Source organism: Rhineura floridana, chromosome 8 (genome assembly GCF_030035675.1).
Source record: "Rhineura floridana isolate rRhiFlo1 chromosome 8, rRhiFlo1.hap2, whole genome shotgun sequence".
Taxonomy (NCBI): Eukaryota; Metazoa; Chordata; class Lepidosauria; order Squamata; family Rhineuridae; genus Rhineura; species Rhineura floridana.
In genome coordinates this window covers 40,204,567-40,276,655 of record NC_084487.1, presented here as the reverse complement: position 1 = coordinate 40,276,655, position 72,089 = coordinate 40,204,567, and the positions used below count along the sequence as shown (strand labels likewise).

The 72,089-nt window shown below is 44.5% G+C and overlaps 1 long non-coding RNA gene across 1 annotated transcript; it reads left to right on the top strand.

Annotated features, from left to right (window-relative positions):
* The first annotated feature begins 31,293 nt into the window (after positions 1-31,293).
* On the top strand, positions 31,294-45,768 carry LOC133363388 (uncharacterized). The gene is made up of 4 exons (XR_009757665.1): positions 31,294-31,521; positions 31,919-32,052; positions 41,313-41,367; positions 45,291-45,768. It is a non-coding gene; the product is annotated as an uncharacterized LOC133363388 (long non-coding RNA).
* Positions 45,769-72,089: the final 26,321 nt, after the last annotated feature.

The window sequence follows — 72,089 nt, the reverse complement described above, 5'->3', positions numbered from 1 at the left end:
TGTTTTTCTTTCCTGTAAACATTTACCCATCACTCTGCAGCCTGCCTGGCTGCCCATGCTTTCTGATCTGAAAATGCCCCCATGGAGGAATTACCTCATGAGGTCTTTCTCTGGGCTTTAATTAAGGAGCAGGCACCTTAATTAAAACCTTGCAAACCTTTCCAACTCAAGGAGCATCACAGAAGCCATTCTGGTGCATTGGTATAAAGAGGTCATCTTGCTGGTTTGGTTAGTCTATTGCAGTTCCTTGGTGTGGCAAGAGATTCTTGGTGGTTTGAGGGATGGATAGAAGTATCTATGCCTTGTTCCTCACTCCCACTCCTCACATGGGCAGGTTCCTGGTTGCATATCTGCTGTGCTCACTGGCCTGTGTGTATACCAGATCGGTAAGCAAAAGACCACACTCATCCATGATTTGATTATGGACGAGGGTGCCAATTTGGTATGCATTACCAAGACCTGGCTAGGTGAGCTGGGAGGAGTTGATCTGACCAAGCTTTGCCCACCTAGATACCCGGTGCAATACCAGCATGGGCTGCATGGATGAGGGGAGGGGTAGCTGTAGTCCATAGAATTTCCATCTCTGTCACCAGGAAACCACTCTGTCTTGGAGCTGGCTGTGAGGGTCTGCACCTTGTGTTAGGCCAAGGAGACACTAAACTAGGGTTGCTGCTGGTGTACCATCCACCCTGCTGCCCAGCAGCTACTCTGACTGAGCTGGTGGAGGGCATCTTGACTGTGGCATTGGAAGAGCCCAGAATGTTGCTGAGGCTGCCAGTAGGACTTCATGGCCTCCATGATGACCATGGGGCTGTCTCAAGTTGTCACTGGTCTGAAACATAGGGCAGGGCCCCACTGAGGATATTTTTGCTCCAGATGGGGGAAGGGGTGGTCTGGAGCTAGAGGGGTGGATGTTACCTCATTGTTATGGTCAGACCACTTTCTAGTGGAGGTTAGACTTATGGCTCCAATCCTTCCCTGCAGGGGTGGTAGACAGATTAAGATAGTCTGCCCCTGGAGACTAATGGAATCCACTAGATTCCTGAATGCCTTAGGGGAGTTCCCAGAAGATAGAACAGGTGACTGTTGAAGCCCTTGTCATGCTATGAAACAACGAGACTCATCGGGTTCTTAACACGGTTGCCTTTGAGGGCTCTCTTCGGCATTGTGAAGTCTACTTTGCACCTTGGTACACAGTAAACTAAGGGCAATGAAAGAGGCCAGATGATGGCTAGAGTGCAAATAATGGATGGCGTGCTATGAGGCTGATTGGGCATGAGTAAAACTCCATAACCATACCTACTGTGTGGCAGTGAGGGTGGCGAAGAAGATCCACTTCTCTGCCTCCATCACATCTTCAAGTAGCCTTCCAGTGGAGCTTTTTCATATTGTCAGGGGTCTATTGACATCTGCTCCAAGAAATGGAGTTTTAGACCCTTCAGAGACCCACTGTGAATAGTTTGCAAGGCACTTTGAGGGTAAAATTGCTTGCCTCCATAGCAATCTTGATGCCCCATCCACATCTACTGTAGTCCCCAGTGAGGTGTCCAGTACAACATCTACTGAAACTTCTTGGGATCAGTTTCAGTTGATGCGGCTTGATGATATGGACAAGGTGCTTGTGACAATGTGACCAACAACGTGTCTTCTTGACCCTTGTCATCCCTGGCTTATTAAAGCTTGCTGAGAGGGTATGACTGAGTGGAGTCAGGGTGTGGTCAATGTGTCTTTGCTGGAAGGAGTGGCCCTAGTCACCCTTAAAGATGCAGTGATCTAACTGCTCCTGAAAAAGCTCACCCTGGACCCATTAGTTTGTGACAACTAGCACCCAGTCACAAATACCCCCCTTTTAGGGAAGGTGATTGAGAGGGTTGTAGCACAGCAATTGCAAGTACTCTTGGATGAAACAGATTATCTTGACCCATTCCAATCTGGATTCAGGCCTGGTTATGGGACTGAATCACTCTTGTTCACCTTGATGGATGACTTTTAGGGGGAGAAGGACAGGGGGAGTGTGACCCTGTTATTCTTACTTGATCTCTCGGTGGCTTTTGATACTATTGACCATGGTATCTTTCTGAACTGACTTAGTGAGATAGATATCAGAGACACTTTTTACAGTGGTTCCGATCCTATCTCCAGGGTCGTTTGCAGATAATAGCATTGGGTGATTGTCTTTCGGTCCACTGGCAGTTGTGCTGTGGGGTGCCATTTTGTCCCCCATGCTGTTTAACATCTATATGAAGCCCTTGGGAGTGGTCATCAAGAGAGAGGTGCAGCAGTACACTGATCTATTTCTCTGTAACATCTGAATTGGGGGAGGCCATGCAAGCCCTGAACCAGTACTTGGACTTGGGGGTGGGCTGGATGAGGGCCAATAAACTGACTCTGAATCCTAGCAAGAAGGAGGCACTGTGGGTTGGTGGTTTCTGAGTTTGGATGGGGTCATTGTCTGGAAGAGCAAGTTTGTAGTCTGAAGGTACTTCTGGACCCATCCTTGTTGCTAGAGGCCCAGGTGACCTCAGTGGCTAGGAGTGCCTTTTACCAGCTTCAGCTGATAAGACAGCTGCAGCCATTTCTTGACTGGGATAGCCTGACCACTGTCGTCCATGCACTGGTAACCTCCAGGCTGGATTACTGTAATGCGCTCCATGTGGGGCTGCCCTTGAGGTTGGTCCAAAAGCTGCAGCTAGTGCAAAATGTGGTGGCGTGACTGCTCACTGGGACGGGGTATCTCCAGCTTGTTACCCCACTGCTGAAACAATTGCACTGGCTGCCCATGAGCTACCAGGCCAAATTCAAGGTTCTGGTTTTGGTGTACAAAGCCCTATACAGCTTGGGACCTGAAAGATCATCTTATCCCTTATATACCCAGTCAATCATGGCGCTCTGCAAGTGTGGGCCTCCTACAGATACCATCTTATCACGAGGTCCATTTCTGCACAACATAGGAAGTGGACCTTTAGTGTAGTGGCACCTACCCTTTGGAATTCCCTGCCCTTAAATATAAGACAGGCACCATCTCTGTTATCCATTTGGTGCCTACTGGAAACCTTCCTCTTTCAACAAGCCTTTTAAGTAGAGACCTTATCCCAGTCTGTGTCTGTGCTGGAATTGCTTTTTAATATGATGATAAAGCTTTTTTAAAAATATGTTTTTTAATATGTTTTTAAAGATGTTTGTTTTAATATATTTTAAAGTCTGTTTTTAAGATTTTTAGAGTGTTTTCAATGTTTTGTTTGCCGTCCTGGGCTCCTTCTGGGAGGAAGGGTGGGATATAATTAAATAAATCCTCCTCATCTATTTGCATTCCATGTTAGTTCACATGTGCTCATAGGTCTGTTCCATTTTAAAAATGCATTTAAATTATATGCAGTTTGTGGACCTTTTGTATGCAATCTTCCCCTAAAGTTCACATTTTTGTATGCTTTTCCATGTATTTCCCCAAAGATACACATTTTTGTATGCATTTCACCATAAAATATGCATTTTTGAACCAAAACTTACATTGCCAAATTTGAAGAAGTGTGTAATCTGATTGATCGCTGCATTCCAATCTGCAGATAAGTCTGGGGCTGGCAAATGAGGTTGGTTTACTTCAAAATGCACATTGAATGAACTCCATCACTAGATGGTAAACAGGATGAATCATTGCCTGACATCCCTTGGGATCCAATGCAATCTTAAATCCTGACTCAGGTTCATTTCTTTCCACTGAAAGGTTATTGAAACAGTCTGGATTCTCTTATCCCTTCCAAATGCTACCATAACATTTTCTGCCTCAACAGATAACAGGCACACTACGGTTTGTGCTCCTAAGCACGCTCACCTGACAACCAGTTTCACTGAAATCAGTTATTACTCTTTAACAATTCAATATCACTCATGTTTACTCAGAAGGAAGTCCCACTGTGTTCAGTGAGGTTTACTTCCAGGAAAGTGTGCATAGGAGTGCAGTCTAATGAACTGCAGTACTGCATGATTAAGGAAGGAACTGGTATTGATGAGTTTTATTTAATTGCATTGAGCTTTGTTTTTTGAAAACGTCTCATACTCTGCAGGCACTGACAAGCATCATTTTCCTTCTTTTTTTTTGTCCCTTCTTTATTCTGATATTTAACTTAGCACATCATAAATAGTCTTTCTGTGTACAATTTGTCATGCTGCTGAAGTCTAGTTAAACATGGTTATAAATCTTTGCATTGCTGGAGGCCCTAGAATACCTACAGCAGTATATCAAATTCTTTGCTGTATGCATGCCTTTAGCTTAGGTGATTCCTCCAGAACCAGAGCGGCCCTTAATTGGAAGGTACAATTTCCCAGATGCCTTGAGGAAACAAATGTTAGGGAGCGTTCAGGATGAACTCGAGCAGCACACTGACATTGCTCCTCCTCTGCTCTCATGCTGCTTTCAATCTTGGTAATTTGGGAGTTGTAGTTTAGGAATGGTGGTGCTGGTGAAGGACAGAGTCAAAGCTGAAATCCCTTCCTCCAGTACCATATTACTTTACTCCTGGTACTAACTGTCCATATGTTTGAAGGCTGTTCTGTGTGTTAAATAATGGATTCAGCAAGAACTGAATTCTTGTTTGGATCCTGCAGATCCTCGAACAATTGGGTGGAGGACAGCAAGCCTGAACACTTCTCCACAAGCACAGATCTCAAGTAATATGTGGACACTCTGTCATGGTTTGATTCCTATGTATGCAGAGTCTGGATGTCATCTGTTAGGGATGCTGTTGTGCCATCTCTGCGTGGTAGGTCCTGCACTGAACAGAGCCAAGGTCCTTTCCAACTCTTGTTTATTGATGTTATGTGATCTTCAGCCCTCCTTTTGGAAGGAGAAGGATCATTCCAATTGGGTTAATGCATATATGAGCCTCTGCATGCTTCCATCACACATGGCATGTTATGTGCATGTTTGAAGAGAGGTGCACAGACCCATTCCTTTGTCATGGAAATCGAAACACAAGTCTGGTCAGTATATGAACTAGGAACTGATCAGCCGCTGTTCGCATACAGATTACTGAGCTGGGTACACTACTAGTTTAATATGGTAAAGCAGATGCTTTTATGTCACACACACCCCATACACCCACATGAAATAGACTTGCTATTTGCTGGTTCCGTACATTGTTCTGACTTAGCAAATACCCTCAGGCCAGTCTTCAATTGGCCAAGATTAATCCCTGATGTGACTGGTCCCCATGCCTTATATAACTTCAAGAGTTAACTCTTTCCTTTTGCTCTTGGCATCCAGTAAGCTATAGCTGTATGGATGTGTCTGCTATACTCTACTGCAGGGTTAACTATTATGATGTGCTTCAGATGTTGTTGAACTACAACTCCCATGGTATGGCCAAATGTTACAGATGACAGGAGTTGAAGTCTAACAACAGCTGGAGGGCATCTTGTTGGTTACCTGTCCGCTACTAGTTTGCTCAATATTGTGGTCTAATCAGACTCTGAGTTGCTACAGTGTTTGCATCACATGCTCAAATTCTCTTCTCTTGCCTGCTGTCAATCTCCTCCTACTGTCAATCTTTTCCTACAGCCTGATAGATATATCACTATGGCCACACCACTTTCTTAACTGTGGGTAGAACAAACACTCTGTTGTGTTGATTATCTTTAAAAAATATATTCTAACTTTTGGTTTCCTGATGATGTGTTCATCAGTTGAAGACTGAAATGGGGACGATGACCCACTAACCACTGTTTTTCTAAAAAAAAATCCAAGGAATTTTTAAAAAAGTAATAGCATATTTCAAGTGTGGCTTCTCATTAGGGGTACTTTAGACTTCCCTTTTAAGGAACTTCCCTTTTAAGTTATGGTGTCTAGAACATCATTCTCAAGTTTTATGGAGAGCTGATAGTGGTTTTGAAAGTTAGCAAAATGCTTTTGAGAGCTGTGACGTTTCTTTGGATTGGCAGATTGCTGCTCTTTCTGCCTTATGTATTCCCCCCACCACCACCATGAATTTATCTTGCAATGCCTTTTCTTTATATCAGGCAATACTACTTATGACCCACCAAACTGAACTCAGCCCACCAGAAATATTTTATGACTAAACAGTTTTTGCCATCACAGGAAGGCATGCAGGAGGATTATCAAGCATCTGGCATACCTGGCTAATGGACTGCATCCAGGTGAGTAGGTTGCAACATGCGCAGGTACTACTTTGTCAATATATCCCCAAGAACTCACCTCACAATCAGTCAACTGATGTAAAAAGATGGCAGTATGTATGTTGTGGAAGGTGGGAACAGCACGTCTAAGGTTGTTCAGACCACTGGCATAAAACTCAAGAGAAGACAGATATCAGGCAATTTTTCAGCCTATAGTAAACAATGATCATGAGACCATAACAACTGCAGGACCTTATGCTAAGGACATAGCTGTTATGGACTGTCTCCACACTTACATAAAACAAGCTCCATGAAATCAAACCTCTACTAATCAGTAGCAGATGGCATGGAGGGCCGCCAGCTCTCATTTGATCTCTGGTCAATTGTGCCATTGCTTCCTGCTGGGAGGTAGAGGGGGAGAGACGAGGCAGTGGCAAGCTCAGCCTGGTTAAACAAACTGTTGGGAGTGCAGGATTGGCTCTAACACCACCTTACCCCTCCATCTCTACCTCCTGGTAAGCAGAAGTGACACAATTGACCATAGGTCAGGTGAGCACCACCTTCCCCATGCCCTCTGCTACTGTCACTAATGTGCTTGTTGCTTGTATGATGACAGACAGACAGTAAACAGACAGAACCATTGGAGTCATTACTATGCCAGCAAGGGCATGTGGGCTCAGAAACATATTGCCACTAGATTACCCTGTACCAGGAACATTTAAACTTTTAATGTGTTTAGGGATCAGTCTTAACTCCTCCCACACCTGGCGAGGCTTTATTGAGTGGGTGGTGGTGGCGGCACTACTGCATTCACAGCCCTGCCATACTTGGTGGCCAGGGTGCGCAGAGTAGGCATATTGCTGCACGAGCCTGGAGGTGGCACAGTGATCAGGCCCAGACAGCAGCTGGTGGGAGGCTGATGAAGGCCAGCAGGGCTGGGAAGAGGGACACCTCTGCCCAATCCCAGCGGAAAGGGGGGGTTTGGAATTCTCTTCCAATGGCAGCAGGGGGTTCAACTACAGGCTTAAGCTCATCTTGCTCTCTGATTAAGCTTCATAACCCACTGCACACCTCCAGGCGTATTTGCTGAGGGCTCCAAATGGCTTCTGCAGACGAACAATGTTCTGCCATCCTCCTCCTGGCCTCTTATAAATAAAGGAAAACAGCAGCCTGGGGGCTTAGCAGTGAGCTGTTGCTAAGCAATAGCAATGGGCTTGCTTTGTATCTGCTAATGCGACGAGACCTGAGAATACCGGAAAGGGAGATAAGGAGGTAGATTGCTACAGGAATAGTGTGTGGTTATAATGTGGATGAATAATTCAAATTCCTTTGGACACACATTACATTTCATAAGCCAACAGCGAATTAAATCTGCCATTGTACTGCCCAGTTATCTAACTTTCTTAGGCCCTTCTGGAATTCCTTCCAAACTTCCCTAGCTTGGGCTAAACTAAGTAATTGTGAATTGTCTGCTCATTTCTCCCAAGTAATATGTGTGTGTGTGTGTGTGTGTGAGAGAGAGAGTGCTAGACTAGATGTCATTGTGGACTGCATAATGAAAATTTCCATTCCAACAGGCAAACAGAATCAAACCAAATGTTAGACAAGAGAAGACAAGGCAATACCATAAATGTTAGAGCACCTTTGCATAAATCATTGCCCTTACCAGGAATACAGTTTTTAGGTCTGGGCAACCTGGCTTCCTTTCCTTCTCCCTGCTCAAAGTAAAGAGAACTCAGAAATGGAATGTCAGAAACAGGCAATGAAAATGATTAGGGGCACTGAAGGAGTCCTGGAAGAGGTGAGACTGAAAAGATTAGGGCTGTTTAGATTAGTGAGGAGATGTAAGAGCAGCATAAAAATAATGAATGGCCCTGAAAAGCTAGATCAGGTACGCCCTCTCCTATTGCAGAAGAAAACAAAGGGACATCTAATGAAATAAGCTACACATTTAAAGTTGGAGAAAGAAGGGAAGGTGTTATTTGAGACAGGAAGAATTCATTGGTGTTGAGGATGAGGCATTTAGCAAGGAAGCAGAAGCCCAACCCTAAGCCTGGAATCTGGCATTCTGCTGTCAAAATGCCTTGAATTAGTTTTAAGGGTTAGGCTGTACAAGGACACAACTGATTTTTTTTGGGTGTGTGTGTATTTGGTATAGCTGTGCTGGTGACACTCCTTGACTCATACATTGTGCAGTCATGCTGCATAAGGGCAATAACCCTGCCAAAGGCAGGGGCTATTGTCTCTGCGTGCAGGATTCCATCAGCCTAAACTCACTAAAAATGTTAATGGAAAACTACTGACATAATCTCATGCTTACCCCAAATTAAAGGACCAATAGCAGATTTTACCTGGCAGAGAGGCAACAGACAGATAGTTTAAGACCTGGAAAAAGAAGGTTAATAACATATTGTGTTAGATTTTATTATTTATTTATTATTTGATTTATATCCCGCCCTTCCTCCCAGCAGGAGCCCAGGGCAGCAAACAGAAGCGCTAAAAACACTTTAAAACATCATTAAAAACAGACCTTAAAATACATTAAAACAAAACAACGTTAAAAACATTTTTTTAAAAAGCTTTCAAAACATATTTTAAAAAAGGGTTAAAAACATTATTAAAAGAAATGTTGTACATCTTTCCATTGGATGGACTGCACCACCTGCATTGAATCAGATATTTTACTTTCTGGAATACTGTTTGTCTGTGATTGCTTGTGTATCTGTGTCTGTGTTTAAGCAGAGCTGCCATGTAGCTTGTGGTGTCATGCACCAGGATCTTAACCATTCCTGGTAAAAAGAAAAAGAAAAAGAAGAGCACTGAAATCGGTGAAGCCAGAAATGAGTGTGCCCCAGGAGGCAGTCCACAAAGCAGTGATTCCACTAGAGGCTTCCCTGGGGAATGTGAGGTGGGTATCCCTGGCTCCAGAGAAGGCAGCTCTGCCCTCCTGCATAGATTCAGATGACTCCTTCCCTGAACTACTTGCAGCTTCAGAAATCCTTCCTCCACCCCACCATGACTAGGGAGCACATTTCAGTCCTGCTGGATCACTCATCTGCATGTTATGTTATGTTAATGAATTAGGCCCCAAATATCTGAGAGACCACCTTCTGCCAGCCTCAGAGGTTCAGGGAATGGTGGCCTGCGAGAGGGCATTCTCTATGGCATCCCCTAAGTTATGGAATTCACTCCCCACAGAGGTGCGCCTGGCACCTTCACTGTACAGTTTTTGGCAAATGCTAAAGATGCAACTATTTACCTTGGCCTTTGGCACTTGAGATGTTTGTTTTCAGGACCCACTCTATTCCTGTGATTGTTATTCACTTTAATTGTTTTTAATACTGGATTTTAAACTGCTATATGAACTGCCTTCAAGTCAATTCTGACTTATGGCGACCCTATGAATAGGGTTTTCATGGTAAGCGGTAGAGGGGGTTTACCATTGCCTTCCTCTGAGGCTTAGAGGCAGTGACTGGCCCAAGGTCATCCAGTGAGCTTCATGGCTGTGTGGGGATTCAAACCCTAGTCTCCCAGGTTGTAGTCCAACACTCTTAACCACTACGCCACACTGGCTATAACCAGCCTTGAAACCTGCAGGTGAAGGGTGGACAACAACAACAACTGTTTACTTTGATCCCAACACAGCTCACAAAGGAAGATGGCAAAAGATAATTCAAGCCAAGAAAAAAAATACTACTGACAAAAGTTTAAAACAACAAAATCTCAACATTTCAAAAAAGAATTAAATGCATTCCTGTTTCTGCCCAAAACCAAAGGACAGTCCCCAGAAAGATGTCAGAGAGAGCTGGAGCAGCTCCTTTTTATAATGGCCCCAGCACAGTCTCTCCCCTGCAGCAATGCCTCCAAGTCAGCAGCACCTCCTTATAAGAGTCCAGGCAGAGAGGTGGGGCAAGGCAGGTGGAAACATTTGGCCCTTGATGGTCTGAGCACAGTATCTCTCCTGCATCAATATTAGAAAATAGCCCCTTTGAAACTACAAAAGAGGCTTTTCCCCCCCGTCCAGGGAGGTGCGACTTCACCCACATCTCCCTCTGCAGGGCCATATAAAGCAAGGATGGGGAACTTGTAGTGGCCCTTCAGATGTTGTTAGACTACATCTCCCACCATCTTTGTCCATCAATCTTGCTGGCTTAGGATGATGGGAGTTTGAGTTGATATAAAGCTCCAGTCAGCTCCCAACTAATGGTAGAGCAATACTTCTAATGAGTCATATAGCCAGTCTAATCCTGATTCTTGCAGTGCATAGAGCTCTCCATGGTCCTGACCTCAGCTGTCTTATCTGTTGCATTCTTCTCCTAAATAATGTTCAGTGAACATCCCTATGGTTTCCAGCCAGGAGCAGGAGATATGACAAAAAACCCATATGTGGATTTGGTGAATCCAGGACCACCACCCCGCTAGGCATGACATGGATGACTGAGGTGCTTGCTATATAAATCCTCAGGTGTTTGATGCAAATGATTCTGTTGAAATGCTGTCCTCTTTCATCTATCAAATGTAAAATGTATCTATTCTAGTATGCCCACTCAATCTCCCATGCATTCCTTATATATTTCTACTAATATGTTAAGGGATAAAATACATACACATTTATAAGAGCAGAAATAAAAATTGTTGGGATATCTAAGGTTTTGTGTGTGTGTGTGTGTGTGTGTGTGTGAGAGAGAGAGAGAGAGAGAGAGAGAGAGAGAGGAAGCCCAATTATTATCTAAAACCTATCCATTGCAAACACATTTGACACACAGAAAACAGATTTATGGTTATGTCATTATACTTTTCATAGAATTGGATGTTTAACTGTGCAATCCTAATATTGCATAAAGCTCATTTAGTGGCAATAAATAAGGAGGTATTAAAAGTCCAAGTTAGTGTCTTAACAGTAAACATTGACAGCTGTATTGATGTGTTCACACAGCCATCGCTAGGGCTCCTATTCATATAGTGATATATGATGTGGGACATTTTCACTGTGTTTCTCTGCAAGGATGCTGTAGCAGGGAACAGCTGTTATCACATCATCCGTCTGCTGGTAGTAGCTGAGATCAGGCCTCAGCCATTATTGCATAAAAGAGTGATCTTATGAAGAAGAATCCATCTTCACAGAGAGATGGAACAAGCACAGTGAAGAATGTTCTCTCACTTTTGCTGCTCCATTTGCAGCAAATGTCCATCTTCAGGGATATTCTGTGTAGACATGCAAACATTTTAAATTTTTCAGAGGCAGGGCACCTTACCAGTAAAACAGAGATGACACATGTTTTTAGAAACTTTGCATTCTTTTACAGAGATTTGTCATGCACTTGGCAGCAGCTGTAATTAGTGTCATGATCCATAACTCAATAACCTTTCAACATGTAATGGAGGATTCTGATGAGAATGAGGTCAGGCTACTTCCCTAGAGTCATCAGTACCTCCTTCAGTGCCCTCCAGGCTGGAGGACACAGCCCTGCCACCATCCTCTGACACAGAGGAAGGGTCCCCTGCAGTACCTCTGTCTCCTCAGCCTAGCAAAAGCCAAGACTATTCACTAGTAGGCAAAAAAACCCTTGCACTTTAAGAACGTACCTATAGCCAACAGATATTTCTATCAAACTTTAAAAAGCAGTGAAATTGGGCAGCTATAGTGAATGCACTAGGGGAGCAGGAGACCTGACCTCCTCTCTGAGATATTGTACTGCCCTACAAATTTGTCAAAATGCAAACACAATTGAGGTTGGTCTTTCACAGTCCAATGCACTTCCTGTGTAGCTTGGAAGAATTTGGTAGCATGATTGCTAGGAGTAATTCCCTTGGTAGGGGGGAGGAGGGAGGGGAGGAAGGGGAGGGGAACAGGTGTCAGGATGCAGGATTGGGGCCCTGAGGATTCAGAAGATGAAGAAAGGGAGGGGGTCATTTATCCAGAGTTGTGCGAAGAAGAAGCAGGAGGAGGGGGGGAGGAAATCCCAGAGATAGAACTGTCTAGCAGTAAAGACCTTGGAAGGCTCACAGACTCCCTTGAAGTTCCCACGCCTCCTCCCCCCCTGAGTTCAGAGCAGTTAGAGGGAGAGGGAGGGCCTCCTGAGCCAGGGACAAGCAAAGAGAAACCGCCAGACAGTTTACACATTGCTCCCCCGCTTTCACCCATACCAGAGTCAGAAGGGGAGGGAGACGGGCTTCCTCCTTCACCGCGCACCAGGAGGCAGCTAAAGCGAAGAGAAAGGAGGGGGGAGAGAAGGATGGTGGATGAGAGCACTTTGAGGCGGAGTGAGAGAATTCGCGCCCGTTTCCCCCCTTCTTAAGGGACAGGAGAGATAGTGACCCTTCGTTCTGTCAACTCTCTTGTATGTCGCAGGATATGTTTTGTAGTGTAACTTCATGAGAAGACGTAGTTTGTGTCTGGATATTACTTTAATAAAAACTGAATTGCTTTCATCAACTGGCCTGGTTCCTGAGTCCCATCCTGGATATGACAGCTTGACAGAACCACTTATCCCATCCTCAGCACTTCCACCACTTGAACGTGACAAGATGGAAAAGGGAGCAGCAGGGGGGACAATTCCCACTTCTGAGGCGGAAGAAGTGCGACAGTTGAGGACTAACGTTGCAGACTTGCAGGCAGATGTTCAAACCTTGTTGGCGGCAGTTAGGATGCTGAAAACTGATAATCAAGCCTTGAAAACCATGATAGATCAGATGTGGTCAGCCCCTCCAGCTGGTGTGATGAAGATCCCTATTGGATTACCACCTAAATATGTGGGACAGAGTGACCAGCTCTCCACATTCGTGGCCCAATGTGAAATGTATCTGGACATTAGAAATGCAGAATTTCCTAGTGATGTGGCCAAGGTGGCCTTCGTGATTAGCCTATTGGAAGGGGAAGCGGCCAGGAGGGTCACTCCCTACCTGGTAAGAAAGGATACCCTTTTGGGAAGATACAGAGAATTTATGCGAGCCTTGACTGAAATGTTTCAGGACCCACAAAGAGCGGAGACCATGGCGAGGCAATTGGGCGCTTTGAAGCAAGGGAACGGAACTGTTTCAGAGTACACTAACGCCTTTAAAATTCTGGCTCAAGAAACTGGTTATAATGACTCAGCCTTGACGTTTATGTATCGGAGTGGATTGAATGCTGAGATCCTGGATGATCTGGCCAGAACTACACCCCCAAATAACCTGCCTGGATTGATTCGACTGTGTCTGCAGATCGACCACAGGCTGGAAGTAAGACGTCTGGAGAAGAAACAGGAGGCCCAGAGATATTCGGCTTCGGCCTCATGCAACAAGATCCCTTCAACCCCAAGAGTGTCAGGTAATGCGGGAGAAGGACAGGGAGGGGCTCGTCCGAAACTGTCAGAAGAGGAAAAAGAAAGATGTCATCGGGAACGTCTCTGTTTTTATTGTTCAAAGCCGGGCCATGTGGCTAGGGAATGTGGACTGAAAGGGGAGAAAACAGGGCCGTCGGAAAACTAAAATACCCAGCTCTCATGAAGGCCGGAGGGCTGGGGGCTGCGTTGTATAAAGGCCCTCAAATAGTACAGCCCCCTCCCAAGGGGTATTGGTACTACCCATATGTGTCACAACTTCCACAGGAGTAATGTTTAACTCCACAGCGTTGATTGACAGTGGAGCCTCGACCAACTTCATCGGCGCCAAGTTGGCAAAACGTCACAGGATCTCCCAATGGAAGCTGGACACCCCCTTGTCCGTGGAAACCGTAGATGGTAGGCCTTTAAAGTCCAGAGGAGTGACACGAGCCACGGAAGAGTTGAAACTAGAAATTCCTGGGCATGAAGAGTTCATCTCCTTGTATGTGTCAGATCTCTCGAATTTTGATGTGATTCTGGGAATGCCCTGGCTCGCAAAGCATGACCCAAAAATAGACTGGAAGGATGCGGTGGTATGGTTCACTTCCCAGTATTGTCATGAGAACTGTCAACCAAAGATTACCGCAAAAGCTCTGGCAGGGGCAGTGCAGGAGGGCAAGGAAGTGATCCTCCCCTTGAAATATGGGGACTTTGCGGATGTGTTTGATGAAAAGGAAGCTGAGACTTTGCCCCCCCACCGCCCTTATGACTGTGCAATTGATTTAGTGCCTGGAGCAAGCATCCCAGCTGGAAGAATCTACTCTCTTACAGAGATGGAGAGAGCAGCTTTGAGAGAGTTTTTGGAGAAAAACCTGAAGAGAGGATTCATTCGTCCCTCACAGTCCCCTGCAGGGGCCCCTCTGTTGTTCATGAAGAAAAAAGGGTGGGAACTCAGACCCTGTAATGACTATCGCGCCTTAAATCAAATTACTATCCCTAACAGTTACCCGCTGCCCTTGATTCCGGAGTTGTTAGATCGACTACGTTCTGCAAAAATCTTCACGAAATTGGACTTGAGGAGCATACAATCTGATTAGAATGAGGGAGGGGGACGAATAGAAAACAGGGTTTCTTACTTCGTATGGTCAGTTTGAATATCTGGTGATGACTTTTGGGCTTTGTGGAAGGCCTGGCGTATTTCAAAAGTTCATGAACGAAGAGTTTAGGGATCTCTTGGATCAGTATGTGATTTGCTATCTGGATGATATTCTGGTGTTTTCTAAGAACCAGGACGAACATGACCATCACGTGAAAACTGTGTTGGAAAGACTGAGACAGAATCACTTGTATGCTAAGTTGGAAAAATGTGGGTTTGACCTATCATCTTTGGACTTTCTTGGATACCAAATCTCAGCAGGAGGAGTGGAAATGGATCCGGGAAAAGTGAGTTGTGTATTAGAATGGGGACAGCCAACCACAAAAAAGGACGTACAACGTTTTTTGGAGTTTTCCAATTACTACAGAAAATTCATCCCAGGTTTTTCCAAGCTAACGGCCCCCCTTACTGACTGTTTAAGGGGAAAGGGGAAGTTTCAATGGACAGAGAAAGCAACAAGAGCTTTCGAGGATCTGAAAAGAAAATTTGCGTCTGAGCCCATTCTGCGTTTTGCCGACCCTACCCACCCTTTTGTCGTAGAAGTGGACACTTCAGACCTAGCTATAGGGGGGGGTTCTGTTACAATTAGATATGGAAGGAAAGGAATTGTATACTTGTGCATACTTCTCCAGAAAGCTAAAGGATGCCGAGAGAAATTATACAGTGTAGGAGAAGGAGCTGTTGGCCGTCGAGGACTCCTTTGAGAATCGGAGACAGTATCTAGAGGGAGCTCAACATCAGATAGAAGTGCGCTCTGACCATAAGAACTTGGAAAGTCTGCACACTGCTCGAAAGTTGAACCAGAGACAGATACGTTGGTTGCAGTTTTTTGCCAGGTTTAACTTCAGGATTACTTATCATGCCCATGCATAAAATCAGAGGGCAGATGCCTTATCCAGACAACCACAATACAAAGGAGATGAAGCTGACAACCCTCCCCAGCACATCATTCCGCTGGAAAAGTTGATGTTGGGATTGTGCCAGCCTTCATGGGAAAAGGATCTCAAAGAGGCACAGCAGGGGGATCCAGACATGCAACAATATGTCCATGAAATGGAACAGGACCAGAATACAGAAGTAAGTTTCCATTGGAGAGATGGATTGTTGTGGTTTAAAGCTGCCAGATATGTGCCAAAGGGAGACCTAAGACTCAGAATTTTGCGCCAATGCCATGACTCTATCACAGCTGGGCACTTTGGCATCTTTAAGACCATTTAGAATGTAGGTAAGGACTTTTGGTGGCCCCAAATGCGTCGGGACATAGAGAACTATGTAAAATCCTGTTCTGTCTGTATTCGGGCAAAAACAGACACAGGAAAACCGGCTGGGCTGCTGGAACCTCTACCCACCCCATCCGAACCCTGGAAAGACCTTTCCATGGACTTTATAATGGATTTACCGAAGTCACAAGGAATGACGGCCATCTTAGTAATAGTGGATTCTTTGACCAAAATGGCACATTTCCTTCCTTGCTCAGGGGCTTTAGAGGCTAAAGAAACAGCCAAACTATTCATAAAGGAGATTTATCAACTACATGGTTTGCCCAATAGTCTAGTTTTGGATCGAGGAACTCAATTCACAGCAAAGTTTTGGAGGGCTGTTTGGAAACAGCTACAGACAGAGTTGAAACTGTCTTCTGCGCATCACCCCCAGACGGATGGACAGACTGAGAGATTGAACGCTGTTTTGGAAAGGTATTTACGCTGTTATGTGTCCTATCAACAAACTGACTGGGTATCATATCTGCATTTTGCAGAATTTGCTTACAACAATTCCTTGCATACCCCTTTTTTTTGCTAACTATGGGTTTCATCCCAAAGCTTTTCCCAGCAGTACAGGGAGTGTGCTTGTGCCAGCTGCAGGGGACTTTCTGCAGGAACTTCAGGCCATACAAGAGGTCCTGAAAAAACAGCTAGACGAAGCCAAGATTGATTACAAACGAGTGGCGGATCAGCACCGACGTCAGGGGCCTCCACTGCAAATAGGAGACCAGGTATGGTTGTCTACCCGCTTTCTGCAGATGCCTGGCAAATGTAGAAAGCTGCAGGATAGGAGAGTGGGGCCCTTCGAAATAGAGGCGCAGATCAATCCAGTGGCTTACCGTCTGAAGTTGCCTGACACTTTTAAAATACACCCTGTGTTCCATCGTTCCTTATTAACGAAAGCAGCCCCTCCCAGTGATTTACGACCGGAGGAACCTCCAGGGATGCCGCTCATAGTGGATGGATAGACTGAGTTCGAAGTGGCAGAAATTCTGGACTCCAGAATCAGACGTAACAAATTGCAGTACTTGATTCACTGGAAGGGTTATGGGCCAGCTGATAGATCTTGGGAAAATGAAAACGATGTGCATGCTCCAGAATTAGTAAAACTTTTTCACCAACAGTTTCCCCATTGTCTGAAGCCAACCAGTTGGGGGGAGCTCAGCATGAGAGAGGGGATGGTGTCAGGATGCAGGATTGGGGCCCTGAGGATTCAGAAGACGAAGAAAGGGAGGAGGTCGTTTATCCAGAGTTGTGTGAAGAAGAAGCAGGAGGAGGGGGGGAGGAAATCCCAGAGATAGAACTGTCTAGCAGTAAAGACCTTGGAAGGCTCACAGACTCCCTTGAAGTTCCCACGCCTCCTCCCCCCCTGAGTTCAGAGCAGTTAGAGGGAGAGGGAGGGCCTCCTGAGCCAGGGACAAGCAAAGAGAAACCGCCAGACAGTTTACACATTGCTCCCCCGCTTTCACCCATACCAGAGTCAGAAGGGGAGGGGGACATGCTTCCTCCTTCACCGCGCACCAGGAAGCAGCTAAAGCGAAGAGAAAGGAGGGGGGAGAGAAGGGTGGTGGATGAGAGCACTTTGAGGCGGAGTGAGAGAATTCGCGCCCGTTTTCCCCCTTCTTAAGGGACAGGAGACATAGTGACCCTTCGTTCTGTCAACTCTCTTGTATGTCGCAGGATATGTTTTGTAGTGTAACTTCATGAGAAGACGTAGTTTGTGTCTGGATATTACTTTAATAAAAACTGAATTGCTTTCATCAACTGGCCTGGTTCCTGAGTCCCATCCTGGATACGACAACAGGCAAGAGGGGCAGGAGGAGGTTTGATCATTTGTTTGTTTATTGAGTTCAGTGGGATTTACTCCCATATAATCATGCTTAGGATAGGTAAAACTGAGCATGGGGGGTGGGAGGGAGGGCTGGAATGGGCAAGGGAGGAGGAAGGGAGAGGAGAGGGGAAGCAGAGGAAAGACAGGTCTGATCATTTGCATGCTTATTGAGTTCAATGGGATTTACCCCCATGCAATCATGCTTAAGATAGGTAAAACTGACTGTGGGGGAGGAGAGAGGGGAGAGGGGAGGGGAAGAAGGGGGATGGGGAAGGAGGGGATTGGAAGGGGATGGTGAGGGGGAAGGTAGGGGGAGGGAAGGGGGAAAGTGAGGTGATGGGAGGGAGGAGGAGAAGGGGAGGGTAGGTTTGATCATTTGCTTGCTTATGTTCAGTGGGGTTTACTCCCATGCAATCATGCTTAAGATAGGTAAAACTGGCCATGGAGGAGAGGGAGGGAGAGGAGAGGGGAGGAGGAGGGGGGACAGAGGGAATTAGAAGGGAATGAAGAAGGGGAAGGAGGGGCAAAGGAAGGGGATAGGAGAGAGGAGGAGGGGAGGGCAGATTTGATTATTTGTATGCTTGTTGAGTTCAATGAGATTTACTCCTGTTCAATCATGTTTAGGATAGGTGAATGTCCTGGAGCAGGGGCAAGAAGGGGAAGAGTAGGGCAGGGAGGGGAGGGAGATGGGAAGTGGAGGAGATTGGCTAGGTAGGCATTGGGCAGAGGGGAAGCCCCTTTCCTTTCCAAAAGGAAAACATTGTGAACAGTATCATTCTTTTTCAGAATTTCCCCCACCTTTTTGTTCTACAATAGGCATATGTAGCCTCCCACCCATATTTAAACCAAAACTGTCCCTGGCCACATCCACACCAAACCTTTATGCCACTTTAGACAGTCATGGCTTCTCTCAAAGAATCTTGGGAAGTGTAGTTAGTGAAGGGTGCTGAGAGTTGTTAGGAGACACCCTGTTCCCCTCACAAAGCTTCAATCAGAGTGGCTGACTGCTAAACCACTCTTGCCACTGGAGCTCTGTCAGGGGAATAGGAGTCTGCTAACAACCTCAGCACCCTTCACAAACTACACTTCCCAGGATTCTTTGGGGGAAGCCATTACTGTCTAAAGTGAAATAAAGGTCTGGTGTGCATGTGGATCCCTGATTAGGCAAGCCAAGCAGCTGTTAGTCTGGCTTTTAGAAGACCGACAATTGGTTCTTAATGAGCATGCCCTGGCTTATCATAGACTTCAATGCTAAATTTCTTTAATTAAAAATCAGCTAGGCATTTTTTTAACTTTTAAACTGCAGAAGATGAAGGTCAGGGTATGGGACATGGTCAATAACAAGATTACAGGTACTCTGTGAACATGGCTGATTTCTAATTAATTTCAACAAATTATGAGAACTCTGACAGAAAAAAGCCCAAAAGGGCTCTGGTTTTTCTTCCTCTCTTTTTAGACTTTGAACTCTCAGTTTTCTTTGACTGTTTTGTGTATTGCCATGAAAATTTAGAGGGTTGTTAAGCAAGCATTTCTGAGTTCAGGACTATCAATTTTGTAAGATTTTGTTTTGAAATGAGCTTATGGGAAGCATCATAATGGCATGGGGGTATTTTCAATTTAATATTGTGGAACGCGAAAAATCCATAGTATACAGCGACTCTCGTGGGTGTATAATAAAATAAGGCAAGGACCTTTTAACTTGCCAAGCAGTTTCTCCAGGGCAGGGGGCCTTACAACATTTGAAATCTGGTCAGCCGACATAAAGCTTCAGTTAACTATACGTCTACCTCAGGCAGTGGCCTTAGTAGGGCCTCTTCAATGGTCTCTTGGAGCTGTCCAAGGTTCTGTATGCTTTCTTCTTGACATGGATGCTCCTTTTTTCTCCTGAAAGTCTCACACTCCCACAGAACTGGACAGTTGGTGGCCAACCAGGCTGCCATGTTATTCCATAATTTGTTGGTTGGATTAATGGTACATAGATCTCATGCTGTCAAATGTTATGGGTGGTATTCAATGCTAGTCCTGTTCAGAGTAAGCACATTTAAATTAATAAACATAACTATCTTAGGATCATTAATTTAAATGGATCTACTCTGAGTAGAGCCTAGTTGAATCTAATCCTATGTTTTTAAGTTTTTGGCTACTTTTTCTTTTTAGTATATCATATATTTGTACTGTCGTTATTTTTGTACACTGCCTGGATATGTTTTAGATGGCACATGGTATATATATATGCATTTCAATAAAATAAACAAAGCATGAGGAAATAAGTAATGCTGAAGAGCCATAACCTGTGGAAGTGACACCGGGATCTGGCTCTTATACCCAGTATGTTGCAATAACATCCTAACCAGAACTTATCCAAATTAAGAGAGGATATGAAACCTGTTTTCCCCAATATGGTTGGCTAGTTGCTGCTGTTGGGGAAAATACCAGAGGTGGTAGTAACCCTCCTTCTATCACGGTCATTGGTATAGGTCAGAGGTAGCTAATGAGCTGTCATCATTCCTCTGTCCCCATATTGTTAGACTTCAAATGCCATCAGCCCCAGGCAGCATAGCCAATGGTCAGGGATAGTGAGAGTTGTAATCAACAACATCTGAATGGCACCACATTGGCTACTTCACAGGTGTTAGGCTGGCAAGATTTTTTGTTCATCCATGTGGTGGATGCTTCAGGAGTTGTGAACACCTCCAGGCTGGTGTGCTATACACACCCCTTTGGCAGGTCAGAAGGAGATGATGCCTGGAAGATTTAACCAATTACACTGATGTTTATATCTTTGGGAACTATTCTCAGTCAATTAGCTTCATTAGTCTACCACTACATAAGTGTATTTGCATTTTTTCTAATAAGCCACTGTCCTTCAGTCCCCTATCATTAACAGTTTCTTGATGACAACGCAGCAGAGAAGTCAAAGGTGTGAGTTACTGCAGGAAATAATATGGTATGGAGAATGAGGATAATACAATGGTTCACTAAAACACTGAAATTAGTTTATAACCCAAAATAGTTTGTCTCCTTTTAAGCATTTTTGCCCTGCTTTTCAGCTAAGAAAGGTTCCCAGAGCAGCTTACAAGGATCAATACTAAGTGGTCCCTGCCCTCAGGCTTATAGTCTAAAAGACACGACACAAAAGGAAAAAAGGATTGGAAGGAAGGAGGGTGATTCATCCAAGCATCTAAACATTTTTTCTAAGCATCTTTCTAGTGTGCAGCTGCTCTCTGCTTGTGTTACCCTGATCTAGATTGAACATATTGATCAATGGGCAACTGGTGGATAATTGTCCAACCTCACAGCAAAGATCTAGATTACATGAGCTCTGATGTCTTTAATTTTTTGAAGGCAACTGTGCAGTAGCCAGGCATAAAACAAACTGCCTTGGTCACCCTGTATGACGACCTGTGTCAGGAGAGATGTGGAATGTGACTCTGTCAATCCTCCTTGAACTTTCAGCAGCTTTTGATACAATTGACCATGGTATCTTTCTGGAATGACTGTCAGAGTTGGGTGCTGGGGGCACCACATTGTGGTGGTTCTGTTCCTACTTGGATTGCCAGCTCCAGAAAGTGGTTCTTGGGGAGCATTGTTTGGCTCCATGGGTTCTCCAATATGGGGTGTCAGAGGGGTTGGTTCTGTCCCCGAAGTTGTTTAACATCTACATGAAACTGCTGAATGGGGTCATACAGAGTTTTGGAGTGCATTGTCACCAGCATGCTGATGATATGTAGCTCCATTTCTCCTTCTCATCTTCTGCAGTTGAGGCAATGGATGTGTTGAATCAGTGCTTGACTGTGATAATGGACTGGATGAGGGCCAATAAACTGAAGCTTAATCCAGACAAGACTGAGATGTTGGTGGGTTGTTTCTCTGACCAGCTGGGTGGTGTATGGCTTGCTCCCTATGAAGGAGCGAGTTCGTAGTTTGGGAGTATTTCTGGATCCATTGCTATTGCTTGAGGCACATGTGGCCTCAGTGGCACAGAATGGCTTCCATCAGCTTAAGGTGGTGTAACATCAAAGACATTATGTGTCTGGAAGTGTATAGAAATGCACCAATTATGTCCCCAAAGTCCTCTTGAAGCTTGTAATTCCATAGTGAAGAGCTGTGTACCAGTTAGCTTAAGACTATGAAGATGTGACCTGTCCCACAGCAGACCACACATTCTTTCCCTAAGTTATTTCCCACAAGACTGGCGCATATGTGTCAAATGAGAGCATCCTTTGAAGTAGAAAGGAGATGGTGAGCAACTCCTGATAATGATGCGTCTAGGTCAAGACACAGCTGGTAAACAAGTCAGGACTCCTCCTTTGAAGTCGTACAGAGGGAGGCTGGCTGACCTAGCACCAGTTGTGGCTGTTGGTCAGCTCACCTGCTGACTGCTTGCTGGCTATAAGGACACAGCACAGAGACAGAAAGGGGAGTTTAGTTTAGGAGAGTTTAAGGGGTTCAGGTATTCATAGACAGCAGCCACATTCATCAGTGATATAGACTCTGTGAAGTCCTAGGAAGGACAGCTAAACTGGTTCAGCCAGTTTCCCCTCTCCCCACTAACATGTGCCTCTGAGCATATGGTGAGTGGTGGCAACACCTGCCATCTCCAAAGATGGAGAATTACATGTTTTCTGTTTGTTGGTGTTCTTCTTACTTTGCTTCTTTCCTGTGTTAGTACTGTTTCTACAGATAATCTAACCTAAAAATATATACTGTATTTCTCTCATTATTCATCCAAGAAATCTCTGTCAATTTTATTGTTATTAATTTCAAAGCCTTTTTATTGGTCAGTGTCATATGATGGTGAAGATAGCCTTTTGTATTTCAAACTGGAGGTTATGCTCTATTTCTATTTTGGCTGCATTAGCAGTTGAATCTGAAACTGCAGTTTGATGTAAAATCAGACTGACTACAATACGCTGCTACTTAAGTAGTGAATCTAGCTGTTGGAAAAAACAAACTTGGCCTGCCCAAGATGCATGTTTTTAACCTGCTATGCTTAAACTACTCCACTTAAGGAAAAGTGGGCATGGTCAATTAAAAACATAGAGCACACCTAGAAATCTGCTAGAATATATTTCACCTCCTGCTGTTTTATTTAATTTATTTATTATTTATTTATTTTATTATTTGATTTATATCCTACCCTTCCTCCCAGCAGGAGGTTTTGTGCAAACTGAGACACTCCTCATGTACACTGGAGTGCCATTATTCCACAATTGTTTTTGGACTTTTTTTAGTGTAACTTTTGCAAAGTGTTGCTGTACTTCACATATTCACAGAAACAAAAGCAAAACACAATGATTTTCTCTTAGAAACTCCACTAAAATTACAAAGTAAATCAAACATACTTAAAATGACTGTCTGAACTCTGTCAACTATCTTAATATTGTTGCTTCCTTCCTGTTAAAACAACATCAGCACAGTAGATGTCTTGTTTCTGTTATTTGGGCTGATTTCAAGTGTTGTCATCACTCGCCATATGCTCAGAAGCACATGTTACCAAATTCTTCCAAGCTACACAGGAAGTGGATTGGACTGTGAAAGACGAACCCAAATTGTGTTTGCATTTTTACAAATTTGTGGGGCAGTCCAATATCTCAGAGAGGAAGTCAGGTCTCCTGCTCCCCTGGTGCATTCAGTATAGCTGCCCAATTTCCCTGCTTTTAAAGTTTGATAGAAACACCTGTTGGCTACAGGTATGTTCTTAAACTGCATGTTTTTTTTGTTTATTAGGAAATTTCTCTGCTTTTTATTCTGGGAGGTAAGAAATGGGATCCTGTGCAAGTTTGCTGAGAATGGATTGATCATCTGCATGCTTATGGAGGTCAACGGGATTTACTCCCCTGCAATCATGCTTAGGACAGGTAAAACTGACCATGGAGGAGGGAGAGGGGATAGGAGAGGGAAGGTGGGGGAGGGGGAAGGAGGGGGAAGGGATTGGAAGGGATGGAGATGCAGAGAGAGGGCAAAGGAAGAGTGAGGGAAAGGGCAAAAGGGAGAGGATAGGAGGGAGGAGGGGGCAGCATGCTTTTGAGTTCAATGGGATTTACTCCTCTACAATCATGCTTGACCTGGAGCAGGGGCAGGGAGGGGGGATGAGGGGAAAGGGGGGAGAAGGGGAGGATGGATAGAGGTAGGGAGGAAAAGGGAGGGGAGAAGGAGAGGAAGGGGAGGAAATTGGGTGGGTAGGCACTGGGCAGTGGGAAAGCCCCTTTCCTTTCCAAAAGGAAAACAATGTGAACAGTATCATTCTTTTTCAGGGTTTCCCCTCCTTTTTATTCTACAGCAGGCACATGTAGTCTCCCACACAAATTTAAACCAAAGCTGTCCCTGTCCACATCCACACCAGGCGTTTATTTCACTTTGGACAGTCATGGCCTCTCCCAAAGAATCCTGGGAAGTGTAGTTTGTGAAGGGTGCTGAGAGTTGCTAGGAGATGCCCTATTCACCTCACAGAGCTACAATCTCTAGAAGAGAGGCTGACTGTTAAACCACTCTGGTTTATAAAGGCCTGGCATGGGTGTGGCCCCCTGATTAGGCAAACCAAGCAGCTGTGAGTCTGGCTTTTAGAACATTGACAATTTGTTCTTACTGAGCATGCCCAGTGCTATCATAGACTCCAATGTTAAATTTCTTAAATTAATTAAAAATCAGCCAGACTTTTTAAAAATTTTAAACTGCAGAATATGAAGGCCGGAAGATGGGGCAAGATCAGTAATAGGATTACAGGTACTCTGTGAACATGGCTGATTTATAATTAATTCCAACATATTATGAGACCACTGACAAAAAAAAATCCAATATGGGCCTGGATTTTTTTCTTTTGTTTTACACTTTGAATTCTCAATTCTCTCTGACTGTTTTGTGTATCGCCATGAAAACTTAGAGGGTTTTTAAGCAAGCATTTCTGAGGTCAGGACTATAAGTTTTGTAAGGTTTTGTTTTGAAATGAGCTCATAGGAAGCATCAGAATGGCATGGGGGTATTTTCAATTTAACATTGTGGAATGTGAAAAATCCATGCTGGCTATAGTATACAGCCACTCTCGTGGCTTTATAATATGATTGCCCTGGATGTTCTCCAGAGGTGAATACCTTATACCACCATATAAACTGACTGCAAACAGAAGTCAATGCTCTACAGAACAGATATCCTGTATACACTATACATGAAATGTGATCATTTCCCACCTCTGCAGCACAGTTGAGTTGAAAAGATGTTGTATTCCAACACGTGGAACACCCATGAAATTAGTCAGTTCAATCCTTGTGCTGATGATCCTGCCATAAAAAGAATAGTTGTGGGCTCTGAGTGATCTTTCTCATAGGGGACAGCAATGTACTGCAAAATCTGCCTCTAAGAGGGCATAGCTGCATAGCATAGAGATTATGATGTAAATGATTATTTATGAGTTACATAAGGGTATAGTTCTTCATTGTACTGACTTCTGGGGAAGCAGTTATGCAAGAAGCTCATTTGGACAAATCAAGATAGATGGCATTTTACTCTGTGTCCTGTCCTTTGTGGTTGATGGCCACACTGCATGGGGACAGTCATTCTTCCTGCTTATTCAGGAGCAGCATGGCAGTTCTGCTAAAGAAAACAGATACTTGTACATAATAACTTGTCCCCGACTCATGTAGCCTCTAATGGAGGCAGAGGTAAAAGGGTGAAGTATACAGATGAAGTGGTTACACGATGGGATGGCTCTGAGCTAATGAGGCATGCTCTTCATAATTTGCAGGCGACGCTCTGCTCTCCAGCTCTTGGTATTTAACTTAGAAGCCATCAATGTCTGTGCATCATTGGATGCAGGCTCTTGTTTTATTGGGGGTGGGAATAAAATTATTGTTGCTATTAGTCATTAAGTATTATTATGTAGTGATTAGGTATTATTATAGTGTTCTAAGAGCATCAACGATAATAGAGTCCAGACTACCAAACAACTGTGTATTCCATTTCTCTCTTTTCATCATGATGTTCCAGTAGCTTGTATACCTAAACATATCATCATGGAAACTCTATTCTGACTAAAAAAATGGCATCTGCAATAGCATGACTATTTTATTGTTAAATTGCATTATTTGATTTCATTGTTTTAGAATTATTTGTAAGCCACTTGTTATTAAAATAATCTCAAAATGAACAACATACACATAAAATATATAACAAAATGCCAGGATAAAACTATACAGAACTTACAGGGTCTCGCATCATTATTTATACTTGTTTATTTATTACATTTATATCCCACCTGTTCCTCCAAGGTGCTCAAGATGGTGTACATGGTTCTCCCCTACTCCCATTTTATCCTCACAAGAACTCTGAGAGGTAGTTTAGGCAGAGACAGAGTGACTGGCCAAAGGTCATCTAATGAGCTTCATAGCTGAATGGGGATTTGAATCCTGGTCTCCTAGGTCCCAGTCCAACACTGACCACTGCACTTTACTGGCTGTCATTAAAGTCTGTGCAAAGAGCTATGACTTCAGAAGATGTCTGAAGTATATGATAATGTTTCCTGTATCACAGAGGGAAGGGCTTTCTAGAGTACAGGCACAATGCCAGCAAATGAATTACATGACCTTGGACTGTTCTTATTAGGAACAACAGAGGTGAATTTCCCCAATGGGAGACCTGCACAAACTCAAAAGTTATCAGGGGGTTGGACTCGATGGCCTTTTAGGCCCCTTCCAACTCTACAATTCTATGGTTCTGTGATTTTAAGGAATGCATGCAGAAGCTAGTATGGTGTGTTTGTTGGAGTGTTGGACTGGGCAGACCTAGGCTCAAATCCTCACTCAGACAGAAAGCTGAATCTACCTCACAGGGTTGTTGTGAAGTTAAAATGGAGAGGGGGCCATGCAGAAGAGTGGGCTAAACTAATCCCCACCATGACCACTGGCTAAGATCCAAAGGACCATGAAATTGAATAGGGGCTTTATACTTGATTATGGCATGTGATGCATTTTTGAAACATTTGAAAAGTTAGTGGTATGGTACAGGTCTGCTATTTGTTTTGAAAAAAAATCAAAATAATAATTCCACTGGACTAGCACAAGCCCCTTGCATGAGCCCAAGTTGCTTTTTAGAGCCCAAGACCTGCTTTTGCCCTGTTTAATTTGAGAAGGGCCACTGCTCAGCTGTAGAACAAGGAAAACCTTTCCGGAGACCTTGAAGACCAGCTACTCATCACAGTGGACAGCACTGAGCCAGATGGACTAATGGTCTGATGCAGTATAAAGCAGCTCCATGTGATAAGATGAATGACTTGTGGTACACCCTGTAGCATGTTCTATCCTTACCACCATCTAGCACGGCTAGCAATGTATGCTCTCAACCCTTGCCCTTCTTGGTGTATTAAAGCTTGCTGAAGGGGTTTGACTGAGTGGGTCCAGAGTGAGGTCAATGTGTCATTGCGGAATGGAGTGGTGCCAGCCACACTGAAAGAGGCAGTGATCCGACCGCTCCTGAAGAAGCCCACCCTGGACCCATTCATTTGTGACAACTACTGCCTGGTCACAAATATCCCCTTTTTAGGGAAGGTGACTGAGAGGGTTGTGGCACAGCAATTGCAAGTACTCTTGGATGAAACAGATTATTTTGACCAATTCCAATCTGGATTCAGGCCTCGTTATGGGACTGAATTGGCCTTGGTTGCCCTGATGGATGACCTCTGTCAGGGGAAGGACATTGGGTAAATTTATCCTTACTTGATTTCTTGGCGGCTTTTGATAACATTGACCATGGTATCCTTCTGGGCTGATTTAGTGAGATGGGTACTGGAGGCACTGTTTTACAGTGGTTCCAATCCTATCTCCAGGGTTGTTTTTAGAGAATAGCATTGGGTGATTGCCATTTGGCAGTTGTGCTGTGGGATGCTGCAGGGTATCATCTTGTCCGTGATGCCATCTAACATCCATAGGAAGCCTTTGGGAGCAGTGATCAGGAGATTTGGGGTGAGGTGTCAGCAGTACGCTGACAATACCCAGCTCTATTTCTCTGTAACATCTGAACTGGGGAGGCTGTGCAAGCCCTGGACTGCTGCCTGCGGAGGGATGGATGGGGGCCCATAAACTGAGTCTGAATCCTAGAAAGATGGAGGCGCTGTGGATTGGTAGTTCCCAAGTTCAGATAACTGGTCAGTTGCCTGCTTTGGATGGGGTCATACTCCCTCTGAAAGAGCAGGTCTGTAGTCTGGGGGTGCTCCTGGATCCATCTTTGTTGCTAGAGGCCCAGGTGTCCTCAATGTCTGGGAGTGCCTTTTACCGGCTTCAGCTGATATGACAGCTGCAGCTGTTTCTGGACTGGGATAGCCTGACCACTGTTGTCCATACACTAGTACCCTCCAGGCTGGATTACTGTTATGCTCTCTCTGTGGAGCTGCCCTTGAGGTTAGTCCAGAAGCTGCAGCTGGTGCAAAATGCTGCAGCGAGACTGCTCACTGGGCAGGTTATCACCAACATGTCACCCTGCCGCTGAATGAATTGCACTGGCTGCCTATTAGTTACTGGGCTAAGTTCAAGGTGCTGGTTTTGGTGTACAAAGCCCTATATAGCTTGCAACCAGGATACCTGAAAGACTGTCTTACCCCTTATATACCCAGTCAATCATTGCACTCTGCATGTGAGGGCCTCCTGCAGATACCATCTTATCAGGAGGTCTGTTCCACACAACATAGGAAGTGGACCTTTAATGTAGTGGCAGTTACCCTTTGGAATTTCCTCCCCTTAAATATTAGACAGGCACCATCTCTGTTATTTTTTTGGTGCCTACTGAAGACCTTCCTCTTTCAACAAGCCTTTGAAGTAAAGACCTTATCCCAGTCTGCATCTGTGTTGGAATTGCTTTTTAATATGTTTTTAAAGTTTTTTTTTTAAAAAAATACATTTTTACAGATGTATTATTTTAATATGTTTTTAAGGATGGTTTGTTTGACTATATTTTAAAGTTTGTTTTTATGATGTTTTAGACTGTTTTCAGTGCTTTTGTTTGCCGCCCTGGGCTCCTAGTGGGAGGAAGGAGGGATATAAATCTAATAATTAAATAAATAAATAATAAAAAAACATTTAGACACATTTCACAGTTTCCTGGGACTCAGAGCCAATCTGCACAGTTAGCCTTCCCAGCACTGTACATGTTCTGGATGCAGATAATCCCAGGTTAAATCATGGGAAGACCCATCTGTGCCTAAAACCCTGGAAAGCCCCTGCCAGTCAGAGTAGATAATACTGGACAAGATGGACAAATTGTCTGACTTGTATAAGGCATATTCCTATGTTTGGATGAAATTGTTCTCAAAGAGAAGAGAGAAATTATGTGAAAACTGCTGCAGTATATCTCTGCATAGTAACTCTCAAATACTGTCAAATACCAAATGCCTATGCATGTCACCTATCTAATCTTGACATCAAATATCATTAGCTGTCCAACAGAGGTATCAAACATTTGGAGACTATTTGGGAAGCACTGAGAGAATATGCATAATATTCACACAGTAGAACTTGCGAAAGCAAATTCATGCAGCTTTAGGTTTTACACACAAACACACTCATGCTACATATATACATACTCTGTGGTAGTATTGAGTCCTACTCAGAGGAAACCCACTGTAGTGATTGACATGTCTAATGCAGGTTTGTTAATTTCAATGGGTCTATTCTGAGTAGGACTTAGTTGAATACAACCCGATGGATCCATATGTGTGAAAATGTCTGCAACTGAGAGTTTTAGTTTTCAATCTCTCCTAGCTCTCATGTCTGCACAGATAGCTACAAAAATATATAGGCAACATCTGCAAAAGAATGGAGCTTCTCTGCCCTGTAGTTCTACATCTTCTTCCTCTAGTTCTTTTCCCTCTTGATTCCCACTGGATTGAATACACTCTGCTGCTCATCACTGATCTGCTTCTCTCTTCCTATTCCTCCCCTGCTCTATGCTATGGGGAAAGCATTTGGAACTCTAGTGTATTTTGGGCCCACTCACATCAAGCTGCTTGTGTGCCTCAGTCACGATCAACTTGCTACTGAGCCACCATGCTCAGGATATGTTTGGAAGGACCATTTTCCCAGTGTTTTCCAGCATATGCTGTAAACCCAGTCCTGTAGGTGGTAGTTTGTGTTCATGACTTTTTTATCATAGTCTAATTACCAATAATATGCAGGTATTCCACATGGTTGTAAGTTGAAGGAATGTCTACCCAAATACCTTCCAACCTAAGCCTTAAGACCAATAGGAAGCCCCACTTCTGAGCCCATTGGCCAGTGTTGCTGGCAGGGTGGTAATGCAAGACATGGCATACCTGGTGGCAGCACCATCTTTTTGGAATTCCCTCCTGAATGATATTCAGCTGCCTTCTAGATTAACCACATTCAGGTGCAGGCCTTAGTTGATGTTCCTCTTGGAGCAGATAATGTTGATAGTCAATTGCTGCTATGGGCTCCTACTAGGAGGAAGGGCGGGATACAAATCAAATAAATAAATGTTTAAAGTTATTTTGATTATAGACCATTTTATTGCCTCTTGTATATTCTATTTCATTTTGTATATGCTATGTTGTGAGCCACTCGGTGCTCCTATTTGAGAAGTATGGGGCATCAAAACCACATGACAGATAGATAAATACATAAATAGATAAATAAATGTAGACAGGAGTAGGGAACCTGTGGCCCTCCAGAGATTGTTGGACTCCAACTACCATCAGCCCTAGTCAATGGTGAGGAATGATGGGAATTGGAGTCCAACAAAATCTGAGGCATAGGAAGCTGCCTTATATCGAGTCAGACCATTAGTCCATCTAGCTCAGTATTGTCTACACTGACTGGCCATAGTTCTCTAGGGTTTCAGGGAGGGGTATCGCAAAATTCTACCTGGAGATGCTGTGGACTGAACCTGGAACTTTCTGCATGCAAAGCAGATGGAGGTATGGCCCTTCTGTGTAGGGCCACAGGTTCTACTTGTTCGGTATTAGAAAAATACACACAGAAATAGGAACTAATTTGGTTGGTCCTATTTCTTAGCAGAGTTGTAAAAATACAAGCAGCAGAATGAGAATATAACCAGCCCCACCTTTCTCTATATAAATAACAACAGACACAATCCTTTACGTAAAAGAAAAGAATGTTTACTCACAACCTCTTCACATGTTCAGAAGAAGATAGGCTCTAGCTTAGAAGAAAGAAAAATATAGAAGTCTCAGTCCATCTTGATGTTTGTATTGATGCTCTCAGCAGAGAGAGCATCTGCCATGCAGCCTCTCTCAAAGGTGAATAGATCAGCAATGGAGAATATTCAAAAATCCCCCAGGACAAAGGAGGAGGAAGTCAGGTAAGTAAACCCACCCATTAGGAAGTTACATCATGGTAAAACAGGTACATGGGATATTCCCCAAATATCCCTTAAAGGAACATGCAACATTTGCCTATTCCAACACTACTCTGAGGTGTCTTCTTGTCCTTTAGATTGAGATTTCTCCATTCAGCAGCTGCGATGTCTAATGAGATTCCTGGTGGGGAAATATGTCAGCTCTTTTGTCTGCCAACAGTGAGTACATTGCTTCTAGAAAAATGATGTCCCCAACAGGAAAATACAGAAGCCGAAGACCATGTGGCAAATGTACTGGACTTTTGAGGCTGAGCAATCTATTTTATTGAGGGGCAGCAGACAAATGAAGCAACCCATCTACAGATGTTTCAGAACTATGCCATTATTGGAGGAAAACATCAGAATGCAAATTCAGAGCTTTGCAGACATGGGAGGAAATGTTTGGCAGGATGCTCCACAGATGGGAACAGCTTTGCCAGAGACGTTTCTCCATCAGCAGTTGCCTGTTTAGAAAATGCTGAAGTGAGATTGCTAGTAGTAAATAACCATTCTTCCCTAAGCTACAATGGCTGCATATGGGGTAGTGGGAATCTGCGCTGGAAAATGCAAATGAAGGAAAAGGGGATGGGTTGGAATGAACATTAATCTTCTCACAGAAAATCCTGTTTTGCTAATTACCTTTTTTAAAAAGTATGTATGGATGGGCTGGGGAGCAGAAATTTTAGATAACTTAATCTGCTTCTTCCTTCACCCCCCTCCCTTTATCATAGATGAAATGTTTGTCATTTTTACCTTTTCCACTGTTGGGATGTTTGTCTCCTTAGAGGATTCTGGGGCTTGCTTATAAGCTTTACCATGGCAATTGCTTACATATTTCTTCCCGAAGTAACATAACTGATTTATTTGCAATCAATGACAGACATTGTGACATGAGTTCCACAACAGCGCTTCAAATGAGGATCAAGACTTCAGCAAAATATCCTTGTTGATACATGACCAGGGGAAAAAAGCTCACTTATTTTGGAGAATGTATAGCCTAGATATTTGGGGCAGGTAAGAAGCCTATTTTTGTAATTACACACACCCCTAAATTTTTGTAATTACATACACCTCTAAATCCAAAACATAAAAATTAGGCTGGGTACTGTATAGTAATATTAGACTAAATTGCACTAAATAGCTTTAGTAATTTAGTGCTGTGATCACTGAAATTTTCTGATTGGGTACTTTTGGTAGTGCCATATGGCCTATGGAACTCCTTGCCAACAGAGTAGTGGTTCCCAACCTTTGTGAGCACGGGACCTCTCTGTAACCTAAAATTTTTTTGTGACCCCCACATTTATCAGGAGGTTTGTTCTGCATCTTGTCAGGAGGTTCGTTCTGCACAATATAGGAAACGAACCTTTAGTGTGGCAGCACCTACCCTGTGGAATTCCCTCCCTTTGAATATTAGGCAGGCACCATCTCCTCTATCTTTTTGGTGCCTTTTGAAGACTTTCCTCTTTCAACAAGGCTTTTAGGTTGAGACCTATCCCAGTCTGCGTCTGTGTTAGAATTGCTTAATATGCTTTTTAAATGTTTTTAACCTTTTTTTAAAGTTGTTTTTTAAAAAATGTTTTTAACGCCGTCTTGTTTTAGTGTATTTTAAGATCTGTTTTTGTGATGTTTGGAGTGTTTTGGGCGCTTTGTTTGCCGCCCTGGTCTCCTGCTGGGAGGAAGGGCGGGATACAAACTAAATAATAAATAAATAAAATGCTAATTGTTGCTCCACCTCCTGCTGCCAGTCTGGCCTTCACCACAATTTGCATGCATACAGAGAAACAGAGGCAGAAGAGAGAGAGAGAAATCTGCCTGGCAGGAAATTAAAGCCCAATGAACATATAATAAATGTAAACACATGGTTCATGTAAGCCTATAGGCGAAATCAAAATAGGAGCATACTTGGCTGCAGGGAGGAGCAGTTGAGTGTGAATGGGCAGAGAGAGAAGAAAAGGAGAGATAGAAGTAATGCAAAGGGAGGGGCAGGGTTAGAGGGAAGAAAGGCATGTCAAGTTGTGGGTGGGGGAGAGGTTCTGTGAGTTAAAAGAAGGCAGCAAGTAAGAGGGGGCTGCAGCAGCTGGAAGAGTAAAGAGGAGCAGATGTGTGGGAAGGAGAGTATTTGGGACATAAGGACAGGGGCAGGGGCAGGGGCAGGGGCAGGGGCAGGGGGAGGGAGGGTTGGAGTACAGTGGGCTGTGAGTCCATTCTAGGTGTTTCCTTTTCTCTCTCTTCCTCCTCGGAGTGACCTGTGGTGGCAGTGAGGCCTCAAAACAAATGCACATGGTCCCACTCCTTTTCTTTACTTCATCCCCCCTCCTGTCCCCTTACCCCAAAGGGAGGGTGATCCATGGTGGGGAGGAAGAAGAGGGAAGTAGACAGTGAGCATGAGGATGGGAGGCTCCTCAACTGCCACCTCTTTTCTCTCCCTCTCTTTCTGAGGCAAAGGGGTGAGGAGTGACCTCCCTTTCTTCTTTTCTCTCACGCACCTCCTCCCCCCATTCACCACCACCTTCACCTTAGCCTGGTAACCACCTGAACGGGACTACAGGAAAATGCACAGGGAGGGGAGAGTGTGCTGCTGCATGCCTCTTTCTGTGTCATTTTCATTTCAGGAGTGTGGTGGGTTGTGGGAAGGGATCACAAGGAAGCCAGATGACCCCCCATGCATACACACACCTTCCACTCAGTACATCATGTCTGCTCTCTCCTCCTTCTTAACAAAAATGATTAGAAAAGAAAAACTGCGCAAGTTTGCCTTTCAGTCTCATATTTACATTTTGTGAGCTGCTAGGTTTGTGCACTTTCTTGGCTGAAAGGCAGAAGAGAAATAGATCAAAACATGGCAGAACACACAGCCCCACTGATTCAAGTTTTGGTCCACCCATTCTACAGCTGAGCAGAGCAATCCTGTGTTCCAGTTCTACTGGGGTGGAAGTATGTTGCCACTACTCTGGGGGAAGAGCCTCTGGACCCAATGCCTGTTTAGCGCAGGGGGGTGGGGCAGTGGGACAAAGCAAGAAAGTACACAAAAATTGTTTTCAAATGGCAGACACACCCTCATAATCTCTGGCAACACCACTGGTGCCTACCAGTCAGGGACTCTGCAAGCAACACCACCTGCACGCTCCCTACATGTGGAGGCAGCCAATCATGGGGACATACTCCAGTATACCATCTGCATCACCATACACACACATACTATGGATGTAAGAACATAGTCCTGTTGGATCAGGCCAACAGCCCATCTAGTCTAGCATCCTGTTCTCCCAATGGCCAGCAAGGTAGGGGTATGAATCCCCTTATGCTGCTCCCAAGCACCATTATATCAGGACAACACATAGGGTTGCAGTCCATTAAGTCCTACTCAGAGTAGACCCATTGAACCTAAGTGACTCATGCCTATCACTTTAGTGGGTCTACTCTGAGTAGGACTAGCACTGAATACCACCACCACCACCACAGGAAAGGAGAGCCCGGAAAATTAAGGGTGGATAATTAAACATGCATATACTAGAGGAAAGTATGCATACAAATCTATATATTAGTGAAAATAAGTATACAAAATGCATTTTATTAATGGAAATTGTTTTGCAAGAAAATGTGTACACCAGGCAAAATTGCATACAAAAATGTGTATATTAGAAGACATTTGCACTAAAAAGCTGGTGATGTTTCATTAGGACTTTTTTTGTTTTTAATGGAAACTGATGTGGAAATGTGGAGAACTGAACTTAAGAATGGAAAAATGAGAAATAGAGAGAGATAAAAAATGACAGATTCATCCATCCCTACACACAGCACAGCACAGGGAAGCTGCACGCAGCACACAAAGATCTCTTGGAAAAAAGCATAAAGACACACTCAAGGAGGAATTGCCAAGAAACCACGCAGGGAAGGGCCAGGACACACAACAAGGATGGACACAGAATGTCAGCAGCAACCTCCAGTGGCAGGAGACAGAACAGGAGTGGCAGGAGACTGCGGATGGAAAGTTATGTCCATTTCAGTTCTCTCAGTTTCTCATTTTTCCAATCTTAAATTCAGTTCTCCAAATTTTTGCTGCAGTTTGCAATTTTTTTAAAAAAAAAATCATGTAAATTCTCTAGCATTTTAGTGCAAATTAAGAAAATTAACACATTTTCATAGGCAGTTTTGACTAGTGTACATATGTTTCCATGCAATTTCTTGTCATGCAATGCATTTTTGTACATTATTTTCACTCTGATATTCATTTTTATGCACACTTTCCCCTAACATATGCATTTTTGTGAACATTTTTGGTTGGCGAGCTGCATTGCCAAATTTGAATAAGTGCAAATTTTGAAGGATGGCTGTGTTTTGGTTCTCATATTGTTTAGTAAAGTGTGAATTTGATAGATTTGGCTTGAAATGAGACCTGAATTGAATTTCTCACCCATTGCTAGAGGAGACAGAAGCTGCAAAGCAGAAGAAGGAAGGTTGAGTCTCACCAGGAGGGTGGGGATGGGGAAAAGGGTCTCATTCCCCTTTTGCATGCCTGGTAAAAAAATAATGTCAGGGCAAAAAAGACTCAGACCCAAACTGCAAACACCAAAGAACAGCTCCTTAATCACTCAGCCCCTTCAGCAAAGAGGAATCACTCACACTATGGGACATTTGTTTCCTCATTGTGTACCAATCACTAATCTTGTTGGTTTGGACAGGAGCTAAACTGGTTTGCTCCACATCTAGACTGAAGACTCAGCTACAGGAATTGGTAAAATGTTATATTTGTTAAAATATAACAAAGAACTCGCACCAGTCCAAAACACATGTGTGGGGGGCAGGTATAATTTGTGCTGGCAGGCAGAAAATCTCTTGCCTGCTGCTAATGGCCAAATCATCCCAGAACAACTCCTTCACCCAAGCTGGTGTGAAGGCATGTGAAACCCACCTTCCCATAAAGCCACAGGTGTGTGACCTGACAGGTGGCAATCACCCCTGCTGTTTGGCAATCAGCAGATGGCATCTGCCAGGCCCTGAGAGCACCAAACCAAGCATTCTCCCCAAGATGGTCAACAACAGTGCATTCTAGCCAACATGCCTCAGGGTGCTAACCATTATCTAAACCTCTTATCAAACAAATCAAACAGCCAAATCAAGCCCTATCCCAACATAAACCAATCAAATTCAGAGCAGTGTGAAGTAGGAGGAAAAAAAAGTGCACCCTAATGTTGATCAGGGTGTGTTGCCAATAGGCAAGAAAATTCAAGAGGTTCCAGAGACAATGAGCACTCAAGTGGGAAAAAAAGATTTACTATGCTTTATTTGAGATAGCAGGTAGTGGTTTATGGTATGCAGGCAATAAACAGATAAAGCAGCTAATGTCCACAGTTATCTTACATCTCCTTTCTGTTGTCCGGAAGCCCCAGATAAGAACAATGGAGAGATCCCAGGTTGGCCACCAGCTTACACCGCACTGCACCAATGGTCTGTGTTGAAGTCCCCTGAGCAGGCGTTAGGGACCCTTATTTATACCCAAATGAACCCCTGGACTTGGGTGCAAGTTTGCACCTGTGACTTTAACTGCACCTGTGTCTGCTTCTGTGTTGGAATTACTTTTTAATATGTTTTAAACCATTTTTTAAAAGAATATGTTTTTAACCTTTTTTTAAGATGTCTTCAAAGCTTTAAAAAAATGTTTTTAAAGTTGTCTTGTTTTAATGTACTTTAAAGTCTGTTTTTATGATGTTTTAAAATGTTTTTAGTGCTTTGGTTTGCTGCCCTGGGCTCCTGCAGGGAGGAAGGGCAGGGTATAAATCAAATAACAAACAAACAAACAAACTAGCTATACCTGTGGAGACTTTTTTTTATTAAAAAAAATTAGGTCTCAATCTCATGCTTTTGCCTTTGTTGATCAGTTTGGTTGGTCAGTGGCCTTGCTTTGTAGCAGCCTGAGTCATTGCAGCTGCCTTTGAAGGGCTGATCTGTTAGCATCCACTATCTATTTTTGCCAATTAAGAGCCTCTCTTAGATCATCTGTGTTACATCAACAAAGCTTCTCAGACTTATGTACTATTATATTCTACATAGGCCGGGTGAGAAAGCAAGCAACAAACTCACCTGGCTGGGATGCAGGGGTGTGAGACAGGAGTATGGGACAGGGGGATGGAGCATGCCACACTATGCCTCCTCGTACATTGAGATGTCTTGCAGTCATTTCCCACACACAGGGTGCACCCAAAAAATTCCTACTCAGCCCTGACTGGCAACTGCCAAAGCCTACACTGCTTAAAGGGTGGGATGCTGCAACAGAGAAGGAGGACGACTCAGGAGAGGGACAGTCTTTTATATACAACACTATGCCCTGAGCCCATTGGCCAAAACAGACCATGCATTGGGGAGCAAATGCCCCCTGCCCTCCAATGGAAGTAACATGGGGCTTCCTCCTTCATTGGGGAGCAAACCCATCCCAATTAAAAGTTGGGAGCAATCTTCCATGCATATACTTCCAACATCACAGAATAGTAGGCTAGACTGACAAATTCTTATTGTCGGTGACAGTGTCCCCAACAGAGATAAGAGGGGGGGAAACACAGAAGAATGGGAAGTCTTTTGTTTTGTTTTGTTTTTTTCATTCCCCCCCCCCGAATATTGGGAAAAATGTTTCCTCATCCCTGCTTTAAACAAATGGGGAAAGGTCATCTAATTGATTATCTCCTTAGGCATTCAAATGAAGTTGTCTGGAACAATTGAGAAAACTATGAGAAGAAACCATAACGAAGGGGCGGGCGGGGGAGAGAGAAAAGGAAAATGACGCAGGCAAAAAAGGACAAGCCAAAGTCCTTGGTTCAAAGCTTTCTCTGAAAGGGTTTCATATTGTTTTTTAAGCACTTTTTACCTCAGCTGCATGGGGCCTCTCTCAGGGCTGTGGATACCAGCTGGGAGGAAACAGATGCAAAGCTGGTTTGCTTTATGAGGTGGCTTCTTGCCTATCAGTCTTTGAACTCAGGCCACCAAATGCATTGCAATTACAATCCCAAGCTTGTCCCAGAAATGGCAGAACAATCTGCAAGCCAGGCAATGCTTCCAGATTTTCTTTTAAACCTGGATCTCTAAGCAGTGTATGCCAGGAACCTCCTTGGTCAGTCACTGTTGTCCTCCTGCAACTGGGGAAGGTCGAGATCGTAGCAATTAAATGTTTCAGGGGCTTATTAAGAGCACATAAGAGGGATCCTCAAGAGATGGATTGATTACATAAAGGAAACCACAGACCTGAACCTACAAGATCTGAACAGCATAGTTGTAACAAGATGCTATTGGAGGCCCCTGATTCATAGGGTCGCCATAAGTCATAATCGACTTGAAGGCACATAACAACAACAACAACAACAAAGAGGGAGCACGTAATCTCCTGAAAAACCAGAGTATCAAAGCACACTCATATTGCAATCCTCAGGTGTGTATGGGTGCATGTGGCTGGTACTTCCACCCTATCAACAACTTGCCATACTCTCACTGGTCAGGTGGAAGTACCAGTGGAGACATGCTCTTGCACTCCTCTATCCTTTCAACATTTGTTTTAAATAATGAGGGAAATAGATGGGATTGGTTTATGCCAGCTCTTGGGCTGGGGTAAATTTCTCCTGGGTTTGTGGGTGTGCCGGCTCCCCTGGAAGCCATTGGATCCTTTAGATACTAGCCTTCCCATGGTCCTCCTTCAGCACAACCCCCAGTGTGCTGTCTTTTGGGCCCTACTGATGTAGGTGTTTATTATTTATTTATTTATTTATTTAATTACATTTCTAGACCGCCCTATAGCAGAAAGCTCTCAGGGCGGTGTACAACAAATAAAATCACAATTAAAATATGAGCAAGTGTGGAAAAATATATATATATATAGTACAATTATAAAACATTAATAAAATTGCCATTGAGATTTATAAATTAAGATCATATTAAGTTTAGAATGTTAAATTAAAATATTTAAAAATTTACAAAATTTAAAAAGCCTGGGCGAAAAGGTAAGTTTTTACCTGGCGCCGAAAAGATAACAGAGAAGGCGCCAGGCGTATCTTGTCTGGGAGGGCATTCCATAGTTCGGGGGCCACCACCGAGAAGGCCCTAGATCTAGTTGTTGATCTCTGGGCCTCTTTATGGGTTGGGACCCAGAGAAGGGCCTTCGACGTCGAGCGTAGTGAACGGGTAGGTACATAGTGAGAGAGGCGCTCCATCAGGTATTGCGGTCCAATGCCGTTTAGGGCTTTATAGGTAAGAACCAACACTTTGAATCTGGCCCGGAAACATATCGGTAGCCAGGGCAGCTGCGCCAGGACAGGTGTTATATGGTCAAATTTCTTTGTCCCAGTGAGAACTCTGGCCGCAGCATTTTGCACTAGCTGAAGTTTCCGAACCGTCTTCATAGGTAGCCCCACATAGAGTGCATTACAGTAGTCCAATCTAGAGGTTACCATAGCATGGATAACTGAGGCAAGATGCTCCTTGCTCAGATAGGGTCGTAGTTGGGCTACCAGCCGGAGCTGGTAGAATGCATTCCGTGCCACCGAGGCTACCTGAGCCTCAAGTGACAGGAGCGGATCTAATAAGACCCCCAAACTACGTACCTGTTCCTTTAGGGGGAGTGTAACCCCATCTAGAACAGGTCGAACGTCAACCATCTGGGCAGAGGGTCCTCCCACCAACAGCATCTCAGTCTTGTTAGGATTGAGTTTCAGTTTATTAGCTCTCGTCCAGCCCATTATCGCGGCCAGGCAGCGGTCTAGTACATCAACAGCCTCACCTGACGAAGATGAAAAGGAGTAGTAGAGCTGCGTATCATCAGCATATTGCTGGAAACGCACTCCAAAACTCCTGATGACCTCACCCAGCGGGTTCATATAGATATTAAAAAGCATGGGGGACAGAACTGAACCCTACGGGACCCCATATTGGAGTACCCAGGGACTCGAGTAATGTTCCCCCAGCATCACCTTCTGGAGACGATTCCTGAGATAGGAGCAGAGCCACCGCCAAGCAGTGCCTCCCACTCCTAAATCCGTAAGTCGCTCCAGAAGGATACCATGGTCGATGGTATCAAACGCCGCTGAGAGATCAAGGAGAACCAACAGAGTTACACTCCCTCTGTCTTTCTCCCGACAGAGGTCATCATACAGGGCGACCAAGGCCGTTTCTGTACCAAACCCCGGCCGAAAGCCCGATTGAAATGGGTCTAGATAATCAGTTTCATCCAAGAGAGCCTGGAGTTGGCGAGCGACCACACGCTCTAGAACCTTGCCCAGGAATGGGACATTTGCTACTGGCCTATAGTTGTCCAAATTATCAGGGTCCAAGGAGGATTTTTTTAGGAGCGGTCTCACCACCGCCTGTTTCAGGCAGGGTGGGACCACTCCCTCTCGTAAAGAGGCATTAATCACCTCCTTGGCCCAGCCGGCTGTTCCATTCCTGCTAGCTTTTATTAGCCATGAGGGGCAAGGATCCAGAGCAGAAGTGGTCGCCCGCACCTGTCCAAGCACCTTGTCCACATCCTCGAGCTGTACCAACTGAAACTCATCCAATAAAACAGGACAAGACTGTGCTCTGGACACCTCATTAGGATCAACTGCTACAATAATGGAGTCAAGGTCCCGGCGGACTTAAAGGACTGTGGATGTTTCCACAGCACTGGGGAGGACACTGGATCTCTCACTCTCTCTTCAGCCTTCAAGAGGGAGCTCTGAAGTATCCTGTGGCTCCTTGGATGCCTTCCCAGATGCCATAAGATTGCAGCCTTAATGTAGAATTCATTGAGAGCAGGGCTTTTTGTACAGCAGAGCAAGAGAATTTATGCTTATTTTCTCTCCCCCCTGCAGTCCCCCATGCCACCTTACCCCCTGTTCAGGAGGGGTCCCAATTCTCTAGAGCCATTTTTTTTGGGGGGGGGCACACTAAGGAGAAGCAAAAGGTGGCAAAAATCATTTCCTCTCTTCTGTTTGTGGAGACGTCTGCTGGATCAAAAGCCCATCTGTGAATGCAAGGGCACAAAATTGGATTCTAGGGGTGTCAGTTTTGGTGTCTCTCAGTTTCTTATTTCTCCAGTCTTAAGTTTGGTTTGCCCTACTTCTGTCTGTGTTTGTGGGTTTGTTTGAAAATTCAACATGCATTCTTGGGTGCATTTTCTTGTGTGCAAGTTTACCTAGTAATGCATTTTTTTTCAAGCAATCTCCCTGAATGGAAGGCATTTCTTATGCTATTTTTCATTAACTTATGCATTTTTGGGGTGCATTTTTCACTAATATATGCATTTTTTGTCTCCATAGTTTGTTTGGCAAACTGCACTGCAAAACCTGAAGAAATACATGTTTTGAAGGAGAGGTGAGTTTCAGTTTGTGTATTGGTTCAGGACATGCGGATTTGATAGATTCACATTAAAATGCTTGCTGAATGAATTTCTTCTCCACCCCTACTGGATTCCACCATCTTGATCTAGGGCCACATGAAGGTAGGAAGAACATACCCATGGTGATCATGAGGCTACCACAAAGGCCTTTAGGCTCAGTATGATGACAGCATTTGGATGTGGTTGTTATTGAGCAATTTCTATATTCTTGTAATCATTGCGGGACTCTGCAGGCTTCCAGAAGGGAAACTTGGAAATGATGAGTTTGCCTCTGCTGTGGCCCCAGTGTCCAAAGCAAGGCTGTATTCTCTGCCTATTCCAAGCAAGCCAGAACCTCCAGAAACATATGTGTCACATTTGAAACAATGCTTACCTGCAGTCCAGAGATGTTAGGAAAACACCTGAAGAATCAAATGAGAGATTAATTACATGGTGCAATCTATGCTGGAGGGAAGGTTTCTCAAAATTCCAAAAACAAATGGCTCCATGCTAAGCTTAAAAAAAAACCCTTGCACAGTCCTCAGAAGTATAGGACTGTTAGTTTTCCATGCATGGTATGTGTGTGTGTGTTTGTGTAGATTTCGATCAGGGCCTTGGCAGAGAATCAAAGGTTTACAGATCCCTGTGCCACAGCCCTGATTTAAATCACCCCCCACAGCTGCATTTGGTAAAATATAAAGACATCTGGCATTCTAATAAGGGATCTGCCACATAACCCAAAAAATGAAGGTCAAAGTAGATCCCACCATTTAATAATGTCTATGGGCATTGGCTTGCAATTAAGACCTATCCACATTTTCAATTGTGTGTTTGTGTATGTGTGTAACTGGGCACCCTAGCCCGCCTCTGACCCCACCATCACATGTTCTTCTGTAACAGTATAAAATTACAGAACACATTTTCAGTAAAATATAATTTAAAACAGCGGTGAACACAGTCTTAGAAGTCCAACCAAGCGCTGCCTAAAATTATGAAATCTCATTTATAACAAAAATGTAAAACCCAGCAGTAAAACTATCAACTCTAAACCAAGGCCAGCCTAGATATTTAATAAATATTTAATAAAAACAGAAAGATTGTCTTATTCCTTATATACCCAGTCTATCATTGCGCTCTGTAGGTGAGGGCCTCCTGCAGATACCATATTAACAGGAGGTCTGTTCCGCACAGAATAGGAAATGGACCTGGAATTCCCTCTCCTTAAATATTAGAGAGGCATCATTGTTGTCATCTTTTCAGTGCCTACTGAAGACTTTCCTCTTTCAACAAGCCTTTTAAGTAGAGACCTTATCCCAGTCTGCATCTGTGTTAGAATTGCTTTTTAAGATGTTTTAAAATATTTTTTCAATGTTTTTAAAGATGTTTTGTTTTAATGTTTTCAAGACATTTCATTTTAATATATTTTAAAATATTTTGTTTTAAGATATTTTACAATATTTTGTTTTAAGATGTTTTAAGAGTGTTTTTGGTGTTTTTGTTTGCTGCTCTGCGCTCCTTCTGGGAGGAAGGGTGGGATATAAATTTTAAAATAACTAAATAATTAAAGTTCATCTGAAGGTCTGTCTCTAGGAGCTGCATCATTTGGTGATGGCCAAATAGGGCAGTTCCCCTTTTAAATATCTGAATGGTTTTAAAGGAGGATTAGACAAAGTCATGGAGGATAAGGCTATCAATGGATACTAGCCATGATGGTGCTGTCTATCTCAAGTATTGGAGATAGTATGCTTCTGAATACCAATTGCTTGCAAACACAAGTGGGGAGGGGGCTATTGTGCTCCTGTCCTGTTAGTGGGCATCCCAGAGGCATCTGGTTGGCCATTGTGAGAACAGGATGCTTGGCTAGATGGGGCTTTGGTCTGATCCAGCAGACTTTTATATTCTCATCCAACCTGGGCCTCTCAAGAACCAGTCCTCAACCACAGATTCACTTGGATTCCACTTAGATCCTAACTGGGCATCCTATATTTTGGGTATCTTCCCCTGCTTAAACTGCTCAGGGATTCATCACAACATATTTTATTTCAGTTTTAACATCATCAGTGCTTGTGTCACTCATCCCTTGTAGAAAGGGCTAACAATGTCCTCTTGCTGTTGAAGCACAAAGAAAATATACTCACCCTAATACAGCAAGAAAGATCTAGGCACAAAAAGAACCTTCAGTGATCAGCATCAGAATCCTTGCTTGCTAGTCCCACTACAAAGATCAGTTAACTATGTGGGGACTTCTCAGTGGTGGCCTCTATCTGTGGAAATCCCACCCAAGTGTCAGGGCTGGGCCATTAAGAGCAGCAAGCTGAAGCAAATGAGGATCCTAACTCCCTGGTTAGCAAGAAAGAGCAATCAGCATTGGAGGGCAAACCAGAAGGCAGGACCAGAAAAAAATAATAATGCCCAGAGTTAGGAACAAAGAACAACCTTGGTCAGAATGCAAACCAGGAGGCAGGGCTACAGAACAATTCAGGACTGAGCAAAATCAGAAACACAAGACACAGTAGAGCTCGGGTAGACCTTGTAGCTCAAGAAAACCACATCTGCAAAAGGAAGCTGTTCAGAAACATACTCCGTGGCAAAGGCTGCCACTTGCAGTTCATTGGTTCACCACATGGGGCAGCCAGCTCCTAATAGTAAGGGAGATACAGCTGGCCCCATTTGCTCTACCCTTTAATGATGGTTTGAAGACCCATCCATTTCAATTGCTTTTCAGCAAGATGTTTTTATTAAATATCTAAGCTGGCCTTGGATTATAGTTGATTGTTTTACTGCTGGTTTTTACATTTTTGTTATAAATCATATTTATTAAAGTTAGGGAGTGCTTGGCTGGACTTCTAACACTGTGTTAACTGCTGTTATCAATTATTTAACTGAAATTGTGTTCACTAACTTTATACTTTTACAGAAGATGCTTTGGGAGGGCTTTTGCCCTGAGTCATAACCTAAAAATGTTTAAAATAAATTAAATGAATATGTGCATTGCCGATAAAGATATCCACCTGGGTGCACATTTCCTTCTGCATTGCAATGCTCATCTAAGCTCTATTGAACTGGCAGTATGCATCTTTTAATGCAATTGTGGATCTGCAGTTACATTAGAGAAACCTGCTCTTACACAGGACTACTTGCCCACAATCTTGGTGATGTGTATAAGCAAGAGGGTTTGCATATGGAAGTAGAAGATAACATCTTCTCAATAAGACTCAAATAATGAACTTTATATTTGCTATAAACACTTTTTAAAATTGCTATATTGTTACTCCCTAGATCAGGGATGGGAAACCTGTAGTCCTCCAGATGTTGCTGGATTCCAACTCTCATCAACTCTGTCTAGCAGGGTTAATGATCAGGGATGATGGGAGCCAGTGAAGGCTGGTCCATTAGGATGAATGGAGCACTGCCGCACCAAGCTCAATCTGCCCTCAGCGAATCTCCACCTACCAGTCCTTACTTACAACCAGTTCAAGGGGTGGCACTGACTATCAGTCTCCTCCTTCTCCTTAGTCTCACTGTTACTTTTGTAGAATTCATCAGGGGGGAAGATGGAAGATGGATAGTTAGCTCCACCTACCATTGGCTCTGGCTCCACTTACTGTTGGCCTCTCTGCCTTCCATCCCACCAGTCTAAGTGGGCACTAATCTCTACTGATGAGAGCTGTACTCCAGCAACACCCGGAGGGCCCCAAGTGAGCCACCTCTACAACATCTTGTAACATTATTCCTCCTTTCAACTGGGTATTTTCATTTTCCTGTGTTGGCGAAATTACTCATTTCTAATCTTTCTAAATCCTTTGTTTGGGCTTTCTCTCTCTCTCTCTCTTTTGTGATTTCTACTAGCATTTGAAAACTCTCCCAGTTTAGTAACCTCTGCAGATTTCATTAACCTGCTGTTTATTTTCTTTTCCAGATCAATTAGTGAAGGCAATAAATTAAATGAAACCTAACACCAATTGGTCTGGCACCCCAAGTAGCTACCTCCTCCCAAACTCGGCATGCCGCCATTTATCATTACCACTCATTAATGGTGCTTGCAGTCTGTTTACAACCCACATGGAAATGTTTCTAACCAAAGGCAATTTGAGTCCATTTTTCAAGCAAGATTTTGTGAGACATGGTATCGAGTGCTTTACGACACCCCCAATTTTGTTGCATTCCCTTGTCTCCACTAATATTAATCATTCTATTTTTAAGAAATTAAATCTCCCTGGAATGATTTAGTCTATATTGTTTGTAAGGGCAGTTTCACCATTTAGGTAAATGAGAAAGAAACAAAGAAAGAAAAGTGGGGGAAGCACACTGGATGGTTCTTGATGCTTATATGAACTGCCAACTTTTTAAAAATTATTTGTAGCTGTGTACATACCGTACTTTATTTGAGACTGAGTGCTTTTTCTACATCCACATGCAGTCTAGATCTATTGCATATTTTTTGCCACTGAAAAGCATTTCTTGAACAACTGGTGTCATTCCAAAAATTAAAACTGATTCTGCATTACCCTACAGTGTGAAAACATTTGCCGTTGAGGGGCGAAATAAGACACTGACACATCAGCTTGGGTTGAACAAGGGCCACTTTATTAAATTACAGCAAACAAACCCAATTTTAAAGTGACCTGCAGAGGGAAAATCTAGGTGCGGGACTATCTATAAGCAAGTAGCTTGCCATACAGCTCTTGGGTGACGAGCCCCTGCCGGGGCAAGGGCAAGCCCATCTGCTTACCCCTTACCCCAGCTACACCTTGTAGGTGAGTAGGGGGACCTTCCCACATCATCCCCACCCGGGGTCGAATAACCCTTGGGTAGATGAGACAAGTTGGCCCCAGAGGCAGCCCATATCCTGTGCTCGAGCCGCAAAGCCTTGCCAGACAGGCCTCTGGAACCGCCAATCACCTCCAAAGGTGCCTAAGGGGGCCACCTAGCTCTCCTTAACTATTTCCCTTCCTGCACCTTCCTGCCACAAAAAAGGGACAAATCTCTATTTAGTCCCCTTTTACCCCACTGCCGAGAAGCACGTCTCGCAGACACCTCTGCAGGTCACCAATAAATAAGTCATTACCTGTGTCAGACAGGTGAACACCGTCAGCCCTGTAAAGCTAACCCTTCCAGTGCTGAATGTGGGGATGCGGGATGGTTAACCTCCCATATCGAAGAAGGGCCAACCGAATCTGTCAGTTAACCATCTTCTGTGCTTGATCTATAGCCCGTGGATCCCATACACCACGCCACTCCCTGCGTGGGAGCATGTCTGACCACATCAGACGTATGCCAGGCCACTGTTGCCTTATAAGCTGCATGTCAGCACATGCCTGAATGATGAGGGCCTTGCCCTGCATCAAGCCAAGGTCATTCCCACCGAGGTGGATGATCATCACCTGCAGAGTTGTCCGCACCACACCTTGCTGGAATAGAGCGGGTAGGAGCCCCTCCCAATGCATTCCTTGCTGGCCAAGCCACTGTACACCTGCCCATCTACTCAGGCCCAACTGCAAGCTGACGCTCGAGTTCGCTGCCCTCCGGGCTGCCCAGAAAGCCATGCTGTGGCTGCAAATTAGGATGCGTGTCTGCTCCATCCCCAACAAGCAACCTATCAAAATAAATGCAAATTGTTAAGCTTCTGCATTCCCCAGCCCTCTAAAAGGGGCGAATATAGCCCTTATAAGCATCAGAAGACCAACGCTCAACAGCCTGTATCTGTGCTTGGGAAAAACCAAAACCTGCTGCTGTAGAAGCAGCTCCAATTCTAAATGAATGGGTTCCAAACTGTGCCGGGTCGTGCCCAATACCCTGTAAAGCCCTTCTTGTTAAAGCCCAAAACTGGTAAATTGAGAGGGGGTCCTGGTTTGCGTGGGTAAATAAATATCCATCCCCAGACCCCCTGTCTCTTAAGAATACTTGTAAAGCCCATACAGGGCAGAGGTTAGGCACCAAAGACGGGGCCAAACGCACGCGTCTTCCTTTACACCTCTGGTCTGTTTTAGACCTTCTCAGGATTATACAGCCACAACCTCCTTCTATGGAGACGTCTGAAAGCTGGAGGGCACGCCCAGATAGATCTCACTTACAGCAGGCCACTACCTCCCCAATCCTGAAAGCTCCAAAAAACAGCGTAAGGGCCACTGCGTGGAATAGCTTGGTTTCGTAGCTGGATGAGCAAATTGCTTCCCTTTGCGCAACCATGCCCAGTAACATGTTGAGCAAGATAGGGTGATGGGAATCAGGTGTGACTGGTTGTTCTCTGGCCCACACTGTCAATATGCAGCGGACCCTAAAGTCCCCCGGATGATCCGAAAAGCCACCTGCCTTTGCTAAAAAGGAAAGCCCAGCCAGCTTACCTTGAGGAGCACGGACTGACAGGCCCCGTCTCCTGCCGTCCACCAGGAATTCCATGAGGTGACTTACCGGAATAGGCCACTCTGGAGCATAGCCCTTGGTGACCCAGAATTCTTGCATCGCCCTACCTGCTCTCCGGTAACTGGTGAGGGTGCTGGGGGCAATGGAAAGGCTTATGGCCCTTTCCGACTCTGTTCTCCAATCTCCCAAGTCGCAGGGGGTATGGCTTCTGGCTGAGTGCTGGCCCATGGTGCCAAATGACGGAAACGATCCATCTGATTCTGTGACAGAGCATCAGCAACATCGTTATTAATGCCAGGAACATGCCATGCCCGAAACAGAACATTAAAGCGCAGGCATTGGAGAACAAAGGAACAGATGTGACCCATAACCCTGGCGTTCCTGGATGTAAGGGAATTGATAACCTGGACTGTGGCCATGTTATCACACCAGAAGTGGACCGTGGAGTTCCTAAACTCACCGGCCCACAGATAGACTGCCACAAGTATTGGAAAAAAACTCCAGTAAGGTCAGATCCTTGTCTAAACCTTCGTGCACCCATGTCTGAGGACATTGTCCCTTACACCAGGAAGACCTGAAGACTACCCCAAAACCACAACCCCCAGATGCCTCAGACTGCACCTGTAATTCCGCCTCTAAAAGTCTGTCCTGCCTCCAAAATGATATCCCATTGAAATCCTGGAAGAAGGGGGACCACACGGCAAGGTCAGCACGTAATGCAGCTGTAACCCGAAACCTATGGCGGGGTCATGAGACCCCCGCCATGGCATCATAGACTTGCCGTAGGAATGCTCTGCCAGGTGCTACGACCCGGCATGCAAAATTTAGGTGCCCTGCCAACTCTTGAAGGGTGGAGAGAAAAACTTTATTGGCACCTGGACTTCTGTGATCTTCCTGTGTAGAATAAGAAGGTTCTCATGGGGCAGCTTGCAGCATTGTTTTTCAGAGTCAATTTCAATGCCTAAGAAGGTCAAAACTGTGGCTGGACGCTCGGTCTTTTCCATGGCTAAAGGAACCCCAAGTTCCCCTGTCAAGTCGTGGAACTGTGTCATTAAGTGGTGGCATACACTTGTGCCAACACTACCCGCAAATAAAAAATCGTCCAAGTAATGCACCACCGAATCCAGCCCAGTCCGTCTTTTAATAGCCCATTCCAAGAAGGTACTAAAATGTTCGAAAACTGCGCAAGAGATTGAGCATCCCATAGGCAATGCTCGATCCATGTAAAAGTTTTCTGCAAAAGCAAAACCCAGCAGTCCAAAATCTTCAGGGTGGACAGGTAGAAGGCGGAAGGCGGATTTGATGTCACATTTGCCCATGGAGGCACCTCGGCCACAAGTGTGCACCATGTGCATTGCAGCATCAAAAGAGGTGTAGTGGACAGTGCATAGACTGTCAGGAATGAAATCATTAACTGACTGTCCACACATGTATGACAGGTGGTGTATTAATCTAAATTCTCCAGCTGCCTTTTTGGGCACAATACCTAAAGGGGATACCCTAAGATTAGGAAGGGGGGGTGACTGAAATGGGCCAAGTATCCGCCCTGCCTGCACTTCTTTATCAATTTTTGTTTGCACAAGTGCCTCCATGCCCATGATAGATTTTAAATTGGGGGACATGAAGGCGACCCTTGGACTGTCATAAGGAATACGGAAGCCTGACAAAAACCCTTGTAATAAAAAATGGGCAACCCCAACCACTGGGTAGCCAGCAAGTAAGGCCTGCAAAATTTGCAACTTAATTGGGGAGGGGCCCTTTTCCTTGAGTAGCTCCCGGTGGGGGCTGTTTTCTGCCCCCCTGTTGGTCCTTACCACCTCCCCTATAGAATCTGTTTCTGGGACAGGCAGTGGAAGGGTGTGCAGCTCCACAAATGGTACAGTCGTGTCGGTAACGACATGGGTTGCGTGCGCAGACCCCCCGGGTATTAAAGTCTCAGCACAACAGCCGTGGTTGAACCCCCTGCCCCGCAGTAACACGGGGAAGGGTAGCAGCTGACTGCCTGCTGAGAAGATGCCCACTGTCACACCTGTTTCCAGTCATGGTCCTGGCTGCAGTCATGAACTGCAGCCATAATTCAGGATCCTGTCCCACGGCAGAGACCCATCGCATGCCACCCACATACTAAATGCCTCATCGTAAAACAGCCAGCCCAGCCCTGAGAACTCAACATAAGCTTTATAGATTATATCCAAGTACTTCAAGAGAGACAGCCCCCTTTGGGGCTGCCTTTCCATCAGCACTGCAGCATATATCAGGAAAGCAGGCAACCAATTGGCCCAGGTACGGTCAACCCTCCGGCGCCTGGGTCTCTCAACATCGCCCTCAGCGTCTTTGTCCTTGTCACTCTTGGGGTGTTTCCTATATAACAAGGAAAATACATCCACATACTCCCCTCACCAAATCTTGTCCTTTGTAGACGGGAGCAGGTGAAAACCTAAAGTGACTGATGTTTCCCCAAAAGGAATGGCATTAGCCGCCACTGACCCCAAATGGTCAGACAGAGCACCCTGACTTGCCATTGCTGTAGGCTGTTGCAGTTCTTCAGCAAGTATGGCTGTGGGTGTGAGCCCTTCGGCTGACATGACTGATGTCATCACCTGTCCAGAGCCTGCATGCTGCCAGATTTGGCTGCATGCAGCCTGGAGCGGTGGCTGGGACGTACCACTAGCTTGTGATCTAGGCGGAGCAGTGGATGATGCTCCTGGAGTGGTGACCGATGGCCCCCAAGGTGGCCACCCCCAACCTGACCCCCCCGCAGCCTGAGCAGGCCGGGCAGACTCACCTGCACCCACCATCGGCCCTGTAGCGCATACAGCCTGGCTTTCCCCCACGGCAGGTGACGTGATTCCAACTTCAGGTGTAGATACCACGTCCTGAATACCTGCTGCTGCAGCTGATGTTGCAGTGGTTACCGGCCTCTCGCTCGCTATCTGGCTTGATTCAGGGCAAGTCTCCAGTGCATCAAGTCGCGCTAGGATCAATGCAAGCACATCATTGTTAATACCCTGGTGCCCTGTGACTGCCATGCCCCAAGACTTAGCCATGGTACATTTCTGCCTGGCAACAACTCCAGCGGAGGTCCCAGGGGTGGCTTAGGGTTCCCTGGGAGTCGCCCCCACAAGCACGCCTGTGGGAATCCCGGGAGTGGGTGCAGGCCTGCTAGTGGGGATGGATGATGAGGGCCCCAGATCTGGGGAAACCCTCCTCCCCCACTCTAAAGCCTCAAGGCGAGCCAAAATAGCCACCCAAGGGGGGCCTCCTCCTCATCTGAAGAGCCAGGCGCCGGGGGAGGGCGCTTTTGTGGAGACTGACAAGCCCTCCCCTGACCTTTTGCTTCCCCTTTTCCCTTTTTGGGTGGCATTGCTATTGAAATACTAGGTTTATAATAATAATATATAATAATAATGTACCTATTATTATTATTATTATTAATGGTATCAATAACAAAACCCCTGCTTGAATGTGTTAAGTCACCAGGTAAAATTATTTATAGTGCGATTATATAACTAACTTCACAAAATAAGGTAATTAGCAATATCAGGTAAAATTGTGAGAAAATATGTGATCTTGCTTAAACTGGACGCTGCAGCGACATTGAGGCAGTGCCGCTGGAGGCACAGAAAAGCCTCTTCCCCCCACCAGCCGGTGGTGTGTGTCCCGCGGTATCAGGCTGAGCAAGCCCCCTTAACTAGGCTCCGGCCCAGTGAGGCGCTAGCGTCCGCCCCTTTAAATTTTCCCATCAGGGGAAATCCTAAGGCCTGAAACGGCCCACAATCGAGGCTTGAACAGCCTGGAAATGCGGCTGACTCCGCTGCCAACAAGCGCCTTTAAAATGGCCCTGAACACGCTGTGAAGAAAATGGCTGCCGAAATCTTCTTCAGCTGCTCCGTCTGTCCCTCGCAGCCATTGCGAATCCAAAGAGGAAGGTGGGAGGGGTGGCTGGGCTTAAATAGGCAACCAGCTTCGCCCCTCCCTTCAGCCGAGTCGCTCTCGTGTCATAGGCACGATGCGCGACTTTTCCCCACTTAAGGATGGAGGCGGCAGCTTCGCCTGCATCGGCAATTATGCCCTGCCCGTCAGCTGTGCAGTGAGAGGGGCATCATATCCTAACAGAGGTAGGTGGTCCTGGCAATGAGGACAGGTGTATCTAAATCTTCCGAATGATTTTGAGGGTGAGCATGTGCCACTTTCTTCTTCATTCACCTGGGGCATGTGCAGGGAGGAAAAGGCATGGAGAGCTTAATCAAGGGGAGGATTTTCAAATGCATATCAAGTAATCACACCCAGCTTTGTGATTGCAGGATGTAGAATCAATTTAGATTGAAAGTAGCATGTAGAAGACAAGCATGAACAATTCTGGATTGAGATAAACAACATCTATCTTCTACAAGCGTGTTAGTATATACGCAGCTTGTGAGTAGACAATTCAGAGCAGCTTTCTCCAACCTGGTGCCCTCCATATGTTTTGGACTGGAACTCCCATCAGCCCACCCATGCTGGCTGGGGAAGACTGGTTTACAACCTTTTTAAAAAAAATGAAAGCTGAAAATTCAGAGGGAGGCTAGGAATCACTCTTAAAGGTATACTTAGGCACTTCAGGACATTCAAAAAGAATCAATACATGTCACATGCTGTCATTCTATAAGCAGAAAGCACTCGGACAGCACCAGCCTTGTCATAATGCTTTGACATGTAAAACTGAGTTCTTGACACAGTTCCCCCCCCCATCTATAATTCCCATCTCCACCCCTTTTGCTTCTGCAGTATTCTAGGAATCACTTAGATTCAGGTACCAGCTATCATTTCTATTGCGCTGTCAGAGCACATGTCATATCACAGATTACAGGAAGAGAGACTTCAACTCTGGGAAGCTAGCTGAAGCAGGGGAAGGCACAATAAAGAAAGAGAAAGAAAGGGAGAGGGAGAACATACGAACTACAGTTACACTAAGTCAGGGATGGGAAATTATTTCCAACCTAAGGGCCACTTTCCCTTCTGAGCAACCTTCTGGGTGCCACATGCCAGTGGTGGGCACGGCCAGAGGCAAAAATGGGCAGACCAACAAATGTGAATTTTACCTTTGTGCAATAGGTTAGTTTCTACACACATTGACACAGCCCTGTCTATAGTCTATCCAGGCAAGCAAAAGGCATTATCACAAGAACAAAAGAAGATCGCTGCTGGATCAGGCCAATGGCCCATCTAGTCCAGTTCTCACAGTGGCCAACCAGATACCTATGGGAAACTTGCAAGAAGGACCTAACCACAAGAGCACTCTCCCCCCTTGTGATTCCCAGCAACTGGCATTCAAAAACATAATTCTGCCTCCAAGGGTGGCGGTAGAACATACCCTTCAGAGTTAGTAGCTGTTGATTATCAGAATTCAAGAATGCATTCCAGCCAGGCGAAAACACTCAAAGAGGGCATAAAGCAAAGCAGGTGAGGGGGTGTTGCCTGGGGAGAGAGGATGTGGCCAAGGTGGCTGGCTGGGAATGTCAGCGAGGGAAAACTACCAAGGTCCAGATAAGTCTAGAGGGCTGCATTTAGCCTCTGGGCCTAAGGTTCCCCACCTATACTAAGGTTTTGGAGGAGGAGGAGGAAGAAAGTTTAGAGAAGAATGTTGTGCTGTTTTGCAATGAAGCCATAAGAATATAAGAATAATATAAGAATATAAAATTATGCATGGCATTGAGAAAGTGGATAGAGAAAAGTTCTTCTCCCTCTCTCATAATACTAGAACTCGTGGACATTCAAAGAAGCTGAATGTTGGAAGATTCAGGACAAACAAAAGGAAGTACTTCTTTACGCAGCGCATAGTTAAACTATGGAATTTGCTCCCACAAGATGCAGTAATGGCCACCAGCTTGGATGGCTTTAAAAGAAGATTAGACAAATTCATGGAGGACAGGGCTATCAATGGCTACTAGCCGTGATGGCTGTGCTCTGCCACCCTAGTCAGAGGCAGCATGCTTCTGAAAACCAGTTGCCGGAAGCCTCAGGAGGGGAGAGTGTTCTGGCACTCGGGTCCTGCTTGCGGGCTTCCCCCAGGCACCTGGTTGGCCACTGTGAGAACAGGATGCTGGACTAGATGGGCCACTGGCCTGATCCAGCAGGCTCTTCTTATGTTCTTATGTTCTTAAGAACAGCCCTGCTGGTTCAGGCCAATGGCCCATCTAATCCAGCTTCCTGTTCTCACAGTGGCCAACCAGATGCCCATGGGAAGCCTACAAGCAGGACCTGAATGCAAAAGCATTCTCCCCTTCTGTGGTTTCCAGCAATTGGTAATCTGGAAGCATACTGCCTCCAATTATGGCCCATCCAAGTTCCTAGTCCTAATGTTTTACAAGCTCACTGTCATTTGGAATGTGTTGGGAACCCGACTGGGGGGAGGGGGAAGAGCACTGTTCCAATTTATAGAAACTTTTTTTATTATCATCATTGCCAAATTGCAGATAGTGGCTGAAGCTGAAAGATGGTCGATTATTTACCGTTACCTTGAAAGTTTGCAGCTACATAATTGGGAAACTTCCTAGCTCACTGTTTGATGTTACATACCAGCTTTCTCTTTCTCCTATATTTCAAGGGATCTATAGAAGTCTTTTGGCATTTTAGAAAGGGCAGCAATTAGGTCTTGGGTCTCTGCAAACAAAAAAAAGCTTTCTAGATAGTCGAGAGAGGGAAAGGTCTGTTACTACCATCCTTACAAGACACCACTTTTAATGAGATTATTATGGAGAGGACACTAAAGCCAAGGTAGCAAAGACTGGGGCCAAGAGGAACTGTGTGCTTAATGTACTGTAATTATAACTGCAAATTGAACTTCAGCCCAAGGCTTTACAGCAAAGCTATAAAAACTAAAATCAATTTTAATCTTTAAGGGCACTTTGTTACATTCTTCTTCGCCAAGGCTAGGTCAGCCCAGGTAGGAGCCGAAAAATATGAGCTTTATCTCCTTTCACTATAAATACCATTTTCTGCATCAAAGAAAAGATCTCTACCAATCACATTACATTTCCCGTAAAGAAACTTATCGAAAGGCTAGAGCATATATTTTAGAGTATGGCTTCTGTCTGGGGGATTGGATGCACCTGTGCAAAGTGTCAAACTCTTACAGCCTATGGGAATCAAGGCCTAGGTATGATGGGGAATTTTGGGTTCTCTTTGATCAGGGGTCCTTGAAGAATTTGGAGAACATAGGCTTCAGGCAATAATTAGGCCTTTATCTGAGACAAGCATACGCAGGGTCAGCCTCACCAGAACAAGTGGCGAGGACTGTAGTGTGGCACTATCTGCATGGGTCTTTTATACAATTTCAAAATAGCAGGTGATACTATTTCACCAATCATACCATTCCCTTAAAGCATTACATAATGGTTACACCTTTCTGCAGTATTTCTAAACCAATGAAATGACATTAAGTAACTCTAATATCTAGTTACATGAACACATGCACAGGTGAGCTTCCATTATACGCAAGCATATTTCCTATTCCAGTTTTCTGTCTACTGGACTAATGTGACCATTATTCTGCTGTCCCCTTGACGGATGTTCTTTGAGGCCAGTTGAAACCAGTTACTACCAAGCACAACATTATATTATTATGATTGGTCTGCCATGTATACCCAGCACATAGCATATTCCATTGTGTCGGATCGGCCAGGCCTACCTGGCACACCTGTTGTCATTGAAACATGTTCTACACATCTATGGCCTTAAGCAACATAACGATTTATCAAATGTTAATCATAAACAGGCCTGGTTTTGCTCAAGTTCGGGTGCTTGAAAGTTCAAGAACACCACAGGTCTGTTGTTTGGTGATAAGTTTTCTACTCATTATACTTCTTAAGATATATTTCCTAACTTATATATATGGCTATATAGAAATCATATATGGATTTGTGTAAATTCCCCCTTAGGTATGTACAAACATGCATCTTTATTCCATTTTTCAGTCCAAGGTGTGCACTGCCATGATCCTTCTATTCCCAATGTTAGGGCATGAGTGCTATTACTTAGGTGGCCAAAATGGAGCCACCTATGGACAAGAGGCTCGGAATAACCCCAAAGTTTGGAGAAAACCTTTAAAAAATACCTTAAGGGGAGAATCCCAAAGACAGCCCAGTGAGGACTGAGCATGCTCAGTGGCCATAGAATGTTGAATGCTTATTGAGGGGAAATGTAAAACAGGGTGGAAAGGGAAATAGAAAGTTGTATCCTGGCAAAGTGCATTGCTAACTGACTGAACACTCCTCACACCTGGAGGATGTTTGGGAAGGGTGAGGATTATGCAAATCTGCTACAAAAATAAAAGCTAGATTCAAACTCAGTAAAGCAAGAAAGAGAGGTGTGGGCAAAGTCTGGGGAAGACAGGTCAGGCAAGATGTGGTTGACAAGTGTGGGCTTGCTGAATCTAGATACTAACAGAATGTATAGGTCATGGGTAGACATGGCCTGATAGGCTTTATATAGGCCTCCTGACCAATCAGAACATGGTAGGAGGCATATGGGTCAATCAGAAACCAGCAGGGGCTCTATTCTATAACCAGCAGAAGAATTTGGACAAGATCCATCTTCCACTCTATTTTTTGAAAAAAGTTGTATGTCTGTTTGCTATGCATTTGGACTTCTCTTAAAATATTGTAACCAAATTTTGCATGATGGTTCCTGAGATGAAGTAGCTGCTTTTTGTCTATGCTTGGATACAATTGGACTCCATTTTGAACCAAGATGGTGATGAAACTTTTAGAAACTGCATTGATTTTAACCAAATTTTGCATGATGGTTCCTGATATCAAAGAGCAAGTTTTCATCTGTGTTTGGATACAGTTGAATGCCATTTTGAATCAAGATAGCAAATGGAAACTATCCAAACCTGCATTGATTTTAACTATGGGTTTCAAAACTGCACTAACCTTTAGGTTGCTTAGAATTCCTGAGCAATGCCAAGTTCAAGACTTCTAGTTACTTATAAAGCCTTCCAAGTAGGATAGCAGGCTAATGTGTCTGAAAGAACTGGTCCTAGATACTCAGGGCCCATCAAGTGACATAAACATGTGCAAATATGAATTCTATTTGTGGGGCAAAAAGTTTATTGAAGGGTTTGGGCTAGTTGTTCATTGTTATTAGTTCAGTATTAGGTGATGCAAAAGCATTATATTTTTTATATCCATGAAATGAGTGCTTTTTCTTGCTTAAAATAGATACCACACAAGTTATAGAGCTAAGCAGATAATTAAATATATTCATCAAATTGTTCAATATATTTCTTCACAATATCTTGAATAAATTATTCAACTTCTTAATTATTCATCTGGTACTAATTAGTATTTTAATCATTTAGGCACCATTCCCACAAATGTGTACATTAAGAATATATTATGATGAGCAGTTACGTGAAATTCTATGGCCCTACTTACAGCAGTAAACTTTATGTTTTTCATTGCTCTATTTAGCCAAGAGAATGCCCTTCTCTGGGTCCCATCATGATTCTTAAGACTGACCAACCACTCAGTAATAACATCACAGTCATTTTAATATTATGAACAAAAATACAAATTTGAATACACCTTAGGTTGAAGTATATTTGCTTGGAAGTACATCAAATTATAATGAATGGGATTTACATAAACCCATGAGAACATATCAAGAACTTTGAAGGATCAGACCAAAGTTCTATCTAATCTGTTGATCATCATCATCATCATCATCATCTATTATTCTAGCAGCTATCAGCCAGATTGTTTTCTTCCAAGTAAATATGTTTAGGTGTGGCAGGGACAAGCCCATGATTAGACAAAGTGACTCACTTGCCTTGGGAGCCAAATGACAGTAGGCAAATCTTGAAAATTGCCATCTTGTGATGAACAAGACTTTTTTTTTAAAAAAAAAGCCTGACAGCTGGTATAGCACAGTGGGGAAGAGAGGCTGGCTGCGAGTCCAGAGTCTGTGAGTTCAAATTCCTGCTTGTGTATCCTGGGTGTAAAGATCACCCTCACAGTGAGTGGCTCAGGGATGACGTGCCCTGCCACCTGTGCAGCCATGGGCAAGCTGCATAGTCCCAAGGAGCCCAGTTGCCGCCCAGCTGGTAGTTGCGGATAAGGGGCTGGCTTGTGTAGCTGTGGCAAGCTGAGCAGGCACTAGCCATCTGGGGAGGACTAGCCTCGGAGGCAATGGTAAACCCCCTGTGAATACCGCTTACCGTGAAATCCTTATTCATAGGGTAGCCATAAGTCGGGATTGACTTGAAGGCTGTCCATTTCCATTTTCAGTTGCTACATTGGGAGAGGGAATTTGCAGAGGGGGCAGCACACATTGAGGGGAGGATTACCCCTTATCTTTGCAGGAGCAACTACCCATAAATCACCTTGTGTGACAATGAGGTTTAGAAATAAAAGTCAAACTCGAATATGACCTTTTTTCTAACCCAGTGGTTCCCAAACGTTTTCCCCATGGACCACTTGCTAGTGTTCTTGGTGGACCACTTAATGATTTTTCTGCCTGTTTTAGCAATTGTAATATGCTATGCTAGATGCTATATTATTTTAAATTGTATTTTTATTTCTTCTTTTATCTTTTGCATTTATTTTATTGTATGACAATTTGCATTTCATAGAATTCAAACTATAATACCAAAAAATAAAATATAAGACAAGTGGCTGTGTGAGGGGGGGGTGAGCAGGGGCTCCCTCTGCTCACCAACCCCCCACTCTTGCCATGGTAACCCCCTAGTTTCCCCTTCCCATTCCATGCAACCACTAAGCTCCCCTTTCACCTTACCAGCCCCATTTCTGAAGCTGTTCTCTATTCTATTCTGCAGCCCCACTTTGCAGCCCTATTTTCATCTTTACCCCTGTGTACATACCTCCTCCTCTCCCTCCTTTTTTACAACCCCCTTTGCACACAGACCACCCACATGATAACCTCTGCCTCCTCCCACACATTGGAACTACTATAACTCTTTTCACCTTCTGCCCAATTATGAAGTCGCCACTATTTCCCAGCCCCTTTTGTACCCATTTTCATCTTCACCTCACGCCTTCTACTCCCTCTTTTTTACAACCCCTCTTTGCCCCCATTTTCACCTTCACCTTTTTCTTCCCTCCTGCTCTCTCCTTCTCTCAGCTCCCCCTTGCACACAGGGCACACCCATTTCCATGCCTTCTCCTCCTATTTGGCAGCCATTTTAAACAATGGGGAATGTTTGTATAAAGCAGGGTTGGAGGAACACTGAGAAACAAATGTTTGTTTCAAACAATTGAGGTGGGGGTTGAGCAAAGCAGGGATGGAGAGACACTGAGGAAACAAGTGTTGGTTTTAAACAATAGAGCAAGAAGGAAGTTGGGAAAGGCTTTGTTGTATCCATGTTTACTTTTTGGTGTTAGCTTCTGTGTTGTACCCATCTCTGCTATTTCTCCTTGTTAAAGTTTTTTTTAAAACCCCAATCCTCAATGTCCCTTCCTTCCCAATCTCCAGTTGTTTTAAACCATCACTTTCTCCATCTTACTGTCCCTCTCTGTCCTCACTGCTTTGCCAGGGCAGAACAGGATCTCAGTATCATTTGGACATAGTTTGGAGTCCACATACCCGCTTTACTCCTCCCCTTCCATGTCATCATAGGGATGAGGCCTGCCTCCCTAGTGCACTGACATTCTTACGCAAATATAGTATAGGAGAAATAAAAGCAATAAAATACAATTAAAAATCAATATGAATATTAAAAGCAGACAGACCGTGGGCAAGGACCACCTGAATGAAGTCCGTGGACCACTGGTGGTCCATGGGCCACAGTTAAGGAACTCCTGTCCTAAGCCATTTGAAGGATGGGACTAAGAAGCAGAAGCTGTGCACAGGATCCAAAGTCTTCACAGGTGACAACTGGCCTGTTGGCTGGAAATTTCCCACCCTGGCTTATAACCCATCTTACTCACCAAGCACCATGTTCATTCAGTTACTGGCCTGGAGTGTTTGCACCTTGTGTTGGGCCAGAGGGACAGGCTGGGAATCCTTTTGGTGTACCCCCCACCTTGCTGCCCAATGGCTTCCCTAACTGATTCTTACCACCTGTCCCTCTTTGGAGGGATACATAAGCTGGCTGGCTGAGGTGGCCTGGGAGACCCAGTGCCTGCAGGAGGAAGAAACCATCGCCCAAGGGAAGGAGAGGCTGCTGCTCTTGCTGCTGCTGTGCTGCTGCTGCTGCCGTGGGACCACCACCTCCACCACCCTTCCCAGAGGGACTTCTGCCTGGCAGGACCAGGCCCCAGGTACCCAGCCAGCCAGGACTGATTCTACCACCTGTCCCTCTTTGGAGGGATACATAAGCCGGCTGGCTGAGGTGGCCTGGGAGACCCAGTGCCTGCAGGAAGAAGAAACCATCGCCCAAGGGAAGGAGAGGCTGCTGTTCTTGCTGCTGTGCTGCTGCTTTCTTTTTCTTTTCTTTTCTTTTACTTTTTTGTTGGTGTGTTGATGCAATTTGAGATGAATGGGTGCCTGATTATATGAATGTATGTCTGAGTGAGTGTGTATGTTTATATGCTGTATATATGGCTGTTTTTATACGTTTAATTGTTGTATATTTTAGTTGTATTATGTGCTTCAGAGAGAGTTTTATCCATCAGGCGGGGAGACTTGAGGGGGCCCCAATTACCGTAGTGATGGGCAAAGGAAGGTATGGCGCTGTGAGAAGGACGTGCCAGGTAAGGGGAACGCGGTCCAGACATGTTGTGGCTGTGCCTTGTTCCGGTCCTTCCCACACCCGCAAGGTCGTTGGTAGTCCTATCAGCCAACTCTCAGATCTCCAGTTGCTGTTATTAAATGCCAGATCGGTATATAATAAAACCTCCCTCGTCCACGATTTGATTGTGGATGAAGCAGCCGATCTGGCATGTATAACCGAGACCTGGGTGGGTGAGCAGGGAGGAGTTAGTCTCTCCCAGCTCTGCCCACCGGGGTACTTGGTTCAGCATCATGGTAGATCTGAGGGTCGGGGAGGTGGGGTTGCTGTCGTCTATAAGAGTTCCATCTTACTCACCAAGCACCATGTTCATTCAGTTACTGGCCTGGAGTGTTTGCACCTTGTGTTGGGCCAGAGGGACAGGCTGGGAATCCTTTTGATGTACCACCCACCTTGCTGCCCAATGGCTTCCCTAACTGAGCTGGCGGAAGTGGTCTCGGATATATTGTTGAGGTCCCCCAGACTAATAGTACTGGGGGATTTCAACATTCATGCCGAGACCACTTTGTCTGGCGCGGCTCAGGACTTCATGGCTTCCATGACAGCCATGGGGCTATCTCAATATGTTAGTGGTCCAACACATGTATTGGGGCACACTCTAGACCTTGTTTTTGCTACTGAGCATGGGGAAAGTGATCTGGATGTGGGGAGTTTTACAACACTCCCTTTGTCATGGACAGACCACTGCTTGCTGAAGTTTAGACTTTCAGTAACCTCTTCCCTCTGCAAGGGTGGGGGACCTATTAAAATGGTCCACCCCCGGAGACTAATGGATCCTGAAGGTTTTCAAAGGGCTCTGGGGGATTTTCCGGCTGATAGGACTGGAGCTCCTGCTGAAGCCCTGGTTGCTTTGTGGAATACGGAGATGACCCGGGCTGTAAACACGATCGCTCCTGCACGCCCTCTCCTGTGTAGAGCTCATACAGCTCCATGGTATACTCCGGAGCTGAGAGCGATGAAGCAAGATAGGAGGCGGCTTGAGCGGAAATGGAGACGAACTCCCGACGGATACAATTATGCGCTGGTTAGTCCTTCGACTAAGCTCTATGTAGGAGCAGTGAAGGCAGCTAAAAACCATCATTTTGCTGCCACTATTAAATCATCTCTTTGCTGCCCAGCGGAGCTCTTTCGAGTTGTCCGGGGGCTTCTCCATTCAAACCCTCCGGACACGGTGGAATCATCGGAGGCCCGCTGTAATCAGTTTGCTGATCACTTCCAGAATAAGATCTCATGTATCCGCCAGGACCTAGACTCTCAAGTTATAGCAGTAGATCCTAGTGAGATGTCCGGAGCACAGTCTTGTCCTGTTTTGTTGGATGAGCTTCAGTTGGTTCAGCTCGAGGACGTGGACAAGGTGCTTGGACAGGTACGTGCAACCACTTCAGTACTGGATCCTTGCCCCTCTTGGCTGATAAAAACTAGCAGGAATGGAACAGGTAGCTGGGCCAAGGAAGTGATAAATGCTTCTTTAAGAGAGGGAGTGGTCCCGGGCTGTCTGAAAGAGGCAGTGGTGAGACCACTCCTGAAAAAGCCTTCCTTGGACCCAGACAATTTTAACAGCTACAGGCCAGTGGCGAATGTTCCATTCCTGGGCAAGGTCTTGGAACGGGTGGTTGCTGGCCAGCTCCAGGTGCTATTGGATGAAACCGATTATCTAGATCCATTTCAATAGGGTTTTAGGCCCGGTTTTGGCACTGAGACAGCCTTGGTCGCCCTGTACGATGACCTATGTCGGGAAAGAGACAAAGGGAGTGTAACTCTGTTGATTCTCCTTGATCTCTCAGCGGCTTTTGATACCATCGACCATGGTATCCTTCTGGGGAGGCTCGCGGAGTTGGGAGTTGGAGGTACTGCTTGGCAGTGGTTCCGCTCCTACTTGGCGGGTCGTCTCCAGAAGGTAGTGCTTGGGGAACATTGCTAGACACCGCAGGCTCTCCAATATGGGGTCCCGCAGGGGTCAGTTTTGTCCCCCCTGCTTTTTAATATCTACATGAAGCCGTTGGGAGAGGTCATCAGGAGTTTTGGAGTGCGTTGTCATCAGTATGCTGATGACACGCAGCTCTACTTCTCCTTTTCATCTTCTTCAGGTGAGGCTGTCGATTTGCTGAACCGTTGCCTGGCCGCGACAATGGACTGGATGAGAGTTAACAAACTGAAGCTCAATCCAGACAAGACTGAGATGCTGTTGGTGGACGGGTTCTCTGATGGGATGGTGGATATATACCCTGTCCTGGACGGGGTTACACTCCCCCTAAAGGACCGGGTTCGTAGTCTGGGAGTCTTTTTAGACTCTTCCCTCTCACTTGAGGCTCAAGTAGCCTCGGTGGTTAGGAATGCGTTTTACCAACTTCGGTTGGTAGCCCAGCTATGTCCCTATTTGAGTAAAGAGGACCTTACAGCAGTGGTACATGCTCTGGTAACCTCACGTTTGGATTACTGTAATGCGCTTTACGTAGGGCTACCTTTGAAGACAGTTCGGAAGCTACAACTAGTGCAAAATGCGGCGGCCAGATTGCTGACAAGGACCAAGTGGTCCGAGCATATAACACCTGTTCTGGCCAGCTTGCACTGGTTGCCAATATGTTTCCGGGCTAGATTCAAAGTGTTGGTATTAACCTATAAAGCCTTATACGGTGCGGGACCACGATACCTTGCGGAACGCCTCTTCCGATATGAACCGGCCCGTGCACTACGTTCTGCTACGAAGGCCCTCCTCCGGGTTCCAACTCACAGGGAGGCCCGGAGGGTGATGACAAGATCTAGGGCCTTCTCAGTGGTGGCCCCCGAACTATGGAACAGTCTCCCCGAGGAAGTACGCCTGGCGCCGACTCTGCTCTCCTTCCGGCGCCAGGTCAAAACCTTCCTATTCTCTGAAGCATTTTAAGTTACACTGATTTACTTTTTAAAATGTTTATTGTATTGGATTGATGATTGTATTTTAGTATTATTTTGTTATTCATTGTATTTTTATGCTATTTTATGTTCACCGCCCAGAGAGCTATTGCTAGTCGGGCGGTATATAAATTTAATAAATAAATAAATAACAACTGGTGCAATCATACAAGTTTGGGACCATATTTTTAATATACATGGTCCTTATAATGATTTGTGCATTGTGCAGATTCTTGCCCCCTCCCTTGCAATGGACCTTTTTTTGCTACACTAATCCTATTTTATGAAGGCTGACACGATGGCTGAAGCACCTTTATAGGTAGAAATATATATCTTTATACTTTGAATGCTTTGGGGTGTGGGGAACTGGGGAGCCAAAGATTAACATGCGTGTCTGTGCCTTCACCATTTCCTGCTTCTCCTTCCTCCTGTTAAGTGAAACACAGAATCTGTGAAAAGATCTCTGAGCAGCTGAAGGGGAGAAATGTTATGGTCCAAAGCAGCTGTTAAATATTCCTTTGGAGTGATATGGTGGATGTCTGGAAATACACACATATCTAATACACACACATGGAATAGGCTGAAATTTTAAAAAATGTGGATGCCATGGCTCAGATCTTCATCCTGCATATCAGTTGGTGAAGGCCTTATCACAATGTAGCATGCAGATGTCAATTTAGTGCTGACTCAAGCAGAATATAAGATGAGCATCAAAGAAATGCCAGATCCAGGGAAAATACTAATACTGTACCACTAGGAAGGGCCTAGACGTCTCTTTTTCCTTCTATTCAATGCTCAAAATCCTCTTGCTAAACATGAAGGCAATCCATGAGTGCTGAACTATAACCCTTGACAGGCTGTCTCCTTGTTGATTAAACTTGAAAAAAACATTTATTCTCCAGGGTCTACTTAAGAATTTATAGTAGAGATGTGGAAGAAACCTCTTGAAGACTCTCAGTCCTCTTTTTTAAAAAACAAAAAGTAGAGAAAGAATTTCAGGCTATTCCTTCCTGTCCTAAAAATATACTCATATTGTTGCCTTGCCCCTCATTTCTTGCAATGTCTTCCAGCAGCTCTAGAGCCCAGTAGCCTCTGTCAGCATCAAAGGCCCTTCGGAACTCACTACAAAGTCTTGAGCAATAATGCAATCAAATCAAAGCCCCTGACATGCTTGCAAATGATCTTCCGTGATTGCCAAACATGGCCTAGCCAGCAGCTTTGGGCCAACAACCAAGTTTCTGTCAATCTAAAAAATGCTTAAAAAGAAATGGAGGAAGGAAAGTTGTTAGAATGAACTGGGTGGGTTTATTATTATTTTTTTATTATGCACATGTGAAGATTTTTGCCCAGAGGGCAGCGCAGTTCCCCAGTTGCAAGGAAGGGTTTTAAACATTCATGAGTCTGGGCAGGGTGGTGGTGTAGAATTTGACTATTTTTAAATTGCAGTTGTGCTGAACAAAACAAGCTCTTGAAAGGCTTACACTTTGAGCAGCCTGTGAGAAGTCAAAGACAGCATCTGCTTTCAAAGTTAACTGTGCTGTTTGCAGGCAAGCCTACAAAGGGAACCGAATAACTCCCAAACACATAATTAGCAGCATTTCAGCTTCTTCTCTTACAGCACCCTCAAACTTCCTATTCAGGCAGAACTTCCCATCATGCACTTGGACTCATCTGATAACAAGGGAAACACCAAAATGATGCCCGATTGCCGTGGAACATAAACGGCATCTTCTCAGGGTTGTAATGGTGAACACAAGGGCTGATCCAAGACATTTTGCTGCCTGAGGCAAAGGACAAAGTGGGGTCCTTCCACTTACAGAAGCCAGCCAGACTGAGAGTTGAATCTTACCTCAACACTGGCAGCACCAGCAGCAGTCAGCAGGGTGATGCAGAGAGGGTGTAGCTGTGTGCTGGCTTCCCAATGCTGAGCATTGTTCCTGCTTACCAAGATGGAGAGGGGGAGCAGCAGCGCTCAACAGGGTGATGCAGGTAGGGCTGCACTGCGCAGCTGGCTTCCCAGTGCTAAGCATTGCTGCTGCTTACTGAGAGAGAGGGGGTTCAGGGGGAGAGCTTAGATGGTGTCGGTGCAGTAGCAAAGCTAATCCAATGCTCCTGCCTCCACTTCGGCACCGTGCAGAGCTTACCACTCCTTGCATCTCCATCTCTTGGTAAGCAGCAGTGATACTACTGTTAGGAAGCCAGGTGTGCAATACTGCTCTGCCTGCACTGCCCTGCCAATCACTGCTGGAGAGAGCCATGGTGCAGGGAGCACAGCGTGGTGCAGACACAGCAGTGGAGTCAATCTAATGCTCCTGTAGCCATGCCTGTACCACCCTGAGCAACTTGTGCCCTGCCCTTCTCCCTCTCAGGAAGTGGCAGTGATGCTCGGTGTTGGGAAGCCAGATGCATAACACCACTCTAGCTGCCCTGCTCTGCTGATTGCCACTGGGCAACATAGTTGTGTCTTGACAGCAGCAGGCTAGTTTAGGAGATGAGTAGTACACACAACTCTGTTCTCTCTGACATTTAACTGCTGCTGCCCACCCACAAGTTTCTGCTGCTTGAAGCACCCTCTTCACTCTGCCTAATAATAGGGCTGGCCAGGGTGAATATGGCCCATTTTAAGTGGCTAGAGGAGGGAGAGAAGGAGAATTTCCTCCCTGTCTCTTGGGATATCTATTCTGAGACAGTAATCCTGGGTTCAGGGATGAACATCTAAGGGAATGAGAAAAAGAAATGGGCATAAGAAATTCAGACTTACTTGAACCCTGATATCATCATGCTACCATACCTCTGGGCCATGGTAGGGTTTTCACAAATAATCCTTAAAGATACTGCAATTACGGATGAAAGGAGCCCATCTGATGGAATTTGCCTGATTGCAAGCACTTCTCAAACTCCTGGTTCAGCTGAGGCAAGCTGGATAAAGGGAGTCTCAATCAAAATGGATGGAAAGGGTGTCATACATTTCAGGTTCATCTGAGGTAGTGCGACAGCAGTATGACACATGCTCAGAATACAAAATGGCACCAATTATAAACAAGCTGGCACCTGGCACCTTAGATATTGATACCACCACTTTGGATTCTCCTGGTTTCAGTTGATAGAAATGCTCCGAAGAATTTGAGATGGTGAAGACTCAGATGCTGCTTGTAGGGACCAACCAGGTATGCTTGAAGGACGTAGTGAACAGTTGAAAGGGAAAGATACAGCTCATTATGATATGGATAGTAACAGATGACAAAGGTGGGATGGAGGCACTTACCTGACCTTTTGGCGGGTAAGTCACTGCTGCTTACTGGAAAGCAGAGGAGAAGGGGTGTTATGATGAGGAGGGCAGTGCAGGGCAAACACACTGGCAGGAGCACCAGATTAGTGCCGCATTTGCACTGCACTGACCTCACCACCACCTTACCTTTCCCTCTCCTGGTAAGCAGCAGCGACTTACCTCCCAGGAGGTCAGTTAAGCTCCTCTGCCCCCCCCCCATCTGCTACTGGTTACAGGGTGCTTGTTTGTCTAGAGATTTTCTGTCTCTGGAAGTCTATATCTTTACATGTGGGCTATAAAGCAAGAGTGCTTACCTGTTTTCTGGTTGTGGTGGTTGTTTTTAGCAGAAGTAGTTTTCATTATCTTACAAAGAAAGGCATAGTCTAAAGACAAAACTAATATGTTTGTTGACTAGGCAGCATGTTAGTCACACTCTGGACTTGTTTGCAGTTGAGATTGTGTTCCTTTGTTCACAAGGCTATTTATCCTGACTGGATGGAAAGATGGTTTTGTGCCATCTCTGACGGAGCTTTTGTTCTTGCACTGTCTCTTATCAGCCAGGATGAATTTTGCTAGATCTTATTAGGCATATTGATATTCACAGGCACAAACATAGGTTGTAGTCCTATGCAATGCATGCACTGCTATTGCAATTGCTATGCCACTTCTTTGTGAAATGATGTAGGTGACTTCAGGCCTACTCAGGAATATCAGATTCATACTTCCAGTATCTAAACATACTGTTTCGATGATGGTTGGTTTCTGGGTTTACTATTGCTATTGGATCATGACTGAATTTTGACAATGTCCTCTTCTTTATTGTTACTCCAAACACTTGGGAATGGAATCCATCTACAATGTGTGTTTTTTAGCATGGCTCTCAGTTGTAATCCACTGTCCATACATGCACTTCTTTCCCTATAGCAATTTCACAACTGGTTTAATGTTTTTCCCATTACCACAGTACTAAACAGTATATCTGCAAAAATGAGGGCTCACTAACTGGAAGGAATTTCCACAATGTTATCATAACATTTAAACCTTTTTTGGACCAAAACATCTGCATTTTTTGTAATATTAAACACTTTTATGCCAAACTCTCTACACTCTCACAAAATAAAATGCACATACATGGGTCTTGCACAATATTGTTCCCTTTATGCACCAAACATGCCCAGTCTTTTGAGTGGCACATACATAGGCAAGAATGACTTTAGATATACAACTACAAAAACCATGATGCAGTGTGTGGATGCAAGAGGAACATACAGGCATAAGACCCTTAATTAAATCGAGTAATTGAGAATCTAATAAATGGCAGTGCAAATGGATCTGTGGATTCTCAAATAAAGCCACTCCCTGGAGGTTTGAAAAAGGACTTGGAATGTGAAATTCCATCTGTAGGCTATACAGATACAATGTGTAGTGCCATAAATTCAGAAAACCATTAGGTTTAGATATTGGTATGCCACACTTGCTCCTTTCACGCCTAGAGAGCCTTTCTGGGCCAGAAGGTTAATGCCTAATATTCTCTCTCACCAATTGTATTGCCATATGAGTGATGTATGCAAAGATCCCTATACCATGCCTAGCTTAGCGTATTTAGGGGATTGAACCTATGCTTATTAGAAGCCATTATATGCTTATATTGTTAACCAGAACTAGTAAATCAGATGCCTTCCTTAAGGAGCTGAGTCAGCTTTTCTGCAAGTGTTCACTGTGCTATGCTCTGAGCTGCAAGCTCAGCGCTCAGTGTGAGAGACAGTGCTGGATAGCAGAGGTCTCATCTGTATGTTATGACTACAGGAGTATGAGAGTTGGGAGAATAAGATAAACAACTAGGGAGTATCTCTTTTTGATGTAGACTACTTGACTCTTTCAGAGATAAAATCGTCTCATGCTCTGCACCTGCTGTTTCATAGTGGAGAGAATCACTAGTCAACTACAGAGCTACTTCCCATTAATTAATATGATCACAATAACCCAAACCACGTGTGGCTTATTAGCATCTAAGACAATAAAAAGCCCTGTAAAACTGTCCCATAGTGAAACTAGTGTAGACATGAGTTCCTAGGACAGTGTGCTGCATATCAAAGTTCAATTTGTGATTCAATTCAATTCAATACAGTGGTCAATTCATTGTTGTTCTAAAGGGTTCCCCATCAGCAGAGTGTAAGATTGACCGCTTTGCTTTCTGTGTCTCTATATGTTGCTTAGTAGTTAATAAACCTGTGACTTTTTATCCCTTCATTGTTATTGCATCCAAAGAACCTTGCCCTTGGGCATTACAACTTCGCCTGGGCAATATACAATGTTATAAAGAATGAACATAGCTGTATGAAACATAATCATGCATGTACACCACCAGACTGGATCTTACAAATGTACATCATCTTTCTAATCTGGGCATAGGTTTAGTTAGTGGGGAACATGGAACAGGTTAATATACTGAACGAGAGAAGAAATGCCTTCACTTTATTGCAGTATAGGCCTTCAGCACCATCTTCCTGTTTTTAAGCCACATGTGAAAACTGATTGACTAGGGAATAATTCAGGCTGTTTAACAAGCAGGCACAGGGTTAGTTGTGAAAAATGGGAGTTATTAGATGAAGAGAGCTGCAAGACACAACTCCTGGAAAATCAGGGGCCTTAAAAATTCTTCTAGGTTTTTCTGTCTGACTAGGTCACATTAAAACTCTGATCCACACAAAAATTAATTCCCAGTTGGATTTTCATCTCTGCTCATGTCTTCAGGTCAAGGAGTCTGACTGGGGAGGATATTATTAAGCATTCCACTTCAGTCTGTAATTAGGAACAGTTCTTTAAAAATGTCTACAAGACTGTCTTGAATACACTCATTCAGAAATATCCTCTGAGTCTCTCCAAGACAGAGCACTCTCACCTTTTATTTCCCAACTATGTTTTTGCATTGTATTCATTGGTGTTCTTGATTAATTTGAAATTAAAAAGTAGCTGAGAATGCTGCTTACGCTATATGCCAGGTTTACAGGAGCAAAGGGCACCATTAGCAGATGACACATGAATCCAAAATACACCTTAAATGTTGCCAAAATAATGGTCAAATTATTCATGACTAATTAGACTGAGCATTAGTGAGTTTTCACATGATTTTTATTTTTTTTGTTAAAAAGTGTTTGTGGTTCATTTATATTCCAGAAAGCGTGTGTCTATCTTTTTCCAGTTTATTGTGTATTTGTCATTGAAACCAAAAGATTATTCACAAATAGCCATCTAAAAGTTGATTGTTTGCACATCAGTACTTTTAGTTGGGTTTCCTATTGACTTTACCAGTACATTACACAACACATGATATTATTATGCACTCTTGTGTAGAAAGATATTGTGCGTACACTTCAAGAGGATAAATGCTTAGAATACAAGGCCAGGTTCCTACGGTCAAGGCAGCTGGGCCCAAATCCCCCCAAAGGTCTATTGGAATAGACTCAAGTCCCCATTCACATGTAGAGAAAGGTCCATTTATATGCAGACCAAAGGGCTATCTAGTTAAGCATCCTGTTTCCCACAGTGATTGAGGAAATTACAGTGGGAACCCCACAAGCAGGGCAATGGCTTCTCCTGCTTATGTTCCTTAAAAACTGACATTCAGAGGCATGGTGGTTTGGATTCTGGAGGTAATGGATAGCTATCATAGTCACTGACAGCTTCATCCTTTATGAACTTGTCTAATCCCCTTTTAAAATGAAGGTGTAGCTGTTTGCACTGTTCGTACCACAACACATCTTGTGGTAGAAAATTTCATAGTTCAACTGTGCCCTGAATTATGATCTTTCTAGAGTAGCTGTTCTTAAGGTCTTGGCCTGTGATGAATTGATTCATGGGACCAGCAGAGTTGCTAGGGAGGAATGTCCAGGGGAAATGCATTAGGAAGATATTAATAAGAGCAAGAGTGGCAGTAGTAAATAATTCCAGGTCCGCCAGAGGAGGAGGAGGAGGAGAAGGAGGAGTCTTCATCATCTTCTCATCTTTGTCTTCTTCTTCTACTATCCTGTCCTTCCTCCAGGCAGGAGCCCAGGGCGGCAGTCTTCAGGTGTTAACACTCTTCAGGTATTTACTACCATGTTACTCTACACAGGAATGACAATGCACAGAGTAGCCCCACTCCTTAACCTTGGTGCAAACAGTGCAACTGTCTGCACTGATGGACTCTTCATGCATACAGCTGTGCACATAAAGGCTTCCATGTGACTCATGGGACCAGGTCATGTGGAAGTCTTCACATGTACAGTTATACACACAAGGGCCCTGTCAGATCAGAGAGTTCCACTGTTTGTGCTAAGGCTAGGGGTAAAGAACTTGATGTATCCCTACTCCCTGTTCCCACGTTGAGAAACACACGAGCATTAATGCCCCAAGAGGGCTTAGGAGTTCTTGGAACCCCTGTGTAATACTCCAGGTGAAGCTGTGCTGATTTTGTCCTTTAAAGCACTCTGGTGCTTGGGGCCTTGACATTTGAAGAATCACCTATATCTTCATGTGCCTGTTTGTACATGAAGATCTTAATCAGAGGCCCTTCTCCAGGTTTGGAACCCACCATCTGAAGTGTAGTGGGTAGTTACGAGGAGAAGAATATCTTCAGTGGTGACACTCCAGTTGGGGAATGTTCTTCTCAGCAAGGCTTGCCTGACCACTGACTTGGTGTCATTTCAGTGCCAGCCAAATACTTTATTTTCTCAGGCTTTTTAATGATGTTTGAACTTGGCTGGGTTTGTTTTCATGCTGTTCTTTCATATCAGTTTTGCTCTTTATAGTGTGTGTTTATATATTTTTTAATTTGCGTTACTGTATTTAAAAATTTTGTGGCCCTCCTTACAAATTCTCTAAAACGAATAACGATGCAGTTTTATACATGTCTATTCAGAGTTAAGTCCCACTGAAGACTTATTCCATGTAAGTGGGTATGAGATTGTGCCTGAATTTCATGATGAGATTTTGATGGTTGCAAGGCTAGTTAAGGACTCCAAAGGTCATCTGTAGATTACATGGCTATTTTTAAGGGGAGGGATGGAAGTAGGGAAGTTGGAAGAAGCTGGTGGAAATTAAGGCTGAGGAGGACTCTTGTACCATCTCTAGGTGTCCAAGAAAAATGATGGTTAATGGAAATGAAGGATGATCTGGGTTACACTGTAGCTTTCTCTCCTCTGTGATCTTGAAGATTTATGGAGGTAAAGACGGGTATGTTAATGTTAGAAGGATGGTGGTGGGTAATCATAACCTACCAACCTTGCTTCTTGTTTCTCCATTCATGGACACATAGAGAAACCCCCCCAAACAGCATAGAAGCTGCTTTACTGTGATCCCACATCACAGGTGCAATCTGTTAATATTCCAGCTACATGGGCAGAGCCAAAGAAAATTTTAAAAAGCCTGCAGGATCAGACCAATGGCCCACCTAGTCCAACATCCTGTTCTCACAGTGGCCA